The sequence below is a fragment of the Camelus ferus genome, chromosome 1 (genome assembly GCF_009834535.1).
Source record: "Camelus ferus isolate YT-003-E chromosome 1, BCGSAC_Cfer_1.0, whole genome shotgun sequence".
In the NCBI taxonomy this organism is placed as follows: Eukaryota; Metazoa; Chordata; class Mammalia; order Artiodactyla; family Camelidae; genus Camelus; species Camelus ferus.
In genome coordinates, this window is record NC_045696.1 from 94,485,813 (window position 1) to 94,557,901 (window position 72,089).

Consider the following 72,089-nt stretch of genomic DNA (forward strand, 5'->3'; position numbering starts at 1 on the left):
AATATACATGCTTTCGTTTCTCTCGGGTAAATACCTACGAGTGGAATGGTTAGATCACATGATAGTTGGGTATTGAGCTTTCAAAAATAACTTTAAAGAAAGTAGGTTGTGCCACTTTCCATGGTATTGAAAGTGCCATTTCACATTCCCGTCAGCATTGTAAGAGAGCTCCAGTCCCTCCACATCCTTGACAACACCTATTATGGTCAGTGTTCTTATTTTTTTCTATCATTTTGTGTATCTCACATTTTTTATTCCTAATTTCTTCACTGTTTTCCTAGCATAAATTCCTGGAATCTGAAGCTAAAAAGATGACATTTGTTTTTCTTTGTAATTAAAGTTTTTTTAATTGAAGCATAGTTGATTTACAATATTATATTAGTTTCAGGTGTATAGCAAAATGATTCAGTATTTTTAGAGATTAAAAGTTAAAAGTTATTATAAGATAATGGCTGTAATTCCCTGTGTGGTATGCTTGTTGCTTATCTATTTTATACATAGCAGTTTGTATCTCTTAATCCCATACCCGTCTTGCCCCTCACCTCTTTCCTCTCCCCACTGGTGACCACTAGTTTGTTCTCTATACCTGTGAGTCTGTTTCTGTCTTGCTACATACATTTGCTTGTTTTATTTTTTTAGATTCCATATATTAGTGGTATCATACAGTATTTGTCTTTCTCAGTCTGACTTATTTCAGCAAGAATAATGGTCTCTAGGTCCATCCATGTAACTACAAATAGCAGAACTTCAGTCTTTTTTATGGCTGAGTAACATTGCATTGTGTAAATACACCACAGCTTCTTTATCCAGTCATCTGTTGATAGACACTTGGGTTGCTTCCACGTCTTGGCTATTGTAAATAGTGCTGCTCTGAACATTGGGATGCATGTATCTTTTTGAATTAGTGTCTTCAGGGGTTTTTTTTGTTTCTATTTTTTGTTTTTGGATTATATACCCAGGAGTGGAATTGCTGGATCATATGGTAGTTCTATTTTTATTTTCTTAAGGCATCTCCATACTGGTTTCTATGGTGGCTGCACCAATTTGCATCTTCACCAACAGTGCACAGGGGTTCCTTTTATTCACATCCTCACCAACATTTGTTATTTGTAGAATTTTTGATGATAGCCGTTCTGGCAGGTGTGAGGATATCTCATTGTGGTTTTGATTTGTATTTCTCTAATAATTAGCAGTGTTGGGCATACTTCCATGTGCCTGTTGGCCATCCGTATGTCTTCTTTGGAAAAATGTCCATTCAAATCTTCTGCCCATTTTTTTATTGTTTTTTTTTTATTGAGTTGTATGAGCTGTGTTTATGTATGTATGTGTATATGTGTATATGTACATGTGTGTGTGTATATATACATGTATGTGTATATATATATATATATGATATTAACCCCTTGTTGGTTGCATCATTTGCAGATATTTTTTTCCCATTCTGCAGGTTGTCTTTCATTTTGTCGACGGTTCCCTTTGCTGTACAAAAGCTTTTAAGTCTGATTAGGTCCCATTCGTTAATTTTTGCTTTTATTTCTTTTACCTTAGGAGACTGATCCAAGAAAATATTGCTGCAATTTATGTCAAAGAGTGTTCTGCCTATGTTCTCTTCTTGGAGTTGTATGGTTTCTGCTGTTATGTTTAGGTGTTTAAATCATTTTGAGTTTATTTTTGTATATGATGTAAGGGAATGTTCTAATCTCATTGTTTTACATGTGGATGTCCAGTTTTCCCAGCACCACTTGTTGAATAGACTGTCTTTTCTCCATTGTATATTCTTGCCTCCTTTGTCGTGGATTAATTGACCATAAGTGTGTGGGTTTGTTTCTGGGCTCTCTATTCTGCTCCTTGATCACAAGCAGAGTCCAGGCTTCTCTCAGCCCTCCTGTTAGTCCAAACAGTGCTCCAACCAGCCAGAGGGGCTTGTCTCCCTCATGTAGGACCCCAGGGCTGGGGCATCCACTCTGTGACTCACTGCTCAATCCCCAGGGCAGGTCGCTGCCCATGTTTTCTCCCATTTCCTCTTAGTCGCTTTTCAGGGGGTACAAGTCCTTTTTCCTCTCTAACTACCCAATTACATGTGGATCTTTCTTACAGCCTTGATTGTATGGGAGTCCTTCTACCAGTTTCCAGTTCGTTTTTAGTGAAGATCGATCCACATGTAGATGTATTTTTGATGTGTTTGTAGGAAGAGGTGGGCTCCACATCCTCTTACTCTGCCATCTTCGTTTATCTTAGTCTTTAATTTTAAGCATTGCTGTGATATGTAATGATATCTCTTTGTGGTTTTAATTTTTCATTTTAAAAGAAAAATGATGTTGGACTTACTTTCATGTGTTTATTTACCGTCCACAGATCTTGCTTTTGGAAGTATATACTCAAATTGTTTGCCTAAATATTTACTGGACTTTTTTTTATTGTTGGGTTTTAAGAGTTTCTGATATATATATTCTGGATATAAGTCCTTTATCAAATATATAACTTACAAATTTTTTTTCCAATCTATAGATTGTCTTTTTATTCTTTTAATAGTGTCTCTTAAAAAGCAGAAGTTTTTAATGAGGTCCAGTTTATCAATTAGTTCTTTTATGAACTGTGCTTTTGATGTCATATCAAAGGACTCTTTGCCTAACCCAAGTTCATAGAGGATTTTTTACTAGGTTTTCTTCTATAAATTTTATAACTTTAGGTTTTACATGTAGGAGTATGATAAATTTTCAGGTAATTTTTATATAGGTTATAAGTGTTTTTCAAAACTTTTTTTCTGGATATGCATATCAAATTATTCCAACACCATTTTTTGAAGAGTATACTTCCTCCGTTGAATTGCCTTTGCACCTTTCAAATCAATTTTTTATACATATTCATATAGGTGATCTATACCTTCTGTCTGTCTACCTTGACACCTATAAACATTGTCTTAAATACTGTAGCTTCCTAATGAGTCTTAAAATTAGTTCGTGTGGGTCCTGCAGTTTTTTCTTTTCAACAGCGTCTTGGCTATTCTAAATCCTTTGAATTTCCATAGGAATTTTGGAATTATCTTGTCAATTCTACAACAACAACAAAAAGCCTGCTAAGATTTTGAATAGAATTGCATTGAATCATTTTGTGGAGCACTTACATCTTAACAATACTAAGTTTAATAGCATATGAACACACTATATATCTCTCTATTAATTTAGGTCTTTTATTTCTCTCAGCATATACTAAGAAAACAATTGATTACTAGTCCAGCCTGAAGCACTTTGGAAACACAAGCTTTTGCTTTCACATTCATTTTCATTTATTTTAACTCTTGTTAACCATCACTATCCTGTTCAACTTATCTTAAGCTGTTTCAGTCTAACCCCGCTTCCTGGACACACCCTCCATGACGAGTCTCTTCAGATAGGCTTCTTTAGCTATTCGCTACAGCTACCATTCTGCTGTTATTTCTCATCTCATTATGAGAAGTAATTCTCTGGAATTTGGCGGCGGGAATACCGCAAAGACAGGAATGGCAAGAGCACTCAGGTTCATAGTGCAGGTTTAATGTGTACAAAGCACTTTCAGGTGATGAGCTATGACTGAACCACCTCGTACCAGAGGCTCCCTGGGCTTTCTCAGTGAATCTGAAGCGAAAGTTCTTTAGGAATTGAAAGCAAACAGGTAAGCTGTGAATGCTCCAATCGCCTCCTTGGACTGTAGTAAGCATGTGAGAACGCGAAGGCTACATTAAAATTAAACTGAATTTCTAACATTCTTGTGAACCAGAGGCCAATCTGAGCCAAATATATCCTCTCCTGATTCAGTAAACCCCTTTCAGCCCCTTGGTTCACTATAGGAATCATAAAAACCAAAACATGGTTACTCTTTATTAGTAAACTACTGATCTACTTTCTTTTTGATCAAACACATAGGTCATTTGAGGACATTTTATTTATCAGAGTTGGAGAGAAGAGTCTAGAAACAAACTGCCTGTTCTCATAGAGGATTCTAATTTGTTATGTCAAGATCCCATTTTTCTTTCCCATCACATCCCAGCTGACCTCTGTGTTAAAACTTGGCCACTGCTGCTCTGAAGCAGAAGTTGAAAGCTGGAAGTTTTCAATTTTTTTTGTTTTTAATATTCTTTGTTTAACTTTGTTGTCCTTAGAGTTAATCTTCTGGTTTAAAGCAAATGCTATGTATGCAAAAAGACATCTTCATCATCACCATGAGACATTTTGGCTAAAACATACTGAGAACCTACTTTTACTCCCAAATATAATTTTATTTTACTAAATAGAAAATTTGAATTTAAAAGAATACAGTCACATTTGTATTGCTCACTAAGCATCTTTTAATTTTTGCTGTGCAGTGTGGTATTCAGCTTTTTCATATGGCTTGTAAAAATCCAGGAAATTCCACTGAAATGAAAAATAATTCTAATCTTGCAGAACTTTTCATGTTGATGGTCTGGAATGCTAGAATATTCTAGAAAATCTTAAACATTCATGCATCTTAATTAATTAAGATAACACCAATTAATTATATGGATAATATTTGAAGTTCAGGTAATAGCCAAATGTTTAACAAAACATTTTCACCTGTAATGCTTGGATAAAAGTCTTACAGAAGATCTTGAGTTTGCTAATACTTAATTTTACTTTTCTATGGCTGGAGTGTCTTCTTTTTAATTGCTTCATCTAGTAAAAACATACAACAAAATTAAGTCTCTAGTTCTTGTATCTTACCCTACAATTTTGTGCAAAATGCAATCCCTAATAATAGAAACACTCAACACAGCAAGAAGTAATCCTCTGTAAATAAGATAACCTTTATCCAAGTGGTCACTTAATTATGTTCAAATGAGAAAAAAATCTAAGATAAATTGGTACTGGGGAGTTATGTACTTTTGTGTCTCTGTGTTCTAGTTTTTTTATACTTGAAGTATAGTTGATTTATGTGTTATTTTCAGCTGTATAGCAAAGTGACTCAGTTATATATATATATATATATCATACATACATATATATATACACACACACATATACATGTATGTATATACCATATCTTCTTTAGCCATTCAACTGTCAATGGACATTTAGGTTGCTTCCATGTCTTGGCTATTGTAAACAGTGCTGCTGTGAACGTTGGGGTGCACGTATCTACTTTTCTATTCATCGACAGATAGATAGATAGATAGATAGATAGATAGATAGATAGATAGATAGATAAAGATAGATACACACACACACACACACACATCAGGGAGCGTAATTCCTCCAGCTTCCGTCTTCTTTCTCAAAATTGTTTTAGCTATTCAGGGTTTTTTGTGTTTCCATACAAATTTTAAAATTAGTTCTGTGAAAAATGCCATTGGTAATTTGATAGGGATTGCATTGACTCTGTAGGTTGCTTTGTGTAGTATGGTCATTTTGAAAATACTGCTTCTTCCAGTCCAAGATCACTGTATATCTTTCCATGTATTTGTGTCATGTTCAGTTTCTTTCATCAGTGTCTTACAGTTTTCAGAGTACGGATCTTTTGCCTCATTAGGTAGGTTTATTTCTAGGGATTTTTTTTTTTTGATGCAATGGTAAATGGGATTGTTTCCTATGTGTTCTACTTATTTATGAGAAGAAGAGAAAAAGTTTAAACAGTTATTTAATTACATTATAAGGACATCTGAATTCAATAAAATCTTTGAGAAAGTCCAGAATTTTTATAGTAAGATATATATTACAGTTTGTTATTAATTACAAAGAAACTTTAGTATTTGGTGTCTTCTTTTCCATCGTATCAGTGTCATTTTGCAACCTAAAACATCTGGATACACAGAATCTGTGAATTAAATAAATAATAATATGAAAAAAACCTCTCTGCCATTATAAGAACAACAATAAAAATAGTTTAAAAAACCACAGAGACTCCAAGATCATCAGCTTCGTGGAAACAAGGATTTTTGTTTCATACACTGATGCACGCAAGCCGTCCAATAGTGTCTGGCACATACTAGGTCTTCAGTATTTATTGAATGAATAAACCTTGTGGACTATTTCAAGGTCTAATCAGAAATGTATGATTTTCATTCCCTATAATAAAAAAAAACGATGAAAGTTGAGCCACACATCACATATAGAAAATAGAAAAACAAAGGAGAGCTAAGGAAAGAAGTAAAAAGAAAAAATAAGAGAAGATAAAATAGACTTGATATTAGAGAATGGAAAAATCAGTTATTTTGATTAGAAAGAGAAATGGGTCTAGGGATGTTATACCCTCCCATACTGGAAAAGAACACCAATGAGAGTCATAGAAAAGAAAACTAATCTTCATTGGGATTAAGAGGCTTCTGATAGACTAACTGGAGCCCAGCATGCATTAAATGCCTGCACGTACCTGTTTGGGTAGAGTCTGGGAAGTAGGAAAAGAACGTTAGGAAGGAATACAAATTTAAAGCAGTAAGTTAAATCCTGTTGACTCTAAATAATTGGTGTATCATAATATGTATCCAGTATTGACTTAAAGCCCTGTCATCCCCATAAACACAAATACTATAATTCTCTACAGTAGGCTAACGGGAAGATGGTAATGAGCAAAGAATAAATGAGAACAGGATGAACAGACAATCCAAAGTGGAGATCTACCTCCACCTTATGTGTAAGGGAAGCTGTGAAGTCATGTTCATAACTGGTTGAAAATCACTTACACATTCACCTGAGGCTGGCTTTACCAGCCATGGATCCAAGTTGCTGGGAGAAGTAGGGCAGTCGCCATCTCACAGAGGGCCTGAGTTGCGGCTTCAGGGAGCTCTGTCCGAACATGATGCGATCCAGTGACTAGAGGTTTGAAGAACAGAGTTTTCCTTCACCTCTCACAATAAAGTACACACAAAAAAAGAGCAGAACCCCTAGCTGAAATTGGGCTGGGGTTTAGTGCATACGACAATCAAGAAATCATAACAGAAATCTGGTCATAAGTTAAGGTTTGGGAGGAGGACAGATGGCTGGTGAATGTATACAAAAACAACTACTTCGGGTACTCTGTGAGCCAAGCCAATTCCAACTCTACCTACTAGATCAAATAAACGTATGTCCACACTCACATGTAGAAAATCCGTGTATAAAATGCACAGCAAGACAGCCTGTGTATTCAATGTCTTTGATACCCATAAATAGAAAGGTCCCATACCAAATACCCCTTGAACCATGGGTTGACCTGAAATTCCATGCCTATATTTTATGGGTTAAAAACATTACTAATTACCAATATTGAATAAATTAAGGGGGAAAAAATCAATTGTGAATGAATAAGCAAATAGCATATCTCATTGCTAATCCCCTCCATTGTTTTATGCCCGTATGACTCATGTAACATTTATAAAGCAGAACCTGGTTTTCCTAAAAAATCCTGCAGAGAATTAAAGAATGCTTTCAAAATTAAAAAAAAAAAAAAGAAAATAATTATTTTCTGCTCCTCTGAGTAGAGAATAGAACTGAGTAGGTGTAGTGTGCTGCCACCTTTATTTCTACTGGAGGTGACTGGAGTCACCCTGGACCATATTCCATTTTCTGGCCTTTGACTTGAGGCCCCTCACATGCATGTTCTATTTCCCACCACTCCAGAGTCACTGGTAACATGACAACTTTCCACATGCAAAAGTAAAATTAATAAACTTATATTATTTATGTCTGGGTTTTTTAAAAAAACATACATCAGAGGGAGCTTACACTATGCAAATGCTCAGCTGCCAACACAGCCCAGATGGGCTCAGGAACAGAGAATGATGTAGATCGGCAGGACCAGAGCAGTCTGTGGGAAGTCTGGGCAGAAGATCTGATGCATAAGACAGTAAAGGACTATTGAATGCTCCATGATAGATGTGCTTGTTCCCTTGCCCAGATGCCCTTGAATAAAGACATTTTGATCTCCAAGGCTGACCTGAAAAAAGATAGTTTAATCTAGTTTTGAAAGAATAGCCCTACTGCACAAACACTGGCTCACAACGTTAAAAAATATCAACTAAAATAGCAAAGGGCATTCATATCTCATTAAACCAGCTATCATATTTGATATTCCACTTAATTGAGTATTTCTTAATTTGTTCAAAATTGCACGAGCCTGCTGTGTTAAGTCCATTATTGCATATGGGAATACCCACTTTCAGAAGAGAGACAGAAAAAAGTGTTAACCTGCTTGCTCTTGGTTTTTTCTTTTCCCACCTCTACCTTATTCCCAAACTGCAGTTCACACTTACTTGCTCCCATTTCTTTAATTTTCTCTTCTTCTGCCGTTCTTTCTTCCTAGTTCTCATTTTCCTATGCTCGGCTCACTTTTCTTTCTATGGCTGCCTTAGGACTCAGCTTTTTTAGCTAGTTAGTGATATCACTAACCAGCCTTTGACTCCAAGAGACTCAATATATAAACAGACAACAGCCAGATCAAATATAAAAACATCTCTGACCCACAATCTACAGCAACCAGTCCAGGAAGCCAAACCACAATTTCTGTAGCAACTCGTCCCAAATAATCAGGACTTGATTGATAACTGATAACCTCCATATTTGTACCCACTTTGAACTTAGGGCCACCTGGAGAAAGCCAAATAGGCACCCATAACCAATCACATAGGATGCCCTACTTCTAATTTGCCTGCCTCCAGCCTCCCCCACACCAGCAGCCTCCAATCAGGGCACATCTGAAGCCTTCCTTTTCTTCCGGTATAAAGCTTTCCCACTCTGCCTGCCTTTGAGTCTCTACTAAAACACAAATGATGGTAGCTGACTCCCTTGCCATAGCAAGCCCTGAATAAATAGTCTTTGCTTGTTCTCATTTGGGTGAACTTTATTTCCACAGTTTTTTCGTTTCACAAAATTGCCAATTACAGAAATTCTTTGAATAAATACCACGGCCTTGGCTTTTCTGGAGGCATTAGCTCTCTAGCTCCTTCCTTCAATTCCTCACTTTACCCAAACGCAGGCTATCCTTTAGGAGCCTTTAGAAAGAACCTCTTTTTTTTTTTTAACTACATGTTTTATTAGACTGAAAAATGGTGAAATATTATTTAAATTGAATGTGCATCAATTCTTGTTCCTAAGCTAAAAAATAAAATCGTAAATTTGTTCCCATAAGTATAACAGGATGTCTAATAATGCTTACTTCATCTATCAATGAACATATTCTGAAAAGTCATTTGGTCTTGTGTCAAATAGATACTATAAAAATAGAATGGGCTTTTTGTCTGAAACTATTATGTAAGGCCTCAGAGTTTTCTAGTAGTTTAATGCTTTCCATTCTATTCACGTCTTTGTTGATGTGAAATGTAAAACGGAATAACCTTATATATGCATATTGGGACTTCTAACAGGTAAGGGTTTCCATGGATACTTTTATACAGCCAGAGTTTGTGTGTGACGAAAAGCATTCATTTCTACTTCTAAGCAATTCTGTTCTGATAAAGAACTCCTGCCAATCATTTCATACGTCTTGACTTTCTTAAAGAATAAAAATAATACGTATCATATGTGCTATGTTGTAAGTCATGAGATAGTCTGTCTCAGTAACCTTTCAATCATCTGGCCTATTCTAGGAGTGCCTTGTAATTTTGTTAAAGCTTGAAAAATCTAAGAAGGTTTTGTAAGCAAATTTTAATTAGTTTAAAGTATTGTCTTCTAGACCTGTATAAAGCATTTCTCTCTCTTTTTTTAAGGGGTGGTCATAATTTAGGCAGTTTAAATTACCCAATTACCAATGCTAAAAGAAAGGTTTATCTCTTACTTAAAATAGCATTTGGAACAGTTTAATCTTCTGTTGTATCTTGACTTGAAAATTTTCAAAAGTCTTTGACTGAATCTTATTTCCTGACATGCCAGCCAAATGAAATTTTCTCCTACCTTCCTATCTTTTGGAGAAACATCTCAAAAACGATGTAAGATTTCAGTTCATGGAGTAGCTGGAGCCCTGTGGTGGCAACAACTGAGCGATGACTGGCGGGTCACTTCTGTCCCCTTGCTGGCAACAGCAATGCCAGGAAAAGGCCGAAAGAATGTCCATCTGTTTCTAACAAGTCCACAAAAGAGCCTCAGGAGCTCCCAGTGCAGGCTGTCTGTAGAACCTTGGCCACACCCTCCTCCCACCCTCCTGATCTGTAGATCCTCCTCTTGCTGAAGGCATCTCTCAGGATGCCTTCCCGCCCTTCCTCCGTCACAGCGTCTTGCTGCTGAAGCAGATGTTTTGTTTCCTGACTCGTGCAATCATTCCCCTTTGCTTGTGGCTGAGACTCCTGGCTTCATTTTAGTTGTGTCATTTTGTATGTTTTTTTAAAAAGTTGTACACATTTTTGTTTGTTTAAAAGTAGTTACTTAGAACAGGAACAGAAAGGGGCTTAAGCTTCATCACCTTCCAGGTAATGCACCTCTAGAAGAACCATAGTAAGGCCTGACCCCCACCACTGCTAGGTTAAATTTTAAGCCCTATAGTTTATGTTCTTATTAGTGTTCTTACTTTATGTACTTATGTTTATTCTCTTATCTTTTTTATTGAAGTAGTCAGTTTACAATGTTGCAACAATTTCTGGTGTACAGCATAATGTTTCAGTCATACATATATATATATGTATTCCTTTTCATATTCTTTTTCATTATAGGATACTACACGATATTGAATATAGTTCCCTGTGCTATACAGAAGAAACTTGTTTATCTATTTTATATATAGTTATTAGTATCTGCAAATCTCAAACTCCTAATCTATCCCTTCCTACCCCCTTCCCCCGCTGGTAACCATAAGTTTGTTTTCTTTCTGTGAATCTGTTTCTGTTTTGTAAATAAGTTTGTCTTTTTTTTTAGATTCCACATATAAATGATATCGTATGGTATTTTTCTCTCTCTTTCTGGCTTATATCACTTAGAGTATTTGTTCACTTTTAAAAGAACAAGGATCAAACTCCTTAAAATGTTATATGGAGTCCATGATGGTCAGTCACATTGATGCCATCCTTTGAAGTTTAATTTCCAGAAAGTTCCTTCCACATATAAAATAGTCTCTGAACTGCTGTTCTCCATTTCATTTTGTTCTTTCATGCTTCCAAACCTTAGCACTTTCTATTCCTTTGCCCAGAATGTCCTGCCAGCTCACCTTCCTCTCACCCTTTTTTCCCAATATTCACCCATCAGACTCCTCCTGATCATTAAGAGACACTGTTAGCATCAGCTCTTCCGTGAAGAACACAGAATACACTGCTTATACTCCCGCACTCCCAAAAGTCAGGAATCCTTTACTCCGCACTTCAGTACCTGTCCTGCATTCCTCCAGTGCAGCAGTGTCACACTGGATTACATGCCTTTTCTGATATGTCAGTTTCTCCACAGAAAACTCAGATCATTTTAGGGAGGTAACACTGGAATCAGGATCATGAGAATTGAGTGTGAGGACAAGTTTTGTCAGTCCTTCACTGTATAATTTGAAAACTGGCTGTTCTAAGCTATAAACCGAGGGACCTGGATCATATGACACCTGAAATCCCTCCCAACCCTAATGTTCTATAATTCTTTGGTTCTCAAATAGCATCCAGAGTATGTACATGTAATAGTGTATTTTTAAATACACTATTTAATAAATATTTATAGAACTCCAACTATATGCCTAGAACTGTGCTAGATTTTTTTTGAAAGATAATCAATGTTTGCCTTCATGGTTTATAAGAATTAGGCCTATTTAGAGTTACCTTGATAGATTTAAGCAAACAGAATATTAAAATATAGGAGAAAAATACTCAGCACACTGCAAGAATTATATGTTTTAATAACTGAAAAATGTAACAAGCTACTTCATATGGTGTAAGTCAAAAAGTCAAGATATTTGCTCAAATGCTTTCATTAACTGTGAAAATGTTTGCAGAAACCATGAGTTTTGATAAGACAAGTCTGTTGATACAGTTTTTATTTATTTCTCATGGCAAGATGTCTAAAAAAAAATCTAATTAACTTGGGTTCAAAGTGAAAGCATGTCTTTTCAGATTTCCACGAAGTCCAGAGAGAGAGAGTGTATGTGTGTGGGTGTGTGTAGGTGGGTAGGCTCTAGTGTTCCAAATCTGTATATTCCACTTGTTTGGCTTCTTTTGGTCAATAACAAATTCATTCAGTAAGCACATTTTACCCCTACTTCCTACAAAATACTGTGTTGGCACCATGGATGCAAAAGGTCACATGAGGCTCTGGAATCCAAACCTAGCAAAAAAAAAAGGGGGGGGGTGCAGGTCCTGGACAAATCAGCCCATGAAAGATCTCTGTGCACCCCTGCTCCCTAGTTCTCATCAACACCAAGGAAAATATTCACAGTAATAATAATAATATTCAATACCTTGCATTTGCAATTTGCCAAGGATTTTCATATCAACTCAGTAATCAGTGATGATAAGTTTTTGACCATCAATTTTTTCCATGATAACTTCTTCAAAACTTCTTTAACTACAGCAGAGTCAGTCATCTTTCATTTTGCATATTCACAGTTTGCTCTGCTTACCTCTATTCAGGCAGCTGTCCAGTGGGTAGGTATTATCATTTTCCTTGGTTCACCGAAGAGGAAAGGAGGAGGCAGAAGTGGTAAATAAGCTGTGTAAGTTCACACAGCTCGGAAGTGGTACCACTGGAATTTAAGTCCAGGAAATCTAACTCCCAAGTCAGTGCTGCTCAATACTGCATTGTCATTTTATCCTGGGGGAATTAGAACCTAGAAATTTAAAAAGGACACATGCAGCTTTGAGGGAGAGTTGGAGTCTATAAAGAGAGAACGCTTTGGTCTTGAATATGTGATTTATGGGCCAATTAGATGCATGCAGTTGAGCCTTGGGTCTTTTTAGTACCAGCCAATGAACCTTCTCCTCCCTTCTAAGCCAGCGCCTAGCACCCAGAGCTCCAGGCATCTTAGATTCTGAAAATGGATCTGTCCCTCTGCTGAGATTTGTTCCAGCCCAGAAATAGCTCTTCCACTTAAGGGGGAATGTAAAGAACTCTTAACAAACCGTAGTTAGTTACCCTGGGGGAGAACAGTCTAGTAGAGAAAACCAAGAGACTGTGTACAGAAGTTAAAGTATAACAAAGACTTAAACACCAGTGCAATTAAGAGCCAGTGAGTGTCACCACTGACAGTAGGCAATGCATTGTTCCACTGCTCAGAGAGGGAGAATCCCTTTGCAGTTACGCAGTGTTGAAGGAAATAGAGCCATGGGTTCAGCCTGCAAAGTCTGATGCATTTCACCAACTAGGGAGTGGAGGGGAACATTCTTGGTGAAAGGAACAATGAAAGCAAAAATGTGACATGAGAAATATGCTTTGCGTTCTCAAATGAGGGTCCTGAAATACCACTTTTGGAAAAGCAGGTTGGATTACAGTGGTGGCAGCAGAATCAAGAACGGTTCAAGGTGCAAGTTTGGAAATGAAAAGACAGAGCTCTCAGTGATTCCTAACTTGTGGAGCGAATCAAAACAGAAGCCTTTTTATGGGTACAGCATTCAGATTCTGCCATGGATCTGAGTTAAGAGATTCCTGCTTATTTGTCTTACTGGCGTCAAAACTGTTAGATGCTTGTAATTAAGTCACTTTTAGAATTCTGCCACCTTCAGCCACCTGGAGATTAATGTAGGCCCCCATATTCTGGAGAGGGCATAGGAATGCGGTGACAAATGCAGTGTATACTTTTATTTAATTGAGAAAGAATTAGCTGCCATCTTTCAATGTTTGCTTCCATTAAAAAAAAAAAAACCCGCAGATTTCTAAAAGGATATTTGGTGCATTAAAACAAATCAAAACAATGTAAGAAAAGACAAACACAAAACATTTTTTTAATTGCTCTGAATTCCACCACCAAAAAGACCTCCATTATAAACATCTTACAAGTATATGCTTTCTTTTCTTAGGCGGATTGATTTGTCTCTTTACTTATTTATAATTTGTAATAAATGTGTAGATTTGCCATGGCATTATTTTTCTTTTCCTCATACTTGAAGGACCATGTCCAGACCTTTATTTGTATGATACTGTGCAGCAGTTACTGTATAACTTCTCACTATTCTCATTCACTCATAATCATTCTCTCTCTGTCTCATTTTCCCTCTGAGGTATCTGCGTGTGTGAGTATCTGTGTGTGTGCTTCTGTCTTCCTTCAGTGGACTTTCCCAGGGGAAGGAGACTCAGTAAGTAAGGGCTAAGGTGGGAGCATACTTGGTTCTGACGTCTCTCTTCTGAGATTTGGCTCAATGTCCTAGACCAGGGTTTTGTAAGTCTGGAGGTGCACCCAATTCTCGTAGAGGGTGAGGTGGGGTGGGAGGAGAGAATACCATTCTACCTTGGACCAATTTCCAAGTGCCGAGTGTCACAGAAGGAATTTTATTTCTGAGAGCATCAACTTCCTTTTTTATTTTCCTCATTTTACCTGTAGTTTCTGGTAGCAACTTCCACTGTGGCCCTATACAGGAGAAGACAGGGTTAATTATAGCTTGTTTTTCTGAATATCTAGGAATATTGTGAGAATATCAGGATTTAGTCAGTGCACCAAACTGACTTCTGGATTTGGAAGCACTTTGAACCCCACTTGTGCTGCCTTCCTTCTCCAAAACCTTCCACTCCCCTCCAAAACCTGTTTCTTTCCTTGATTGTGTTCCTGAAGCTTGCATGGTCACAGTACGTGCCCTCCCTTGTTTTTATTGTTAGAGTATATAGATATAATGCAGAAGTCCAGAGTCTGGTAATAACGGATATCCCTGGAACTATCGAGAACCTCTGTTCCAAGAATTCCTCTCGTCCAGCTTTTTATTTCTCTTTATGTGCTCCTCTTCTTAACATCAAGAAGAGAAATAGTTTCTCACTTGAGCCACATTTAGAATTGGGAGAAGCCCCAGCTAAGGTTCCAGCTAGACTCTTAAATCTTCTGACACTTTAACCAATGAGGGGCCTTTCTTCTTTTCTCAAGACTATATAAGAAGTTGATTTATTAGATACTAATCTCTCCTAAGATCCTTGAACTAAATTACGTTTTTCTGGGGCACGCTTTAGAGGATACTGCCCTTACAAAGACCATGGCAGAGTGTCAAGACATAATAAATAGCTGATTACAGTGTACCTACTCTGACAGTACTTTTAAGGAAACTGAATACCACTTATTTTTTTTTAAATATCATAAAGGCATAATACAAATGTCTAGAGTTATCTGAGATTAAACAAATTAATCATTTTATGCCATGCTACAGAGGATTTGGAAAGGAATATACATTGTAAGTGAAGAATTAGAAGACAAGTAACAGTAATTCAGAGATGCTAAGACAAGTCAATGATGATTGATAGGTAATGAACTAAGGAAATAGTTATGCATTTAAGTGGTAAAATTAGATATTAGAAACAACCTAAATAGCCAACAATAGTGAAATATTTAAATAAATTTTGTAATGTCCATATAATGGAATATTACACAGCCATTATTATTTAGGTAATGTGTATATAAGATGATTTCAATTGTGCAAATAATATACATATTTGAATAAATGGGAAAAAATTACACTAACATTTTAGGAGGATTTATTTCTAGATTGTGGACTTTGGGATAACTTTCTTTTTTATACTTTGTGATGTTTAATGAACACACATTACTCTTAAAGGAGGAGATATATATTTTACATCAGTTAACAATAATGAAGCATCAATGAAAGAAATGTTTATCAGAATAAAGAGAGCTGGGAAAAGATTAAGATGCACTTTCAATGTAAAAACTGCAAACATTTTGCCAGGAGACCAAGGCTGTAAATAGATTAAAAAATGGAGCTTTTAATTCCTAGATATCTCTCTAGATGAAAAGAAATAAAGATTTTCCTATGACTAGAATGAAATGAAAAGTCACATTTTAACTAAGTAGTAGTTGAAAATGAGTGAGTACCAGTGAATGAAATTTAGAGTAACAAAATTTTAGAGTTAGTTAAGACTTCAGCAGTCATCGAATCCAACCTTTTGAGAGGGTCAAGAATCCCTTCTTTGGTACACTGGAGAAGTGGGCATCCAATTTGTTTGAATACCTGCAATGGACACACAGCTGACCACCTTAGACACAGTCTACTCTACCCCTTCGCAATTCTAGGTGTTAGAAAGTTCTCTTTTATGTGGAATTGAAATTGGAGTCCAGTAACTTCCATATGTTTATTCTTGAAGAGTACTAAAAATGGGTAAGAATAAGTTTTTAAGCAGTAAAAATATTGATATATTTCCATAGAGGTTTGGAGAGAAAATCGGAAAGTTTTATACTTGTGAAGTCAATTTCAATTTCCTCTTCTTTACAACAGTGTTTCTAATATTTGATAACAGACCCCTTTTAAATCCTCCCTTTGCCCCAGAATGATTATCTTCCATAAGACAGTTCTTCCCATGACATGGTTTCCAAACCCCTGACAGCCCAGGGAATCCTCCTTTAGAAGCCATGTTGAACTGTTCTGTCAACAAATTGGTAAATCTGGGAGCTGTTTCCCGTCGTCTCCTTCCTTATGTGGTTCTGCGTTAGAGCAACCAAAAGAGGAAACCGCGTAAGATTCAAAAGGCAGGAAGAAGTCGTGGTCATTATTTCTGCAGGCCTTAGCAGGCAAATGGAGTGATGGACAGATACAGAAGTGCTTAGAGGGTTTCACTTGGCCCTCACTCTCCTCTGCACCACATCCTCACTCCTGATCCTGGTACCCCAGAATAGCCCCAGTCCCCAACTAGTCACCTGGGGGAAGACACACTGACGTGGTAACAACACAGAGGGAACAACCAGTGCTGTCTCTTAAAGGTATAACATCAGCCACATATGCAATTTTAAATTTTCTAGTAGCCACATAGAAAAGGTAAAAAGAAACAAGTCAGTTTTAATAATCTATTTTATATAACCTAACATAATTAAGGATGTATTCTTTCAACACATAAACAATAAAAAATGGTTAATGAAACAGCAAGGAAGCCAGTGTACTAAAAACGGTGAGTGAAAAGGAAGGTAGCGGGGGACGAAGTGAAAATGCAACCAAGAACCTGTTTGTAGAGGGCACTGTAGACCACAGTAATGGTGTGGGATTTTCCAGGGTGTAATGAGACATTTGAGTAGAGGGATGGCATGAGCTGACTTCTACTTTTAAATAGTTTTGGTTGTTCAGTGGAGAATAAACTTTAAGGGAGCAAATCTGGACGTGGAGAGCAATGAGGAGGATTTTGCAGTGTCTTAGGTAAAAGATGAGGGGGGCTTGGACTAGGGTTATAGCGTAAAAAAGATAAGTTATGGAAAATCTGTGATAGTTTCAGGGTAGAACTGACAAAATTGGCCCATGGTTGAATGTGTGAGAGAGAGAAGCAAGACTTAGAGATGGTGCCTATCTTTTTGGATTAAGCACTTTGGGATGACAGTGCCGTTGACCATGAGGAGGGAGACTGTTACCGAGTCAAAACTCGGTATCCCATATATCCCATATATTTCAGGCTGTAGGCAACATTCTTTTACACAAAGGTGCAGAACCAGTGCGACTAAGCCCAGGAAACTGAGCACAGGGTTGAAGCCGAAGGAAGAGATCTAATATGGAGTCAGATTGGTTCTTTTCTACTTAAAAGACTAAGAAAAAAACTGTTTATTTTGTTTGGCTTTATCATAAAATATGATTTTAAATATTGATTCTTTGTCATTTTGATAAGCATATCATTAAGTCACAGACATAAATCTTGAACTGAGGAGAGCTGACTATAGAGTTTTATGGTTCCATTCAGCTTGATACCCAAGCATTTAACATTACATCCAGAACACAGTTAATTCATCTTACTCCACTACTTACTATCATTTACACATCTTGTCCATAAGTATAAAATTCATTCAGCATCATGTTTCATTTATGGCATTACTTTGATCTCCCAAACTAGTAGCTTCATTTCTTCCTTCCCTACTTAGCCTGGACCATTTCAGTGGGTTCTTGCCTATATCATCCAGTCTCTCAACCCCCTCTTTCCGGCTCATCTGAGTCACCAGACCCTAACCTGTGATTAGTCCAACTATCTGTTTGCTCAACAGATACTTCAAAGCTGCCGAATGCTGCTGGAGAAACACTGCATAACTGGATTGCTTGAACTTACCACATATTTACCATTTCCAGCCTCAACTCAGTCCACAGTGTTGTTGGGCAGTGCTTTCATTGCCTCTATTAAGATAACTTTCCCAATCACTAAGGTTATCATTTTATGTTTTTGCATTCCTCCTCGAACTTTCACTTTTATACACAGGAGAAAAAAAGTATTGCTTGCTGGAAAACAAAATGAGTACTCCAGGTAATTAATTTATTCACATTTTCTCCTCCAACTACAACATTATATATATTGACACTCATCCTCACCCACCACATTCAAACCTTCTTGCATTCATCTCCAAATGTCTCTTCCAGATGGTGCTGCATCATCAATTTCTCCCTCTTCATTGACTGCTTTTCTTTCCTCAGTAAATATGCTTAAGTCTCCTCTCATCCTAAAGAAAATCTTCTTCACTCCTTTGTCCTTCTTAAGCTACTACATCTGTCTCTGTCCTTCTTTCACTGCAGATTTCATCAGGAAGTTTCATAATCCGCTATAATCACATCCCTCTGCTGAACCTGTTCTTCCCAAAGTCTTTAGTGACCCCCAGGTCTTAAATTCAACTATTTATTATACTTCTTTTATTCCATTTATCATCTCTGTAGCCCATTTATCATCTCTGTAGCATTTAGTGCTGTTGACCACAGTCTCTTTCTTGAATTTCTCATCTCTGGCCCTCACTCCTCTGATCAATTCTAGATATTCTTGATTGATCCATCTTCCTTCACAATCACTTGCAGATGGTACTTTGAGACCTTCCCACATATTTCTTTTCCTCTCGTGCACATTCCTCTCCTTGAGTGATGTTACTCACCTAGACAGTCTACTTTCACCTACCATGGTAGCTGAGAAAATGTGCTGTTGCAATCTCCTACTGTGAGGAGCAAAGTTGACTAAGAGCCCTACCTCCTGCCCTTACAGATCAGCCACCACATTGGCACCAAGGCCGTGCTTCCCCTGGCTGCTCCCAGTCAACTGAGTTTGATTGAGTTTGGTTGGATTCTAGTGCAGACTCAGGATGCTCTTTTGGCTCTAGGACTCCACTGAGCCTGGAGAAAACTTTCTTAGGATTGTGCTGCCATCTGAGACTCTTCCCATGCAAACCTCCTTCCTTCCCTCGCTCCTTATTACAAGTGTTAAACCAGCATTGTGGTCTAAAGGATTTCCCTGCCTTTCTTCTTCTCCCTCATGAATATTTCCCCCGATAATTCTCTTGCACACTTGATCTCAACTTGGCAACTACTTCTTAGAGGATCAGATTCCACCCACCAGTACACCGACAGCTGACAAATATATCCCCAGTTCCTACCCTGAGCTGAAGATTTATATAACTGATCACTCAATAACTTCTCCAGGTGATTCAAATATATCTCAAATTCAATACATTGCATATGAAATTCCTTATTTGCCATGCACTCATATTGCTTTCCAGCAATTCTTGCCTCATGTAGTTGCACCATCATCCATCCAACTGTTCTCTCCTGCTCATCATCCCCTCTTCCATGTGCTTAACTCAGGCATTCATTAAACTATTTGGGACTGGTGCCCTGTCAATTATAGACACCTGGCTTTCTGTCTGGCCCCTCTCCAATTCTGTACTCACAAAAGGCTCTCTACAAGCTGGCTCCCTGTTATCTTTGCCTGCTTTATCACTGTCAGCCTTCTCGTCCACCCATCATTCTATACTTCCTTCCACTCACTAATTAAATATTCCACACTTGCTCATGGCTCTGAGTCCTTGAAGGTGCTATTTTAGTATCCCCTACTGTCGCTGTTGCTCAACTTCTACACATTTTTCAAGGTGCAACTCAAATGTTATTTACTTGAGGCTCCACTCCCAAACCAGCTACTACCATAGACAAAGATAGCAAATCTTCCCTTTTTATTATCTTAGGACACCTATAGACTCCAATTACAGCACTCTTTTCTTGTATTTTGCTACAGTTATGTGTATAATCTGTCCCTGTCACTATCTTCTAAGACTTTGAAGAATGAACTATGTATTATTAGTCTGTATCTGTCCAGTTCCTTGAATGGTGCCTCCATCATAATAGGTATTCAATATATATTTGTGGAATTAACTGAAGCAGCAAAGATTAAGTAAAGTTATATATTGATTGGACTTTTCTTGAGAAATGCATGCTAACTTTTAATGATTATCTCAGTGTTTCTTAAATGCTTGAAAATAACCTACTTTTTTTTTTTTTGCTGCCTCTATCAAAACAGATAGGTTTGAGGCCACCACTCAAAGTCTGAATCAAAACCCAGGGCTAAATCTATAATTTTCTTAAGAAAGAGCAATGTTAGCCAGACACAAACTTATTTGAGCAAATCCAGTGCTGATAGTATGAAGGTTTTTAAGGAAGAGTTTGTTTTGAGACATATTTGTCACAGAGGCAAGACGAGGGTGACATCAATCTTAGAAACTGGCACAAATACTCCACAAATAATTACTGAATATCTGCTATGATGGATGCACTTTTGTGCTGGATACAAAAGTGCATTCTGTTTGGTTAGAGAAGTAGAATGGGTTTGATGTAAGCTTTAGAACTGTGTTCAATGCTTTGAATCGGCCACAGATTGGCTGACTTTCAAAGCATGAGGCTGTCACTGACTGGTCAGCTTTCACAAATGTAATCACTGAAGCAAGGTATCATTGAGCAGGAAATTTTTAAAATCAATTCTGGTAATCTGTTAGAACCGTGGCTACAAAACAGTCAATAATTGATTAGACAGATGTAAAACCATTTAGGTGGAGGTTTCTGTGACACTATAGAACAACCAGTTTGCTATGAGCGGCGTGAGACCCTCTGACACTCCTGACTTCTTCCCTTAGTTCAGTTAGGGTCTCTAATGTACTCCAGGCTCACGAAAGCACAGACACACACATGCTTTATTCCTACAACCAGCTGATTAGATACAGGAATACAATAATAAATGCCACTGCTTGGTGTCACACAGTCTCCCCTGTAGGGTTTATCTTTTACTGAGAGGGATAGATCAGGGAAAATATTAGTGCAAGGAACTCTCTGAATTGGGGACTGTCTGTCCATAAGGCTGATTTTATTTCAGGTTTGTTAAGTAATGATCAACTTGAGAGCTGTAACACAAGAACTCATGTTTGCTGAGCCAGGTATTTTGAGTTATTCCAAACGAAGCACACAGAGAGCAGAAAAGTGAGCCAACACATATGTAACATGTTAATAATTCTTTACATATTATCAATTAATCTCCAAAACCACCAAGTAGGTAGGTGTTATGTTCTTATGTTCATTTCTATGAAACAAAGTGGAACTTAAAGGGGTTTAGTAAATTTTTCAATGTCATGAAGCTTGGAAGTGACAAAATTAGAATTTAAATACAGGTTTCTTTCTTTCTTTTTGTTTTTTAATTGAAGTATAGTCAGTTACAATGTGTCAATTTCTGGTGTACAGCATGTCCCAGTCATGTATGTGTATGTATATATATTCATTTTCATATACTTTTTCATTGAAGGTTATTACAAGATGTTGAATATAGTTCCCTGTGCTATAAAGGAGAAACTTGGTTTTTTATCTATTTTTATATATAGTGGTTAATATTTGCAAATCTCAAACTCCCAAATTTATCCCTTCCCACTCCCTTTCCCCCAATAACCATAAGATTCTTTACTATGTCTGCGAGTCTTTCTGTTTTGTAGATTAGTTCATTACTATCCTTTTGTTTCCAATATGAGTGATATCAAATGTATTTTTTTTTCTCTTTCTGGCTTACTTCACTTAGAATGATGATCTCCATGTTGCTGCAAATGGCATTATTTTATTCTTTTTATGGCTGAGTAGTATTCCATTGTATAAATATACCACATCTTCTTTATCCAGTCATTTGTCAATGGATATTTAGGTTGCATATAGTGCTGCTATGAACATTGGGGTGTGTGTATCTTTTTGAATTAGAGTTCCCTTTGAGTATATGCCCAGGAATGGGATTGCTGGATCATATGGTAAGTCTATTCCTAGTCTTTTGAGGAATCTCCATTACTGTTTTCCATAATGGCTGCACCAAACTGCATTCCCACCAGCAGTGTAGGAGGGTTCCCTTTTCTCCATAGCCTCTCCAGCATTTATCATTTGTGGACTTTTGAATGATGGCCATACAGACTGGTGTGAGGCGATACCTCATTGTAGTTTTGATTTGCATTTCTGATAATTAGCGATATTGAGCATTTTTTCATGTGCCTATTGGCCATTTGTATGTCTTCATTAGAGAATTGTTTAATTCTTCTGCCCATTTTTGGATTGGGTTGTTTTTTTCTTATTAAGTTGTATGAGCTGTTTATATATTCTAGAAATTAAGCCCGTGTCAGTCTCGTCATTTGCAAATATTTTCTCCTATTCCATTGGTTGTCTTCTTGTTTTGCTTATGGTTTCCTTTGCTGTGCAAAACTCGTAAGTTTAATTAGGCCCCATTTGTTTATTTTTGCTTTTATTTCTATTGCCTGGGTAGACTGCCCTAGGAGAACATTGCTAAGATTTATGTCAGGGGATGTTTTACCTATGCTTTCTTCTAGGAAGTTTATAGTGCCTTGTCTTATATTTAAGTCTTTAAGCCATTTTGAGTTTATTTTTGTGTATGATGTGAAGGAGCGTTCTAACTTCATTGATTTACATGCTGCTATCCAGTTTTCCCAACATAACTTGCTGAAAAGACTGTCTTTTCTCCACTGTATATTCTTGCCTCCTTTGTCAAAGATTAATTGACCATAGGTCTGTGGGTTCATTTCTGGGCGCTCTATTTTGTTCCATTGGTCCATCTGTCTGTTTTTGTACCAATACCATGCTGTCTTGATTATTCTAGCTCTGTAGTATTGTCTGAAGTCTGGGAGGGTTATTCCTCCAGCTTCATTCTTTTTCTTCAGTTTTGCTTTGGCAATTCTGGGTCTTTTGTGATTCCATATAAATTTTATTATTGTTTGTTCTAGTTCTGTGAAAAATGTCACCGGTAATTTGATAGGATCTCATTAAGTCTGTAGCTTGCCTTGGGCAGTATGGCCATTTTAACAATATTGATTCTTCCAATCCAAGGGCATGGGATATCCTTCCGTTTCTTTAAGTCATCTTTAGTTTCCTTAATCAACGTTTTGCAGTTGTATAAGTCTTTCACCTCCATGGTCAGATTTATTCCTAAGTGTTGTATTGTTTTGGATGTGATTTTAAAAGGGGCTGTTTCTTTACTTTCTTTTTCTGATATTTCATTGTTAAGTGTAAAGAAATGCAACTGTGAATCCAGGTTTCTATTTCAATAGTCAAGAAAACATTCCCCCTGAACTGTACTCCCTGCCCCCAAGGAAAAGTGGAATACCTCCACTCTGAAGAAATCAGTCTGGAGAGAGCATGCAGTGGAGATTGGGGGAATCACTACCAGTCATCCAGACCTGGAAAAACAGTTGTGCTAAAATTTATATTTCTGAACCTCTTACTCATTGGCTGGGGTGTTTTGTTTTGTTTTTTTTGATTACTCACAAAACAAAAACTAAAATATTCTTACATTTTAGAAAGTTACCCGAACTCCAAATGCCTGCTGTTCTCACACAAACGTTTGCTGTGCAGAAAGCCACACCACAAGAAATTGTGGTGTAATTAGGTTCCAGTTGGTATATATAAATGGCCACTTCAACATACTCATTTTTCAAAAAGCTACATGACTCAATAATGCCATCTCTCTCTCTCTACCTCACACATTTTTAAAAAATGACTGAAATAAATATACAAAGCTGTATCAAAATATGAAAAACAAATATGGCTAGCTTAAATTTATTGAGATTTTCTAGGAGTCATATGTGCTACTAAGCACTAACTTAAAACAAGGATAGGGGCATAAAAACAGAGAAGAATGGAGTTAATTATTTTTTTAAATGCATACAATAAAGTCCTGTTCACTAATGTTGGATGGATCACAAATTTGACTCTAGGTATTTTAAGTTCTATTTAAGAACAAAGATTTGGTGTTACTCTTAGTAATACAATTAATTCAGATTGGCAATTAAAAATGATAATGTAAAAAGTCAAAGACCGGAGTAAAAAATGATAGCACAGTTAGTATATAAAAGTTGAAAATAAAATCAGACCATCAGAAGAAGCACAACTTTTTCTTGATACTAAGCCAGTAAGCTAATTTCTTTTGTGAATATTCAGAAATATGGCATTGAACAATGGCCTTAAAAATATCTACTTCCATTAAATTGCTTGTATAGCATCTTCTGAATATCCCAGCACCTTGAGTATTTCAACATATTTCTACTGACAATGAGTGACAAACGTTGCCTAGCATATTCAGTATACTAAATAAAGATTCTGGTTTTCTAAACTATTTATTTTTGAATAGGTAACATGTAGAACAGAACACAAAGAACAGAGTGAAAGTCTCTCCTAATTGTGTCCTCCAGCACCCCAGTTCCCAATGGAAGGGAAATAATATTAAATACTATAATTTTAGAAAAGTTCTCTGAAATAAAGGAAGGCCTGGATCTGTAATATTGAATAGATCCATCTTTTATCTCAGAAAATCAATCCAGAACAGTCGACTGTGAGACATATCCTAGTAAGAGTATTGAACTTTAGAAGTAAAGATAAGAACCCTCTGTGTTTCCAGGCAGAATCAAAAAGTCACTTAGAAAGAACAGAAATTCAGGTTGGCATCAGACTTAAGGTCATCAACAATCAAAGCAAGAAAGCACTGCAACACCCCATAAACTTCAAAAAAGGAGGGGTAAATAAAGGATTTTATATACAGCCAAGCTGTTCTTCAAATATTGTGGTGACCCATCTTTCCTGGGGAATCTACTAACAGATGAACTTCATTTAACAAAGAAGTGATTAAGGGAACTAGCAAAAGAACTAGTACTGAGGATTAAATATACAATTGACCGTTGATCAATATGGAGGTTTGGGGTACTGACTATTCACATATAACTTCACAGTCAGCACTCTGTAGGCAGGTCCACATCTGGGGATTCAGTCATCCATGGATGGTGTAGTACTATGGTACATACTTAGTGGGGAAAAAATTCCACATATAAGTGGACCCCCACAGTTCAAGCACCTGTTGTTCAAACGTCAACTGTACATAATTGTAGATCTAAGACTAACAGGTAAGAATGAGAAAGAAAGCCTAGTATGTAAATATTCTTTGTCAAAGTCAAAGTAACACACACACACACAAAACTGAGAAATGAAAGAAAAAGAAAATAGTATATGGTCACTGACTGCTGCAAAGGTAATAGGTAGAAATAAAAGGAAACCATCTAAAGCTGACAATATAGTTGACATCTAACCAAGGACGAAAGGGACTAAAAGTATTAAAAGTATCAAAATAAGATAATAATTGTTTTAAATATATATCTTAAACACAAAAATATTACAATATAGTAGAAGTTTAATTGAAAAGCAAACAATACAGGCTACTTAATGAAAGTCACATAGTAAATAAACATAATTCTGTTACAAAAGACCAAACTTACCCGTCATACTGATAAATGTAAATAGGCTCAATTTATCTATCTAAAAATTTTTTTTAGATTGGCTTACAAATCAAAATCAGAGTAAGGAATATTCCTCAAGACACATGATGTCATTTCTTCCAAAAGTCATTGTCATTCCTCTGCATTTTCCTGCCCTGAGCATTTGCCAATATCGGCTTTGTTCCTGTTTATACTCTACACTTGCAAAATATGTTTTTAATCCCTCCAATCTTACTATTCCAAATTAAGTCTTCCAAAGCAGTTTAGCATTGGATGTTTATTAAAGTAGAGGAAAATATGGGCAAATGTTGGGTTTTGAGGGAAAGAATCCATTATGTAATGCATTTTATTCTTAAATGCTAAGTGGTTCCAGGCTTTCCCTTCCTGTTTCTTATGGAATTGCATCAGCTTTTTAAGGCTAAATACAAGAGATCAGAAGAAAAAAAAAAACCACATCAGGAAAAGATACTTATTTAAAAATTATCTTAAAAGTCTCTATTTCCTTGCTATGCTATCACAGGTAAATCACTAATCTCAGCCTTTTCCAAAATTTTGCATCCTTCCTACATTGCAGATAATTAATAATCAGCTACTTTAAAAGCTATTTATAAGCAATGTATAGTATGGATGCTCACAATCATATCTTACAGAATTTTCACTGACTTTTACGTTAAATAACATTACCATATGGAAAAAAATAGAATATATAGATAGAAAAATAAAGCCCAATAATTAAATCAGCCACAATTCCACCACAACACTGTTGTAAATGTTTCCGTATATAGATACATGCACAGCAGCCACCAGACCTGCAAGCAGCCTGCTGCCCCTTCTCTGTCTACCTCTTTGATTTGCAAATGGAGATGGAAAACGAGGCTCGGAAGGAAAAAGTCAGAGCAAAGGCTCTAGTTGCATCATAGGTACTGACACCTGGGGACCTTTAGTGCGGCTCTTACCAGGCCAGAGGGTTAAATACTGAATGAAAAGCATCCTTAGATAAATTGTAATCTACTTAGACTTTTAATAGGGAGTCATTTGTATCCTCCTAGTTTTCTATCAGAGAATCAGAAACAGAAAATAATATTTCTCTAAAATATTGATGTATGTGGTTTTTCAAATAATAAAAATTATAAGTAATAGATATTCAATGCAACAAAAAATTAGATGATACAGAAAAGTACAGAAAGAAATTTAAAATCCCACATTTATCACTCACTCTGCCACCATATTTTACATCAACAAATCATTTTGACACGTTTTTAGTGCCCGAGAGAACTGACCCTTAACTGCAAATATCGGGACGTTACCTGGAGAGGAAGTGGACCATTAACCTACTACTGTGTCCTCTCACCTTCTTAGTAAGGGTCAGCCAGGATTGGTCCTTGACTACAATTTAGTCACAATTATATTGTACAATGGCTAAGTATTAATTATTATGTATTTGATATTAAGTATTAATGTCTAAGTATTAATTGCTCCAGCTAAAATTTTTTTACCAGTGATATGAAATTAATTTGGTTACTAAATATCCAGCTTTCACAACTATAACATTTTTCTTAATTCCACATATTTATTTGAATTAGGCCAGATGATTCTTGAGTTTCCTCTAGCACTAAAATGTGGTGGCAGTTCCCTGAAAAGCAATGTAAAAAGAAACTAAGACAGCACTGTAAATAAGTTAGCTTTTTGTGAGATTTTCTCAAAGTTATCAAAAAATCAATTCAAGTGTTTTCTTCTAATGCATTTTGACGTTTACTCTTTCAGTATAAAAGCTGGTTACCATATGCAAAAGCATATTCTTAATAATTGATGTTGTTTACTTTGAATGTGATTACTCATAGAAGGCTGGAGAAATGAATCAATACTTGCTTAGCTTCTCCAAAATAAATCAGAGATAATTGTTAAAGTAATGCACATTAATTTAGGCTGTCAAATTAATTTCCCAACACCTCCTTATGCTACAAGAGTCTTAATTAAGAAATAACTAAGGTTGCCTTCCCTTATTACAGGTACTGCTGAACCACTGGCTCTGAACAAAGTCATTTAACTCCTTTGATGTATGTGATTTAAAGAACACCAGAGAAAATCTACACCCCATTAGTTATGCTGTACATTTGTAAAGGGAATTGGCAGTTTGCAAAATGCTTCCATGATCTTTCTGCAAACTGTGTCCAGTTCTGTAAGATGAAACATGGGCCTCCTACAAAGCTATTTCAGTACTGTGTGGAGCCCCACAGAGGGTCCAGTCTCAAGTTCCTTAATTTTAAGAGGATTACTGACTAATAGAGTGCCTCAGAGAGAGAAAAGTGAGTGATGTAGTCTATGGACATTATGATAAGAGGGAAGTTTGAAGGAATTGGGAAGATTTAAGAAAAGAAGGGGTATAATAATTGGAACATCCTGTCTTGTTTGAATGTATGGTATATGGCAGAGGGCTTAATCCTTTATCTTGTTCAGATGGCAGGATCAGCTCTGATAATTGATAATCACAAGGAAGTAAATAATGATAGAGAGGGCTGCCTCACTCAGGAGTGCGCTTCCTGGTACCAAGCTTCCCTTGAAGGACCACTTAGGAGGGGTGAAGGCTGACACTGAGGGACAGTTCTCCGAGGCCCACAGTCTCAGGCTTTCAAGCCTGCCTACCGTGAGGAAGCCTGTCCTTCTTGGTCCATCCCACACCTTGACTCTTGTTACCAACATTAGATGGACATTTCAAAACTCCAAAAGACAGGTGACTTGTCAGAAGTCCTCTCAGTCCCTCATTACATGCCAAGCTATGCTTAGGGATTACCCAGTGCAGTTCTGTAGAAATGGCCATTGCCAGGGTACAGACCAGGCCGTTGGAGAGCACGTGTGAGTCTAAGGGCACCATTCCCCCTCCCCAGAGTTTAAGGAGAGCACTGCAGTTCTTTACAGGCTGCTACACTCTGTCCATCCACCTAGTCTAGCGCTTACTATATAATTCTTCGTTACTTTGTACAACATGCTTCTTTAAGAGCAGAGGCTCTTCTGTTTATCCTTATAGCACCGTAACTTATCCAAGTGTTGGCATTTATTAGATACTCAGCATGTGCTTAGTGGAGGAATAAATGTATTCCATTCCAAACAGGCATTGCCTCAGTGCAGGCACTACAGCAATGGCAAGATACAGAGAATTAAAATAAGGTTCAGTCCTTGCCCTTAAGATGTACTAAAAAATCAGAATAAATATGAATGAGTGCGGATACCGATAACGGGTGGAGTTTTGACTTTTAAGATTCCTTTCAACTCTAAGATTCTATAAATCCACCTTTCCTTCCTCAATTAAAATAGCTTCAATGCAAGGGCATGAAAAGTGTCCATACTCTTTTAGGATTTTCCTAGGTTTTAATCTACCGTAGGTAATACAGCTCAGCTTCTAGCAAATCAAATAATGTGAGGAGTCAATCTATAGATAAAGCATGAAGTTAGAGTTGGGAACAAAAGGTCTTGGTAGAAATTAGTGTTGAAACCATATAAAATGCTCTTTTCTCATATTGAGAAAAAAAAAGACTTTCTGGTTCTGGAATGTAAAGTGTATGGTAATTTATATACTACTGGAAGAATTCAAACTACTAAATCTATATTAAAAATAATAAACAAGTTCCTACTATATAGCACAGAGAACTATATTCAGTATCCTTTAGTAACCTATAGTGAAAAAGAATATGAAAAGGAATATATATATGGATGACTGAAATATTATGCTGTACACCAGAAATTGACACAACATTGTAAACTGACTATACTTCAATTAAAAAAATAAAAAAGACTGTCTGAAATTATTAAAAAAAAATACTGACATAATGTTTACTCTCCCACTTAACATTTACAGATTAAATCTGTTCATTTATAATGTAGTTACTTTCATTGTTCGTGTTTTACAGAGCATGAAACAGGACATAGAACGAAGTCATTTGCCCCTGGATTATGAAGTAGAAAGCAGTGCACATAGGTAGTGAAGCACTGGAGTTTACATTCATAACCACTTCACTATATTGCCTCTTCTAATAATCTCCTAGATCACGATAAGAATTTTATTTCTTACATCATATTAAGATTCTTTCTGCTAGCTTTTTCATAATCCAGAATCAGTAACCCTTGATTAGCCTTGCTTCTGATGCATTCGTGAACAAAGACAAGCCTAGGCTTTGAGGGAAACTGCAAAGCAATGAAACAGAGCCCCTTAACAGGAAAACAGTTGCTGGGATTCTAGCCCCTTACTCAGTTTCTCTGGTATCATTTATGTAAACTCAGACAATGATCACCCTCTGTGCCCCATGCCCCATGCCGATGTGCGAAAGGACACAGTTGTATCAAATAATAACTGATTATTTGATTAAATGACAATGGACTACTCTACACAGTCACACACGCACAAAAGCCAACTAACCAACTGTTTTGCTAAACCATTTTGATTTACTGGGGGTTAAGTTGCTTACTCTGAAAAGCAAGGTGCATTTCAGTTTGGAATTGCAAGATCTTTTTTTTCACTTAGTTTCACACGTATTCTGTTTTTCACTTTGCGCTCTAAATAGTTAGCTAATTGGGACTATTTAACAGATTGTATATGTGGCTGCTGAGGGTAATTGTATCTTAACAACTGAAGGGGTTTTTACTTAATTTGTGAGTTGGTTCATGGTTTGGTTGAGAATGACCTTGCCTCCTACAGTTGGCATCAAAGAGTCAGGCAGAAGCTGAAGCGTTCCTGACTGTAGGAGGTGAAGCTCATTCATATTCCTTTGTAAACAAATTAACAGTTGCCAGTGTTTTCATCCCACAAAATCACCTTAGCAACATGGATATAGAAACAGCACGAACCTTCCTCGGAACCTCCAGTTGTTCCCAGCACCAGGAGACAGCAACAAACCTGACCGGCAAAATTCTCCACTTATTTTCATCCTGAAAATGAGTGTCAGAATTTCCATGAAACATTATAGAGCCCAATGTTTAAAAAAAAAAAAAAAAAAAAAAAAAGCTCAACTACTCTCGTATATACAATAGTTATTTCTCAATAGAGCTTTATATACTTTTAAAATTTTTTCCTGACATGGTTTGACCAAGTTTAAATTAATTTTAGCCCAAAAAGAAAAGGAGGATCTATTTCCAAGTAACTTAGGAAATTAGGCTGGGCTACTTTGAATTGTGGGCCACTGATGATAGTTACCTTGTATTCTTCTGTGTGTGAGGAATATGAACGTTGCAGAGTAGAGAAAGGTACAGCCAGAGTCTAGTCATGAAGCCCACCTGAGAGCCTTGGGGCAGAGGAAACCTGGGGCAGGACAAACCTTGCCAGACAGCTGATGTCAGAAATCTGTACCAAATGTCTATGAATCTGTTTCTGTTTTATAAATAAGTTCATTTGTGTCTTTTTTGAAGATTCCACATATAAGTGATATCATATGGTATTTTTCTGTCTTTTCCTGGCTTACTTCACTTAATATGATGATCTCCAGGTCCATGCATGTTGCTGCAAATAGCATTATTTTATTCTTTTTATGGCTTAGTAGTATTCCATTGCATAAATATACCACAACTTCTTTATCCAGTCATCTGTCAATGGACATTTGGATTGTTTCCATGTCTTGGCTATTGTAAATAGTGCTGCTATGAACATTGGGGTGCAGGTGTCTTTTTGAATTAGAGTTCCCTCCAGATATATGCCTCACAGACACAGAAAACAAACTTATGGTTATCAGAGGGGAAAGGAGGTGGGAAGGGATAGACTAGGAGTTCAAGATTTGTAGATACTATTATATATAAAACAAATAAACAACATGTTTCTTCTGTATAGCACAGGGAACTATATTCAATATCTTGTAGTAACCTATAATGAAAAAGAACATGAAAAGGAATATATGTGTGTATATGGATGACTGGAACATTGTGCTGTACACCAGAAATTGACACAACACTGTAAACTGACTATACAGCTATTTATTATTTTTTCTCCCTTTTTAAATAGAAGTATAGTCAAAACAAAAAAAAAGGGGGAATCTGTACAAAATGTCCCAGATAGCTGTGTTTTGTGTGCTTTCCTGTCCACTCATCCTTCCCACATAGAGAGGCAAGAAACCTGTTTATGGATTTCTTAGAGTTTTGTATGCTGCTGATCTTCACTCTAGACAAAGGAGAACTAGTTAGGCTGAAGCACAATGTATTTAAGACTGCCCCTGGGCCTTGGCCACCTATAGCTCTGTCTTCACTCTTTAGTGTCTTGTCTGTCTCTTTGCATTCCTGAAAAGTTTTATTCCTCATGCAAATATTCCACATAGTTCAAGAAACCAGTAGTAAGAATTTTATGTTTACAAATTTAGCAGAGGGTTTACACCAATATTCAGAGTGAAGGAAAAGCAGACCATCATAAGAAAAAGCACTTCCATGTCTTCACCACTGTCGCTCTTCAGTCTGTGAGGACTTGCATTTTCATTGCTGCATTAGTTCATAGAATGTCTAATTACTAGTGTCTGTGTTTAAAAGTTGTAAAAATATTTTTAATGGTTTTAATGAATTGAGATATCATAAGCGCTACTTACCCATTTTTCTGTCTTGCACTGGTGTGAGGAAAATCCACGCTGGCCTTGCTGGAGAGAGAGGCATCACGGCGTGTGTCCCTGGCACCCCATAGTAGAAGAACCATCTTTAAAACGGTACAAAGCCTGGGACTTTAAACACTACGTGAAATGCAAAGAGTAAAAACGACTGGATGCTACCGGTGCCCTTATAAACTGGAAAACAGCTAGTGACACAGATCAAGAGCCTTAAAGAAGCTCTTGAACAACTTTGTAACACAAATCTAGTGTCTTAGGTTGGGTTCCCCAAGAAACAAATTGAGGCAGATTTTCCTTCAGGAATTTTATTAGAGTCCCCTTGCGAGGAGCATCTGTGGGGAATAATAGAAGCAGGGCTGAGTAGAGAGTGAAGTTGAATGAGGTCGCACGAGGGCCTCGGCAAATCCCACAATCTGAATCTTGTATAGCTCTTCAGAGAATCCTCAAATTTTATACCACCACCACCTCCTCCCTCTAGGAGCAGTTCCTAGAGGTGGGTAGCCATGGGGGAGGAGACCTAACATTGGGCAAGGCAGCTCCCATCTCTTGAGGCAATTCCTAGGGAAGGACTCAGCTGTGTACCAATATCAACCACACTCACAGCAGCTAGGGAAACGAGGCCTTGGTCCTAACGTGGGGATCTGGGCAGCAGACCACAGCATGCACTAGAGTCCAGAACTTGCAAAATTCAGATCCACTTGGTTCATATAAGTTCACCATCTAGAATCATCTTTTCTAGGGTTCTGGCCTGATGCACAGGATGGAGGTTGGTGGGAGCAGCTACAGCCCTCACCACTGAAGCTGGTCTTGGGAACACAACTTGGGATATGCATCTCCTTTCTTTACTCCATTCCCATCTAGGTTGTCTTCAGTCTCAAAAAGCACACTCCCTGGTCTAATCAGGTAATGCACGCCTTCATTCCTAAAAGTTCTGATCCTCTGATGACCATGCACTTCTTAAACTGTGGTGTTGGTACTTGACCATTTACTGTCAACATCTGGTAAGGAGTACCAAGAAACACCCACTGGATCACCTGGCTAAGGTATTCCTGCTCCCCAACTGTGTCATCGTGGCGGTGCTACCTACTCCTGATCATCAGGGTCCCATCAGCTCACCCAGGACTGGCGGCTCCTTTCTTGGCCTCTGGCACATGGAATCTAAAGTGCTGGTTGATTAAGAAGCAAAAAGATCTTAAAGTCCTGCAGGTAAAAGCATTCATCTTCTGAGAACAGAACCTCTGGACCTGCAAAGCTTGTCATTGTAGTCAGAGGCACATCATAGTCAGGAGTGATAGTAAACTTTCCCATCGTGTCTCCTGGGGACACAGCACTATATAGTGGTCACTAACTCAGGATGTATCCTATATTCTGAGGATGGCACCCCATCTTTGCAGGGTATTATCTCCAAACTTAGGTTTCAGCTATACTTTCAAAAGGCAGTTTCATCGCCCTGTATAAATCTAGTCCCTTTTGAGTGGTATGGTCTGTTGTAGGAATAGTGTATTCTGTTGTCTTAAGTCCACTGCCAACCTCTTTTGCTTTAAAGTGGTCCTTGGTCTGCAGGTACAATACCAAGTCTGTGGATCCAATGTTCTGTAAACACTGGAGATGGCTGAGGCCCTACAAGGGGGAAATTCAAACCCATATCTGGAATATATACTGATTTCAGTAAAGAAAAATGGCTGCCTTTTTCAGGATGTAACTGACTTGCCACCAAGTGACTTCTTGGTCTCTTTAGAAGACTGGTGCCCTGTCAGGTCTCTGTATTGTTCTTTGCTGCTGGCTGGTTGGATATCGGGCAGCAGTAGGTAGCTAGATCAGCCACAGTGACCGAGTCCTGCGATGCTGACTGGACCCAGGCAGAGTTTCCATCCCTGACATCATGGATACTCTGTTCCCGCTCTCGTGCCAGCACTGCGGTTGCTGACAGCAGAGGCTGGCTGTCACGTGTCTGCCAGCAGCAGACAGAGTCCGTTCTGTCTGTCTCGCTTTCAGTGCCTCTTTCATGGTAAAAGGAACGGCGGGTGTTCAAGTCCATGGACCTTCACGAGCTGTGCTCACTTCCAGAGGCCCATCCTAGTCCTCTTCCTCAGGCCTCCTTTCCCCCAAAGTTTCCATCTTTCTCCTTTCCAATTTCTGATCAAGCAGCCACACCCAATGCCACTGATTAGAAGTCCATGTACAGGTTAAACTGGGGCCATTTCTCCTTCCGTATAAATCAGGTATCCTGGTGCATGCCTGAAGCTCTGCCTGTGAATATTCACTCCTTACCTCTTTCAGGGCCGCAGCTGAATGGGACTATAATAAAGCAGTGGTCCACTTGGAGCTTGTACTTGAAGGTGGAGATTAACCACCCATGAGCCAAACTATCTATCACGCCCACTTCTTTAAGCCTTTGGATCTCTTTCCACTATCTGCATGGCAGTTTGGAATTTCTAGCTCAGCTGGGAAGGGCCATCCCTTTTACCAGGTTTCTACAAGCTAACAAGTAGCTTATTAGCACCAATTCCCAGGGTCCTTGCCAGCATCTTATGTCCTGTATCATTTCCAAATCAATAATTTCTCCCTTCTGCAACTTCGTACTCTCTCCCCCTTGACTCAGCATGCTCAGAATCCAGCCCTCCTAGCTCCTGACAGCACACGTTTTCTAAGTCCGAGGATAGTCCCTTTCCTCCCCTAACAGGCCCAGCACTTCCCATACCACGTTACCTTGTCTCTTGACTGCAGTCTTTGTTGTCTGGTGGCCAAGAGAAAACATGTCGGCAGATCAGAAGAGAGGAAGGTGCATGTTGCTTTGCAAAACAAGGCTTTTGAACTATTTTTCAAGCAAAGAGGGAGTGGTAACTTTCAGTGGGCATTTATGCAGAACCAGATTGTCCAGAAAAACCTAGAATTAAGACTTTTTTAGTGTATCAACTCAGATGTCCCCATCACAAATCTCAGGGTGTCACTCCTTCCTAATCAGAATCTGACATTAGCATCATAGACTTGCCTTGTAGGGGCAGAGAACTCAACTTTGTCCGGAGAGCCACTACGCTTACAATGAACTCTTCAGGTTTTCCTGACCTTTCATAGCAGGAGGCAGACATATATATCGCCACCAAGGAGACTATCTAACCTTCATATTTTGTCCTAAATTGATGATATATTGCCCTCAGCCTTTCATTATCGTTCTCCAGTGAGTATAGTAGAAAAAAATAATTTTTCCTCCACCATTTTGAATTTTTGCTGAGACTCCTATAATAAAAGACAGATTAATAAAAGAAAAACAACAAATTTACCATGTATAACTCATGGTATATATGGGAGATACTCAGGTTAAAATGAATAATTTTCCAAGGTCAGTTAGAATTTAGACTTCAGAGCCATTTTAATAGGGAAAGGGGAGGGGCATGTGGGACTCTTAGGGAAGACTAAATGATTTTTAGGAAAGATGAATGAACCCTTAGAAGAACAGATGGGAGGTGTCATATTTGATGACAAAGTTTGGGTGCGGTGTCACCTTCTGTTCTCTCCTGTGACAAGGAAGAGAGAACAGACAGGGAGGGGATCTGTGACAGCTGAGTCCCTTTTAGAGGATCTATCTTTAGGCAAATAAGGGCACTTCAGGGAAATCCTCTCCCTGCATTTGCTGTTTCTTAAGTGCCTGTAGCTCAAAATAATCAATATACTAAAGCGTCGTATTTTACGGCAGCATATCCTGAACTCCTGCATCATATTTCGGAGTGGCATATTCTGCTACCCTTCAAAGGCATTGATGGAATAAGTCATCTGATTCTCCTTTTCTTATCATTACTGTTCTTCCCAGACCTTTATGATGCCTACGGTAGTTCCTACTCCCAATACCAGTTTACCGCCTGTGGGAGTTTAACAGTCGCACCACTACAGTAGGCTGGGGGCTGCCCATAATCTACCCATCACCAGTGACAGGGTCCTTCCTCCCAGCCAACTGGTCGGTGACCCAGCTCCAGAGTCACCTGAGTCTCCTTTGTAGGCTCAGTCGTGGCATTAATAGCCTGAGGTGAGATTCCTCAAGAAACCGACCCTGAGCTGGAGAACTGCATCCAGGTGGTTTTTTGGAGATATTCTGAGGAATAACACCCATAAGGGAGTAAAGGAAGCAGCGTTGGGCAGAGGGAGAAATTAAACTGGAAGCAGTTGGAACAGAAGTCTCGGCTGGTCATGCGGAGAGCTCTGAAACTGGACTGGCCTGCCCAAATGGTGCGTAGGAGGAGGCTGGGCTGAGGGCGACTAAGGGTCAGTTTTGCAACTTCCTACATTGAAGAGTCATTGAAATGTGGGCTTCTTATAACACTGGCAAAGCAGCTCCTTTCCCTCCAGGGCAAGTCCTAGGGAGAGACTGCCTGCCGAGCGCTCTCAGCAGGCCACGGCCCTGGAGGTGAGGAGGAGAGCTTCGTTCTGAAGGGGAATCTGGGCCATGCACCGAAGACTTTACTTTCGGTTTTGAGTGTCTGATACGATTTAGGGGCAACATATTTGCTCTCTAATTTATTTTACTAGGTTAATATTTTTAAAGCTTGTAAACCCTTACCACAGACAATATAAGAGGAGCTAATTTTAGAGCTATGCAGGGCAAGAGGGAAAATTCAACCTAGAACTACAAACTACAGAAGACTCAGAAGTACATGACCTACATCCTAAATAATCAAGGATGGACTGTGTTGGGGAATCATCAAGTGCCTTTGTGCTAAGAGCCTAGTTTCTTATTTTATGAGTAGCCAGAAACTTGGATTTTTACAAGAGGAAAGGAACGCTCTGTTCTTATCTGACATTCTTGAGAGGCCTGTGGTAAAGTAGTTCATGGTGAGATTCTTTTGCAGTTAAAAAAAAAAAAAGTCAGATTCCTGACTGCATGAAGACCTCGGATGAGCAAATGTAGTGTCAGGAGGTTTCCCTGGGGCTTATTCAAGTCTAGAAAGGGCCTGGAAAGCTTGTATACAAGGCAATTGTGTTTCAGAATCTTATTCTCTGTCTCATACTTGGGGGGGGTGTGTGTGTGTGTTTTACCATGATCAGGCAATGGCCAGCAATAAATAGACTGAAATAATGGACTAGGAAATAGGAGTTACAACTCTGATGATTTCTGCTATGATAACAAGAAGGGGAAAAAAACACCAAGCAGGGTATCCTAAAGAAAACCGTATAAGCAACTAAACAAAATAACCAAAGAGAAGAGGATGGAGTAGACTTCAGAATGAGAACTTGCATCTGTGCACAGTGGTAGTCTTAAATTCTGGCAAGAGGTGTTAAGGGGAACCTGGGCCAAAGAAAATGAGGGGCTCTCAGATCATTCTCAGGCTAAAAAGCATCTAATTAGGGTTTTTTTTTTTTTTAATGAATTGACTTAAATTTGAGATGGCAATAATTATCTTTGTTTGGTAATAAAGCAACTTAGAAGTCATTGAGCTGTCATAACTGTGCACTTGGACTTGTCATGTTACTAATTTCCTCCCTTAGACATCCAGTTATAAGCACATCTAATAATATTTAAATGCACAAAAATGACTATGTCACTAAGGTATTCACTTCCTCTTACCTTGTTTGTTCACTCATCCCTACTATGTCGCAGACATTGCCAGGTATAAGGGATAAAAGATGACTAAGAAACAATTCCTGTCCTCAGGGAACTCAGTGCAGTAAGGTACACAGACCTAAGTAAAGGTGATACCAGCTACAGGAAAATATAGAAGAGTCGTTCAATAGGACGCTTAGTGACTACCTACTATGCCCCAGGTTCTAATATTCATAAAATAGGGATAAAACATGGTACATATTCTCAGTGAACTCACGGGAGGGGATATCTTATCTGGACTCATTTGACTGAACAAGAGGGACATCTCATCATCAGACTGAAATGATGGGTGAGCATGTATATGTTTTAGGTAAGTTTCATACTTAATGACTAATTGTCCAAGTGAAATAGGAGATTTTCACCTGCTCAACGTGCCAAGGGGAGTATTGACTTCCTCAAGTAGTACTCAGTGTAGGAGCTGAGAAGAGAAATTGTAGATTAGCAGGCTGGAATCATGCCATGAGGGCAGCGATAGAAAGGGACTATGAGAGCTGAGGAGATTGGCAAGAGAACAGTTCAAGTCCATAGATTCTTGTGTTCTTGATAGCTGAACACCATAGATCATGGGGTCTAAGCAAAGTCAGGAACAAAATGAAGGTGGCACATAGTTGAGAAATTGGAAGAAAATGAATCAATCAAGTAAATTTAACTTTTCATGAGGCCAATGAGTATACTGGGGTGACAGAGCAAGAGCTGGAAAGATGGGAGGTCATGGTTTGATGGTTAGTTGTTGAACTTTCGATGTTTCAAAGGAGGAGACTCCCAAGTTACGACAGGGGTAAGTGAATATGAAGGCCTGTGGCGGTACAGAGATCAGAGAACCATGAGGGCAAGCGCATTGGAGAGGTCATCCATTTGAAGTTGAGAGTAAGCCAGGATGATGGTGGAAGTTGGGGTGGAGAGGAAGGTCGGGGGTTGGCTGCCCACCTCAGTGGAAGGATGACCATCACCCAGTAGCTCACTTGTCAGGGGTCCCTCAGAATCACATCAGTGGGTATATTCCCTTGCCTGGAGGAGAAGGTAAGGATGCTGGTGAGAATTACCTTCTCACTGGCCCAGTTTGATCTCCGCCCTTGTTATTCCTGTCAGAAAGATCTAAGGTCTCTAAATGAGCACCGAAGAGCAATCGTTCTCAATACAAGGACAGGAAGTTAGTGTAACCTCAAAGACCTTTTTACTTTATTGTGTTAATTTCCTCTTTAAAAAGTATTTTCTGCATGACTGTTTCCTAATAAGAAGGATGTGGGGCAACAGGAAACTCACTGTCTGGGTCTCAAAAAATCTTTATGACCCAGTTCTATCTCCTGGATGAGTTGTCATGCAGACAATTCACCTAACATCCCTCAACCCATCCCAGAAAAAGCAGGAGCATCTAGAAGCTAATCTGAGGCAGGAAAAAACACACTGTGTTAAAGAAAGTAAAAGAAAACTACTGAGATTAGAGAAAGACAGGGGAGGTTGCACCTCAGAGAGTGGTTAAGACAGTCAAATGCGTAGTGGGTATGAAATTGCTTCTGTACTGGAATACCCAGACAGGTATGTCATTGTGGTTTTTTTTTTTCCAGCAAGTGAGATGCTGAGAGTTACTTTAGCTTCCTGTGTCATTGAGGACACAGTTAGGAAGACAGACTAAGACTTTCAAACAGAAGGATTTAGTTACACAGCTTCCTCAGTTTAGGTCACTAAGAAATGACAACGTGGGACAAGGATTTGGGTGCAGGTGATGTTTTTGAAGGTATGCTCTTTAAGAAAAGCTTGTGAGGGAGAGAGCAAATCAGGTTGGAGAAGAGGAAAGGGCCAAGCAAGGATGCGGTCAGGTCAGACAGGGGGCGCTCTGTAACATAAACCCCACCACAAAACCGTCCCTTGCTTGACACAAAGTGCTCAGTGTTTCATAACCTGGACCCGTCATCACTGGCTGTGGCTGCTCTGTCTGCTGCCATGAGTTCAGTCTCAGAGAAGGGGGCTAGTTTTGAGCTCTCAGCAGTCAAGGCTCATGGCAACAGGGCGATGGGTACACCAGGCCAGTAAGGGGACTTGGAGCTGGCGTATCTCCTGCAAAAGCTGGTGGAAAAACAGAGAATCCTAAGAGGGGATGGTGAGGCCACCCAGAGTTTGACAAGAGCAGGTCATCTAGAGAGACGACCAGAGGAAGTGGTATTACAAGAGCCCACAAGCCAGGCCACTGAGGGGGAGGTAGACATGGTAGGCATGGACCAGAAAGAGCTGGGACCACAGGAAGAGGGGCTGCCTGGCAGAAATCAGAGCTATGGAAGAGATGCTGCCAGAAATGCCATGAAAATCAGAAGGAGGAGGGGGAGAGGAAGGAGGAGGAGGAAGGAGAAGGAAAAAAAAACTACACCATTGCTATCATCCCACCCCGTGACCCTAATCTTGCTTCCCATTGGATGAATGAACCTACCTAGAGCCTGGGGAAGGTAATTCCTTGCCATTCAAACCAGGGCAGAAGTTTGGAAACAGATCTCAGAGCCAACAGGAGGTTAACTGGGTGCCCCCTAGAGAAACTGAGGGCATCTGCCCTTAGGAAGGTGAGCTCCATTGTCTGAGAACAGTGTGTTCAGATATCAGATTCTCTGCATTTAGGGACTCTTTGGATTTGGGTAGGAAAAGCTTAGGATGCTGAGTCTCTGAAGCGACAGCCACCCAAATCAGTTGTGACCAGGAGCTCCAGAGCCAGTGTGCAACCTCAAAGCTTACTCTGCATAAGGAAGTAGATTTATAAGACCAGTTTTTATTAATTTCTGCTGACTATTTTGAGGATATATATACATCTCCTCTAACTACATACCTTTGCTACTTTCTAAAGGAGTAAAATTCTATTTACAGGAAATTGGTGAGGGCGAGGGTACCAGGGAGACTTAGAACTTTCAGTCATCTTCAGAAAGAGAAAAGAGAATTTACAAAGCCGTTCTTGATCTTAAACCTATGTTAGCAACCCAACTTTGGCAATAGCATAGATGGTTCCTGGGAAATGGAAACCAAAATGATAGTTGGGAAAAAAAAATGATATAAAAAGTAAAATAGGCCAAGAGAGCACACAGGTTTGGGAAATTAAATACCTTGCCTTTTTATCTTTCATTCCTCACGTAAAATTGATTCCTGTGTTTGAAACCTACTCTGAGTTTTGTTTTTTTTATTGATCACATTGCCTCTTGTCAAAAAAACATCTAGCAAGGTATTATCACATTGCTCTCCAATGCAACTATAAAAATGTGCATTGTGTGATAACTTGCAAGATACTCATCTACACCTAAAAGAAATGATCTATGGACATTTTGATGAAATGCTTTATCCCAATCTCATGCTTGGCTGGTGGTATTTTATAGGTCCATTTGGAAATAGGTTCATTTTTTTAAACTTTTTTTCAAGGTGGTGATGAAAAACAGGTCATTTATAACTTGATAATACCATACTTAGGTACTTCATTGTCTTGGGACTCACATATCTTGATTGAATTTAAAACATCACTATTTGAGTCTTCGTAAGTATTTGCAAGTCGATATTTCTCTTCCTATTAATGAAGATGAAAGGATTCTAGAGGCAGAAAATTATAATCAATGCAAGAGGTACTGCTTGTTCCCCTGAGGAGCCTACAAAGATCCAATCCATGTTTTCGCTCAAGAACTTTTTGAAGTGCTCGAAGCAACTGTTAAAGCATCTGGGATGTCTGGTGGTTTAAACAGTCCTTTCTGAGAAATATGAAACATTAACTTTCTAAAAATGGCATGATAGAAAGAATGAAACGGACTAATGTACAGGAGTGGTCTGAGGGTGACAAACAAGTGACATATGAGGAGGAGCGTGGTCTGCTTTTGATTTTTTCACTTTAAAAACTCCCCTTTCACATCCCTAACAGCATCATTCTTTTTTTTTTTTTTTTTTTCTGTTTTAATATCACATGATGGTGGGAAATGACAAGAAAGAGAATGCTGAGAAAGTAGAATGCTGTGGGGGCAGAGTATGGTGGGATTTTAAATAGAATAGAGTAGGCATTACCTCTCGTCCAGTGCCGTGGGTCCGCCGTGCACGGTGTAAGCAGCAGGGTCCTGGGCAGAAAGTCGTGTTTGGAGGTCATCTAGTCTCCCTTACATCCTTTAAGCGAAATTGTACCTGATGTAAGATAGAACATAGGAGACCTATGAGAAAAATCCCCTGACGTCACCCTGAACTATGGTGAAAGATTCTCTCCACTGCTACCCCATCCCCATTATCACAAAAGCTCCAAATACATGGTTTGATTTCTACAAGTTACTGAAACCAAGTAACCTGTGAATTTTCTGTTACCTCTCGGGTCCATCACCTTCATCAGCCAGGAGTATCTTTTGGGCTCCTGCCTTGTGGGACACACTGACCTGCACTATAGGGGGTGCAAAAGGGGGAGGGGAACGGGCTCTGCCAGCCAGGAGCTTCCAGCCTCCCCCCTCCATCTGACTGGCCTGCTACTCTCCCCTTCCTCCTTCCAGCGACTCCACCGTCCTTGAAGACTGAGCACAAGTGCCCCCTCTCTGAGTTCCCCAGTCATAGCTGCTCCCTTTCTGGAATCAGGAACCACAAAAGTAGAGAAAGGGCAGTTACCATAGGCTAGAGTGTCCGGGAGATACTTCAGAAACAAACAGACATGAAAAGCTCAGCCTAAAAGAGTCAGCCAGAGTGGTTCAAGTATGGAGGGGTAGAACAGATAAACAGCAAGGTCCTACTGCACAGCACAGGGACTATACTCAATGCCCTGTCATGCCTATAATGAAAAAGAACATGAAAATATAAATATATACGCATAACTGAATCACTATGCTGTACACCAGAAATTAACACAACATTATAAATTGACTATACTTCAATTAAAAAAAAAAGTATGGAGGGGTAGGAAAGATCTTCTAGTGATGAGAATGATACATGAAAGGTACAGAGGTGTGAAATTAAAAAGCCAGTCTGTGTTCTGGTTAAACCATTGAGGAAAAAATTCTGTGTAGGAAAATAGTGATGGCAGGGATCAGTGGTTCTCAAATTTTAGATCAGTGTTGTCCAAGAGAGGTGTAATGCAAGCCATATATGCAGTTTCAGATTTTCTGGCAGGCACATTAAAAAAAGAAGTAGGTGAAATTCATTTTAACAATGTATTTTTTAATCCAACTTGCCCAATATATCATTTCAATGTGTGATTAATTTAAAATATCATCTATGTGACTTTTCACATTCTATTTTTGTACTAGGTCTTCAAAGTTTATTGGGTGCTTGGCATTACAGCCCATCTCAGTTTGGACTGGGCCACATTTCAAGTGCTCAATAGCCACAGGTAGCTAGTGGCTACCATCTTGGTCAGCACAGCTTTGAAGTACATCAGAATCTTGTTAAAACGCAGATTGCTGGTTTCACTCCCAGAGCTTCTGATTTACGAGATCTGGGGTAGGGACCAATCATTTGCATGTCTAACAAGCTCCCAGCTGATGCAGATGCTACTGGTCTAGAATCACACTCTGAGGGCCACGAGTTTAGATAATTGGTTCTCAAGCCTGACTGCAAGTTAGAAAAAAGCAAGGGGGAAAAAAAAAAAAAAGCCACCCATCCTCCAGGCCCCACAGCAGGCCACTTAAACCACAAACTCTAGAGGTCAGGCCCCAGGGGAATTGATCTTTTAAAAAGTTTCCCAGGGGATTTTAATTATTAGCCAGGTTAGAGAACCACAGAAGAGGGAGGAGAAAAGGCCAGAAAGATGTTTTAGCAAACAAAGGATGGCTAAATCGAAAAAACAGAAAAATACACTAAATCTTCTAAGTAACAGGGAGCCTCAAGAGGCCTTTAAACAGGGCAGTGCTATATAGTGAAAGCATTATTTTCTTGAGTTGCTTGCAATGGTAGTGACCTGTATCAGGAAAAGTTCAGAGAGAGGTTTAAAATGGTTCAAGAGTTCGATGAGTTTGCGGCAATGGAAGGAGGGGAAATAAGAGTTACACGCTACTCGGTTCAGTTACATAACTATTCTGCAGCATGCTGGGCGAAGGGTAAGAGGCAAATACCAACAGGCAACTTGTGTTATTTGTTTAGTTCAGCAGAGAGCGATAATACAGCAGCCACCAGTGAAATGCCTATGAAAGCCATGTCAGAAAGGCAACAAGAAAGGTGGGATGGGGTAAAGAAACCACTAGGAATACATTCATCCTGTGAATGACAGAAGCTTCCTTTTGGTTAACATTTGCTAGGCCTGATCCCTAGGGGGCAGTCCCCTCCAGATAGTATCTGCCCCCTTGCTCATTCTTGCCCACACACTTACACTTAAAATTTGTTTTTTTCCCTTTTTTTTTTAAATTGAAGTATAGTTGATTTACAGTGTTGTGTTAGTTTCAGGTTACAGCAAAGTGATTCACTTATTTTTATATATATATGTATTCCTTTTCATATTCTTTTTCACTGTAGGTGATTACAAGGTATTGAATATAGTTCCCTGTGCTCTACAGTAGGACCTTGTTGTTTATCTGTTTTATATATAGTAGTGTGTATTTGTTAATCCCAAAATCCCAATTTTTCCCTCAGGCCAGACCTGGAACAGTCTTTAGGACTCCTAGTATCTAGGCAAGAGTGTCCTTCTGTGTCTGAGTCTCTGGCTTCAGGCTGAAACTTGGAGAAAATGAATTATCAAAAGTACTTGAAGTCAATGGAAACTATAAACAAAAGCCAACACAAGTCAGTGGTTCCTGGAGAAACAGTCCCCATTTTGGGAAGACTAGAGATGGAGGTGTTGGTGGGTGGGTGAACTAGCATAAAGTCACGACGAAAACAAGATTTCACAGCCTGAAAGCACATTATCCATCAAGTACCACAGACACACACCCTGTGAGAGCAGGCGTGGACTGTTGCCAATATGCCACAGAATTTAAATTACATACAAGCACTCGGGAAAAGCCACAACAATAAATGACAGTCCTGGTATGTAGTGATTTCACATATCACCTCAAATGTGAAATGTAACTTACTGTGGTTTAGTACATGCTTTAACAAAAGAAGTAGCCAACAGAAAATATCTAAGGTACCGAGTATAGATACCAGCCAGTACATGTTTAAATCAGTTGTTTCATGTCGATTGTAATTTATATCCATCCTTCCTCCTCCCCTCTATGTTAGAATTTGCGCAGAGTCTACAAAGCCTGTTAATAGGAAGCTTGATAAGATTCTTAATGAGACTTTAAGACTAAGCTGCCATTACAGCTACCGAATCCTGGGTTCCTTGTTCTCCATCTTCTATTTTCTTTCTGTTCCCTTGGCATCACCGTTTCCTCATCTGTATTCTTAAAATATTCCCGTTGAGCCCACTAACAAATTGCCAAGCCAGACTGGCAACTTAATTGCATCCTTGAGCCTTAATCTTAATTCTGAAGATTCTTCTTTCTTTTTCCAACATGTCCCCTAAAATTGCTGGTTCAAATATTGTGATGAGCCAGAGATCCTATTTTCCTGTAAGTAAATTACCACACTCCCCGACCCATAGTCGGCCGGCTACAGCAAACCTATATGTTCCCCCTAGGAAATCATCATACTATCTTTATTGGTAATATCTAAACTCACATTGGCGTTTTAGCCATAAATTTAAAATCACTTTTGATTTCTGGGAGAAGGAATTATTCTGAAACCAGTTAACCTCAAAGATTCTGGATTCTACTAATCTCCATAGTCCTGTGAATGAAAAATACTGCAAGCCATATCAGTAAACAAAGAGTGCTGTGGCCATCAAATCATCAGCCACTGCCACCTACTCCCACTTCAACTTTTCCAAGTCCAACGACATTTGGACGTAAAGCTTAAAATACACAGATGATGAGTAAGTTCACTATTTTAAATGACATTAATGAAAATGTTCCATCAAGCCCTTGCCAAGACAGAAGTGAATCAGAACATTTATACTGTAAAATTAATGAAATTAAAGGAAAAAAAACATTTCTTAAATCTTCAAATAGGAGTTAGATGTACTCTAAGCACTTCTTTAGGTGTTCAAGCCTGTTCTAACTCAGATAGGTCTAATAGTTCTAATGCAACGCAACTTGGCAAATATTTCCCAGAACAAGGTGAAATTCATTGGATTTCTTCAAGGTGCTATGTTTTATAAGTCTGGACAATGCTTTCATCAGAGCTTGAATTTCTGGAAAAGAACTGCTCTTGCTAGAACTCTGAGTAGGCGTTAGAACATTCATTCTGGGTAAACTTTTTTACAGTGTAATCTGTCAAAAAATAGCTACAGCAGATACAATATCCGAACTTACACATAATGAGTATTTTTTGGAGCCTCCTAAAAGAACTCTTGCAGGGATCAGCACTAATGAATATTAAACATAAAGGATAAAACTCTTGTAAGTAATCGCTGCCCTTTAAGTACTTTACTTGGTTAAGTAAATCTTTTGTATCTATCAGCTAATTCTCAACTGGATCTTAATTCTTTTCCAATGAGCTGGCTCCCCACTCAGACAGCATGCAGATCACAGCTTGGCTGTGAACCCACGCAGCAAAATTAAGCTGTGCAAATATTAGCCCACAATACGGAGCTGTAGGAAAGACCTTGACTTGTACTGTGGTGCGGAATGGAGCCCAGAAGTCTTTGGTGGGACTGCACCGGTGTATTATACTTCATGTTTGGGTTGATGGGTAAAAAAAGAGAAAAAAAGGAAATAAAGTCTTACAGCAAATTTTGATTCAAATTCTAGAGAGTAGTTACTAACAGGAAAAAATCTACATCCAAAGCCTAACTACAAAGCATAATATTTAGGACTCCAGACACAAAGGAATATTATAAAGGATGCCTTATTAATTTTCAGATATTTTTACCAGTCCTGTAATGAGGAATCTATAATATTAGTTATTGAGAAAGAAAAATAAGCCAGGCTACAGGCCATTCATTCTACCTTACTAGAATCCATGTTAGCTCTCTTTTTTCAGTTTAGGTTTTTTTTTTTTTTTTTTTTTTGCTTCTGTCTAAACCAGAGCCCATCAAAGTATCAACCTTCACTCAACTGATTTTTATCACCAGGCTTGAAAGCAAGATGTATTTATTTATTTTTGCTAGATATTGGTTTCTAGAAAAACGTCTAACGCTAAGTAAATGCTCAGCAAATATATGCTGTAAAGAACTCATAACAAAATGGATATAGATGATATCACATGATCTATACAGAGTTAATGGAGACATAAAAGACTTTCTCCCATGCCATGACTTCTAAGTTGATTTGTGGGCCCTCAATGCTTGAATAATCTGTTTGTGCAGGAACTAAATCTGAATGTGGAGAAAAAGTAAATCCTACACTGGGACTTAATTGACTATTAAGAATTAGGGTTATTTATGAAACAAGCAAACAAACAAAAACCAGCCTGTATGCATCTTGTTAGTACTGCCAAACAATTCATGCAAACCTCTAACAGATTTTTTTTACCGTCCAAATACTACTAACTGGCCTAACATGTAAGTCTTTGCTTTAAAGTCTTTTTGCATCTGTGCCCTTAGAAACTGGTATTATTTATTTAAATTGACAGATGTTTTTGTTTTAATTTAAAATGTAACACAGTTAATGTAGAACACTTGGAATATAAAGATATCTTTGAAAAATTCTAAATCTTTAGTCCTCCATATGCAAGGAAAATATTAGCAATTTAGTTATGATCTTATTATTATTTCTTTAATACATAGAAATGACAAGGCTCACTCACGTCAGAACCCCTCTAGGGAAGCCTCTCTCTAGGGCTTCACTTTTTTGTATTGATAGTCAAAAATACGTAGGAAAAAAAATTCAAGGACATATATCATGTGTTCAAAGTATTTCTGACAGTAGAATCCTTATTGTATTGTACACATTTTGTACTGTTTGAATTATTTAAATGAGATGTGTTTAAGAGAAAACACTTTAAAAGAGTTAAACAGTAACTTAAAATGAGGGTAATACCACCTAAAAATGTAAAAGTATTATACAGTCTAACATTATTTTCTCTTTTACTACTAGGATATCCAAAACTCATTCTATATTGAATTGTAGTAGCTAACCTAGAATGAAACTCATAAGGAAACTTGTGGGGTTTTTAAAATATTATTCTCATTATCACCTTTACATTAAATTTGGACACTTCTTACTTTATTTTTTAATTGTAATTTGCTTCAACTTTTTTTTGTTGTTTTTCAAATTTTTGTTTGGAGAAATAGATGACTATAAACTAATTAAAATACAAAACCAGAAAAAAATCTAACTTAGCTATCAAAACTCAGACGAACCAACCCATACGATATTTAAGACCTTATGAAGAAAGTTGCTTTAAGTATCAAGGCCTATTACCCCAGAAGATGCCAACCCCAAAATTAAAATCATATTTCACCAATTTCAGTAAGCCACGTTCACAGGCACTTGTCCCACCTGCTCTTTTCAGAATGTCTTTCTTCTGCAAAATTTCCCCCACCATCCACCCATGCCATCCAGAAGTCCCCAGGGAATGTTGCACATGAGCTGAGAAGCCAGCAACATTATGACAATATGCCTCCCTTTGGAGGTGTTCTTCCCTTTGGCACAAAGGCTAAATGGAAGCTCCTCCACACTCCCCAGTGCCAGCAGTTGCAGGGTGTTCCTTCCTTAGGTGAGCAGCCTACCTTCCCACCTCCTTTTCCTCCCGGTGCTCCTTCTTCTGTTTTTGCACTTCTGTTGAATTCCACCATTCCTTTGGGTGCTCCGGCTTCCTCTGGTGACTATACCACTTCCCTGAATTTCCTTCTGTCCCCTGCTGCCAGCCACAGCTGCCACCTCCACTGGCTTGACCAGCAACTTCTTTGTCCATTGGTTCAAGTCTCACCTGCCCGCTGAGTCCTGTGTTCAGTGCTGCACTGCGCTCCGTAGTGGAGACTAGAGAGGACCCCTCTCCCATTTAGGGTTATACTCTGTTAGAGGAGAGACAAAGAAATGCGCTTGTGACCTGATGGCCAGTTTACAGGAACACAATATTTCCTCTTTTTAATTACAGAGTGTCTCCTCTGGGGAATGTAGATATGAAGGAAGAATTGAGGGACTGCAACAGGAGATAAATACTGGGCTCTATGCAGCCTGTTCCCCACTTAGGCCCAAGGATTTGATATTGATTTCACTAGTTGTCTGACATCCTCTTCCCTGAGCATCAATTCTCTTCCAGCAGAAGCCCCATTCTGCCATGCAATTAAGCCTCAGGGAGAATGCCCATTAATTTCGCAGATACCACCAGAACTGTCAGAATTCCAAGGGTGTACCTGGCTTAGGCTCAAGCCAAAAACTCCATTAGAGATACAAATAAATGCCTTGAATAAATAAGGAGCAATCCCATATCTTTGAGTGGGAAACTAAATATTATTCACAAGATCAATTTTTTTCTAAATTAAGTAATAGCTTTAATCCATCAAGTGTTACCAGCATGGCAAACATAAAATAAAGTTATAGTACGTTTAATATTTAAGTTAATATGACTCTGATCCCTATCTGCTCATCATGAAGTTACATAGTTACATGGTTGAGACCAAACTTTTCAGCCTGAATCTGAGCCAGGTACACCTCTGGAATTCTGACTGGTCTGGTAATGTGCCTTGATTATCTTCCCAAGAAGGATCTGGTCCCTAATTTTAATTAAACCAGATTAATAGGGGGGAAATATTCCCTTTATTCATAAACTTCTTATATGTTTTGGCTCATAAACTTATTTACAATTATATATTATAATGCATAATTATTAGTTATGTAATTATTGGCCACTAAGATTATGCCATTATCAGCAAAAGTAAATAATTCTTCCATTAAGTTGCTGCGTTTAATTTACTCACATGGCACTGGCCACATTTATTCTTTAAACTTCTTGGGAGTTTCCCTGAAATTATTTGTGATATGATTGACATGACATTGTATTAGTTTTAGGTGTGCAGCATGATTTGATATATGTATCCTGTAATTTAACTTATTTAACTACCTGTCTTCTTGTGTCCTATGGTACCTCTTAGTTAATCAGTTCAAAGATAGTCATCAACAAATGAAGGTTACAAAGCCAACCTGTTGAGAAGGGAAAATGTGAGTGGATAATAATCTGACTCTGAAAAGACTTTTAATAATCAACATATTCAAAAGTCAAAGAAGAAACAACATTTCAGTGAAGTGAAACTTGCTTTAGCTTAATTGGAAGCCTCAGGGTAAACCTTTAGTATTTTTGGAAACACTCTAAACTGAGTAGAATTCTAAAACATTACCAAGCTAGTTTAAATGTTTTAAAATGCCAGGAGGGAGGGGATAGAGTGGTCTTAAAAGTTTTTATAGATGGGTGGTTGATCTTTTCTAATAATTCATTAGAAAAATATGCTCAATCTTTCATGGTAGGAAAATGCCAGTAAAAAGAGAACCATCAGCTGCTCAGTTTTATGTTTAAATAGGAAAGAGTCTAATTGACTGCAGAATAAAAGATAGCATGCATAACCTTTTAAAAAATTATCAAAAGCATTGTCCTTGATATTAGCCTGACATTATTGCCTTTGATTAGTCAAAAATAACGTTGTGGACTTCCATAGCACTTTTCTTCATAGGAACCAGAGAACTTGCCTTAAAAAAACGCCAGTCTCCCACTATATAAGGATGAAGGTGGAAGGGACTTGCATTCTTGCTAATGAATAGAACTGCTGTCTTTAAAACAAAAACAAAAACAAAAACTAACAAGTCCACCTGTGGCCCACACTCCTCGGCCATCTCTATTCCCCCTCCTTCCTGTACCCACCTCATGACAAGTGATGGCCCTCCACACCCAGCTCAGTGTCTCTTAACAGGCCAGAGGAAAGCACCAAATCCAGCCACAAATGGCCACGATCAGGAAGCCATGTTAGCCTGCAGCTTTCTGCACCCTGGAAACCAAAGAAACTCCTCTTAGGCAGGAACAAGGACTCTCAAGGCATGTTGGTTCTTTCTTCCATCATTTCTCCATTTATTCAGCTAACATCTGCTGAACCCCTACTATGTATAAGGCTCTGTAATAAGTACCAGAAAATCAACACTGAGCGAGATCCACGAGGGCCCTGCCCTCATGAAGCTAACATTCTAGCTGGGGAGATCGGTATTAACTAATGAATTACCTAATTGTTAAAGTAAAATTGTGAAATATATTATGAAGGAGAAACAGTGGGTGCTGTGGAAGCAGAGATGGATGAATCTGACTGGAGGGTCAGAGATAGCTTCCTGGAGACATGTGATCTGGGCTCTGGAATAGCAGCAAGAATTAACTAGGCTAAAATAGGAGGAAGGATATTCTAGGAAGGCCACAGATTGTTCCAAGATCCTGAAGTGGACAGAAAAACAATATTGATTATTGTTGTATTTTGAGGAAGACCATGTGGAAGTATTTCATAAAAGGTAAAACACGGAAAAAAAAAAAGGTTAGTGATTACTTCTCCTGGTTATTACTACTGTTGTTATTGTCTGGTTTTAGTGGAGAATCGGGGCTGTATTTTTCTCTCACTGCTTTTAACAGTAAGTTAGATCACCCTTTTCTACATCTTGGCAATATCGTGAACAGGCACAGTAATTATTTAGAAAATTACAATTTAAGATTAAATCACACTTTCAGTACCATATCTAATTCAGGGTCTACTCCCACAATGCCACCCCTATGCTCTTATGCCCCCCTCCCCCTGCTCAGGCCAGATCTGTGGCTTGAGAAGGTTTGTTGGTCTTTTATTCTTCCTCGCTTACTTGATGTGGTACTGGCACTGTCGGGGTCATGGGGATGGAAGAGAGTTGGAGGACAAGGATATTTAGGTGCAGAGAGAGAGAGAGAGAGAGAGAGAGAAAGAGAGAGAGAGAGTTAAAGGAAAAAGTCAAAGTCTTACTTGTCTAGGGCTGTTATAATCTACCTGTGTCCTCAGTGATGACAGGTTCTAAATGTAGGCTCTTTCCTAGAGAACATTGAGGTTTGTCTGAAGACCCCCTCTTGGACCTCTACAGGGCACCATTCCCTCACACAGGTGATAACCTTTCCTGCTGACCTCTCATGACCCCTCTCAGCTCTGCACCTTCCACTCTCATCTCGGTGAACACAGACTCAACTAAGACCTTCACACCCCATGAACCATCTCCTTCAACAGGGTCCTGTCAAGATGGCATAGTGGCTATTTTCAGTGGATTTACTTGACCCATAGAAATTTGCATTCGTGCTGTTGATATCAAAGTGCCCTCTTTTCTCCTCCCTCTGTAATGGACAGCTCCAACCTACCTCAGACTTCAAAATCCCGACCAAATGCAGGCAACAGTCTCTCTGTCAGTATACCTCCCCAAATGCTCTAAAGTTCAGGGTAGCCTAAGGTATAACAATGCATTTATGCAGTTCAGTAAATATCCAGCTAGGGAATAAAATTCCATTCTCTTCTCTTGAGGGGGGAAAAAACAACAGCACAAACAAAACAACATCAAAATTTTTAAAAACCTCTTTAGAAAGCCCCTCATCTTGTCTTAAGGGAGGGAAGAATATGACAAAGCAAACTTCCTCTTTAAATTTCCTATGTTCTCTTAAATAGGCTGAAGTAATGGACACAAAGCACTGGGAAACAATGGGAAAAGGACCATTTTACATTCTATCACAGAAATGTCAGTTATTCTTATTTGTTGTTTTCTTTTTCTTCTCATTATCATCATCATTTTTACTATTGTTGTGTTTATTATTTAGGGAACACTAAGGCACAAATATTGTGAAATTAAATTCTTTCCCACTGAAAATTGTATAGTGGATGCTGCCTAGAGGGCCCTACCCCAGCCTCTGGGAGTATTTCCAGCAGAGAGCCCTTAGTTGTCCACACACTTTGGAACTTGTATTGACTGAGGAGAGTCACCTCACCCAGAGTCACATCACATTCCCCATTGGGTAGTCTTCAACCAGTTACTGGTTGATACGGAGATATAAAGCCTGGTCCTCTTCCCTTACTTGGAAGAACTTGAAAGAGATACCTCAGTTCCACAGCTCCTCATGGGTCGGCTGAGGCATTCACTGAGATGACATTGTAGCCCAGCTTCTTCCTCAGTCCAGGCCTCCTTCACCCCATTCCATCCACATGGGTAGATCCCAAGACCACTCCTCACACAATGTCTGCACACTAATCTCCATCTCAAGATCTCTTTCTGAGAGCATCCAACCTGTGACAGACCATGAATAAGTAAAGAATAACCACTATTTCCACCTCTATTAAACATGCTGCTAAGGTCCTAGAACAATGCAAAGACAAGAAAAAGGAATAAAAGATGTAAAGATTGCAAAGGAGAAAATAAAATTGTCATTATTTACAGACAATGTGATTGTAAAGAGAAAATCCTCAATAACCTACAAATAAAGTATTAGACTCAATAAAAAAAAAACTTTAGCAAGATTCCTGGATAGTATAATTTTTATATTCCAACCAAAAAATTCAATTTGAGTCTTTCAAAATATGCCATTTACCAGAATATAAAAATAATCTAAGAATAAATCAAATCAATGATTTTAAGGTAATCATTCAAAAAAAAAGTATTATTGAGAGTAATTAAAGACGACCTAAGTGAACAGAAAGATAAACCACAATTATGAATTGGAAGACTCGATACTTTACAAAGATGTCAATTCTCTTCTAATTATTATAAATTCAGTGCAGTGTCAATTGCATCAATCAGTAATTATCATGATAAAGCTGTGTAACAAGCCATCCCCAAACTCAGTATCACATGACAATAGTCATTTATTTCCCTTCCAGGGATCTATGGATTAGTGCTTGATCTAGGTGAGGTTCAGCTGGATCCACATTGGCTCTAGAAGAGAGTTAGACCAGGCCTGTTTCGTCTGTCTTTCATTGCTAGAATGAACACCTTTGAGTACTTTTCTGTTTGTGTATTATAACAATGGAAATTAAAAATTTTTTAATTTTTATGATATTGAACTATAAAGTCCAGAAAAGGTTTTAAAGTTTAACAAATAGATTATATTAAAAAAAATTATAGGAGCAAGTATAGAACTTTTCCTATAAGCATTCAAAACCCTGAAATTAATTTTTAAGGATAATTACTCTTTATTAGACTATCTCTATAAATCCATAGCAGATTCCTAGGTTTCTTTTATGTCCACTAGCAAATATAATGAATTTTTATTTAAGGAAAAAATTAAAATTTTTATTACATTTATTAATTAACTTTTATTGAATTCTTACTTTATACCAGGCCTGGAGATAGTCAGCATTGTGGGTGACACTGTTTTATGGAATAGAGAGGGTACTTTCTCTCAAGAATCTAACAATTAGGTTGAGAAAAATAAAACAAAATGTTCAGAATAACTAGTTTGAGTGAGAAGAGGACTGTTTCCATCTGAATAAGGGAATATTTCTTACAAATACTTTATTTGAAATATCCATGAAAAATACCTACAGATTTGAAATGCCACTGCCTCACTGTTACATTTTCACATTGAAATTACTTTTAATGTGAATATAGCTGTCTTCTGAAATTTTTTTATAACCAGAGTAAACATGCTAATAATGTTTTGCTTTTTCACATCTCACTTATGAATTTTTCATATATGTATCAGCATATTCTACATTTTTGACTCTTTAATGGCAATATAGTGTTTACTCTTATCTGTTGATCACTCAGTTATGTTCACAATTTTTCAGGCTTGATTTATTTCCAAATGTTTAGTGTTAAAACTTTTCCATCTTCAAAAGTATGTATATGTGTGTGTATTCTCATTTTGGGTTATTTTCTCAGAGTGTATTTTTAAAATGTTTATTTTCAAGAGATTTAGATTTACCAAAAATTGTGAGGCTAGCACAAGAAATGTGATTTATTTCATGTGTATGCAAACCTTTTCTCACCGTGCAGGGGACCCTAGAGGGTGAGTACACTCTCCAAAAGGGTTCTCCATCCTGGAATCCATTGCCTTCAGAGATCCATGAAATTGCTAAAATCCTGAATCACCATGTGAAACTCAGATTTATTGCTACACTTGAGGCTTGAATCTTCCAGCTCATCCAAATAAGTTTTTCGTCCCTGCATATGTTGTAAGTGACCATATTTTTGGAATAACTTAAGTCGATGGTAAGAATGATTTTTAAAAATGACACAGGAACTCCATTTACTGAGAACCTAAGTGTCAGGCACTGTATTTAGACACATTACATATGTTATGTCATTTAATCCCAACAATAATCCTAATGGATTAAACCTAATGGAAGTAATGGAACTCTATTTATAAGGAAGAGAGTTCAGAGTATCTGGTTCAAAGTATCAAAGGAGTCATTGAATTCCTTGAGATTGTTTAGCTGCAAATCACACCACAGTTCTACTCCAAACTAAATAAAGCTTGAATCCAGGTCACAGTCAATAACTGTCTTTCATAATTTGTTAAACATATGTGCTATACCCAAGGGAAAAAAAAAACAGACTAAAATTATTGGACTTCTACTGTGGGTCAAATTTGTTGAAAACCTACCTTTATTTGTAGCCTAAATATGCCAATAAATTTAAAGGCACATGCAATTTTTAACCAGAGGACAGCTAATTTGCACACTTCACATGTTTTGTTTTTCTCAACAAAGACTAATCTGGTCATAAATATTTTATGAAACCTTCATGTGTTGTAGCAGAGTTTAATTTTCATACATACTAGAATTCAGCTGGGACAAAGCATTGTAATATCTGGGCTTTATATTTACAAAAGCCATTCGATGACGAATCAACATTAAAATGGGCTTTAACATTTCCTGGGATGGCAGCGGTGATCTGTAGGGTAACTAAGGACCTAAGTTAGCAAGGAAAACAGTATCTTGTTCCTTTCATGTCTTTTAAGTCCATGCTTAGTTTTCCTAAATTTCGTATTTGAAAAACATCCATATGTTTTTTTTGGAGATTTTACTTTTAAACGCTCCCGTTTTATTTCTTTCTTAGCATTTATTTTAGTGAAGGCATATCTTGGCCACTTAAAAACTTTCAATTAAATAACTGCAAACAAATCTTTGGTATGCCAGAGAGAAAAAAATAGATTTCACAATTGGTTATGAAGCCCCATATCTGTCTTTTTAAGGGACTGATTAGGAAAAGACATATTCTTCTCTCTCTTTTGATCTAAAAAGGGTTTAAAGAAGTAAACAAAGCACAAAAGCTAGAACTGGTCTGATGGGAGCATTCAGAACCAAAAGCACTTCTCCCCTTAGGTGCTGAGCACCAGGAGTCAGGCAGAGTCCCGAGTATATTGTGAGAAACCGTGCGTTTTATGATAGAGACTGGAAAGTGTAAGAACAGGTGGCGTGAGTGAGAAGATTCTGCTTAATAGAAGAGGAGGAGACTCCTGAGAATTTGGGGTGCCATATGTTAATAACATTTGCCGTGGTCTTCGTATTTGTATCTCTTTAAAAGTAGAGAATATGAATGAATATTATTCCTTTTTGGGTCCAGAGACTATAATAAGAAGGACACTGCTCCTGGATTAATTTAGGGGTGATAGCTTAATAAGCCTTACATATGTATCAAGAAAATTCTCTAACTTGAGTTTATAAGTTAAAATTTAAGGAGGAAGGATGTAGCTCAGTGGTAGAATGTGTGCTTGGCATGCACAAGGTCCTGGTTTCAATCCCCAGTACCTCTGTTAAAAAATAAATAAATAAACCTAATCCCCCCCCCCAAAAAAATAAAATTGCACAAAAAATAAAATGTTCTAAAATTTTTTTAATTTAAAAACATATTTCCATGTCAATAATTATAAATCTTTATCACTTGTATATGCTGCAAAGTATTCTATAGTGTGAATGGAACATACTTATCATTCCTCTATTTCTGGTCTGATAGGCTCTTTCTAGATTTTCATTATTGTCAACACAATGACAAGTTATATAACTCTGAACATCTATCTTCCTATTCCTTTGAAAACCTGGTGAGTCAAAGATCTTGAATATTTTTAAGCTTTTGGATATACATTCCAAATTGTCCTCCATGGAAGTCTGTAACAATTTATACCATCAACAGCAGCATATGGAGGTCCTATTTTCTTACTTGGCGTATTTCTGTGACATAAATTAATGTGTAAATACATGATTATCCAGGATTTTTATCTAAAATGAGAGTGAAGCTTCACCATTCTTCCAACCTCCCATCCAAGCTGACATCCAGGAAATATAAATTGCCTGGGTTTGCTCAAATATGAATGGATTGTCTTTAATATGTGCCACTCAAATTACTTCCTTAGATGTAGGCAGTTCGCAGAGTCTATTTGAATCTTCTTGTCAATACCCAGACAGTACTCAGAAGAGCACAGTTCTGAACTTACCCTTGCAAGATGTCTTAGAAGTGTCTGTTCTCAGCTGCAGCATCCCTTCCTCCTTTGATCTGCAGGATTCCTAAACCTGTTTTGGCATAAAATGTGTCATGTGGTATGGATAGCTGAACATTGTCATGGGAATTCTGAAAATTAAAATTAAAGGGGCACAAAGCATAGAATAGTTTGCAAATATGTATTTCATCTAGAAGCTGGGCTTTGACACAAGTGTAACCTCAGCTGATGTTCTGGTAATTAAGCCTGTATTTTCTTATTTTCACCCCTTACCTCAAATTTTCTACAGATCTCCTTACTAGTAAACAAGAGTATCTCTGAGCATGTTTATTTTGGTAAAGTTTTCTTAAAAAAAAAAAAAAAAAGTCTTCTTTTCAACTGTAGGATTTCCCCAGTGTGTGGATTTTCTGGTGGATTTCTGCCATCTGGGTGATAGTTGAGACCTTTCCACAATACTGGGAAAACAAAGTAGAAACTGAAAATAAACTCTGCCGAAAGGTCAGGACCCAATAATAAAGAAATGAGAGTAAGCAGTCAAGGTAAAAAACAAATACAAAATAGAATACCCCATAATCGTACGTTAGTTCTTGCATTTTCTTTCTTAGCCAAATAAGAAATTACTGAACGAAAACGGCATAGAACAAGGGCAATCTTATGATGTTTTATAAATTAAGAAGTGAAATTTTAACAGCACCGAACGCTCTGGCCACAGATAAGGAACAATAAGGAACTGAAGTTGCCCTTGTCTTTTTTTAGTCCCTTAACCATGTGAGGGACCATGGGCGAAGCAAGGTGGAGAAAGACAAACCCTAATCCACAGAGTCTGGAATCTGCCTCTTAGAAATTCAAGATGATTTACAGCTAATTTTACCTGTCTTAAAACCTCTCCACAGAGGAATCACACAGATCTCTAGGCAATTTCATGCTCACTACAGAGATGAGAAAGCTAAAACACTTAAAAAAAAAAAAAATACAATCAATCAGGGAGAGAATTGGTCACAAAACCCTGCTTTTCTTTTCTCCTCCAAGGGTCTCTGATAATTTGGAATCTGGAGTTTTTCTTTACTGAGAAAAATAAGAAAAGAGAACCTGTAGGAATATTTGCACCTACCTAAGTCTCCAGTTTAAATGAAATCATTATCTCAGAGGGTGTTATTCAATATTTTTCTTAGTTGGAAATATTTTTTCTATTTTTTTCTTTCTTTTGTTTGTGTAAATCCTTGGGTTTTTTTCCCCCCCCGACCCCAAATCTTTAAGGAATTAAAGAACTTACTTGAAGTGCACAAACGAATTGAGATTTCCTAGAAAATAGAATTTTAAAAAATATTTATTGAAGTCGTGATTCATAGTCTCCAGAGCCTGACATAACTGCCCCCCGCCTGGCCCTTTGAACTCATCTCCCCCTACTCTTTCCCTTTTCTGCTCCAGATAGGTCTCCAAGCCTTCAATTCTCCACACTCCTTCCTGCTTCAGGCTTTTAGCCATCCTGTTCTGTCTGCTCAGAGGACTGTGTCCCCAGTTCACATGGCTGTCTCTTTCTTGTCATTTAGATTTGAGCTCAAATGTTCCATTTTTAGAAAGTTTACTTTGTCATTCTCTGGTCAAATGATAATTTTCAAAAAAAAAGTTAAAATCAGGACTCTCAAACTAATGCTGAATTAGTATTAAAATGTTTAACTCATTAATAAGAAAATAATTAAGATGATAAGGCTTGCTTTTTCCAAGGGGAATTTGTGGAATAAATGTGCGTATATCATCCAAAAAGGTATAATGAAGTGAATTTGCTATGTTAGACACAAAACTGGTTATATCCTATAGGACAATGAAACCATGAAATTTAGGGTTACATTCTCTGCCAGATAGAACCCCATGGGTATTTCAATTGGACAATTGTCTTCATGTTAATATGTAACTTTGCAGAGTCTGGACCCTAATCACTAGTAAATACCAAGTCAAACAAAGTTATATTCTTTCTTACCCTGTACCCTGAGCCCTCAAAACAATGCCTGACATATAGTAAGTGCTCAAAAGAGATTTGGGGGGATGGGGGTGATAGGGTGAACAACAATGTTTTAGTGAAAGCAGCTAATGCATGGAAATTAGAAAGCAGAGGAAACTGAGTGGTTGCAAAGCGAAACCATGAACAAAGAAGACAGAAAAATAGAAGGTAATAAATAATGGTGCTGAATAATATACATACTCTGTGTTTCAGAAGGACTGTCAGGATGGTAACATCCACAAAAAAGTGTAACTTCCAACTACTGAAAGTTTGACAAATACACTGGAAATATTTATGGCTAAATTTGATGCTAAGAAAGCGCTATAAAGATAGAACCCTTCTTAAACAGCATTTAGGAAGAAGTATAAAGTATGTTTTAATGTTCCTGTTACAGAATTTTACTATGGTGTGTTATGTTTATTCTAAGAGAAAATTATAGGTGAAAATATGAATGGACACTTGAAATTTACTTAAAGGAGAAAACCATTTTATTAAGTACCTACTGTGTTTACAGACTATCTCTCACTGTAATTTATGACATCTGGCCTCTGCTCTTCATGAAAACCCCTTTCTCCTAGTTTGATGAGTGGTAGATAGATCTGTTATTTACATATTTGAAAGGCATGGCATTAGCCTATGGTGGAACAAAAGAGGAGTTAGCACTTCTTTTCTGTTTTTTTTTTTAATTTTTATTTTTGCCTGAGTCTTATTAACTCACTAGTGTATTGAAGATGCGATAGCAATCCCCCAAAACATTGAGAATTGACTCACTCGCTCTCCCAGTGAAGTGATGACATTTTCCCCAGTAGTGTTTCCCTCTCTATTGTTTTCTCTGCACTTGGCTCTTATCATCCCAAAAGTTAACTCACGGATGTCTGAAAACAGACCAGGGGAAAAGAGGGGGGATTTTGTAAGACGTATAATTCTTTAAGGAATTTTTCAGCCTTTACCCCCAAACAGAATTAAACAAAGAGAGGAGGAAATATTAGATTGATAAGCCTGTTTTAAGTTGAGGGGTAAGTAAGAAGTAAACACATTTTATCCAATTCAAAATTCTTAACAATGAAACACTGTGTGTGTATGTGTAGAAATAAACGAGAAGCTTGATGGTGTTATTACTTCAATTCCTGCTTAGTTTTATAAACTTAAAAACTGAGTTAAACATTATTTAACTCCTCTGAAACTTTGGTTGGCTTTGGGTTTGTAGGAAGAAGACTCAAACGATAAGGAACAGCTGCAGTGGAAGAATTTGCGTTCCTTTCCATGCAATTATGATAAATATTTTTTTTTCTAATTAGGGGAGCAGTTAGTCAATGTTAAGCTCTTCCACTGAACTTTCATTTCCAATAAAAAGAAAACATAAAACAAATAATTACTAGAGGGCTTGGGAATTTTTATGGTGCTTAATCATTGACATGACATTTCTGTGAAAAATGGTTAGTTTATTTTTGAGGAACTGAAAAGCTTTTTATAGAATCTCAAAATCTTCCACAAATAAAAAAAAAGAAAAAGCAAGTGGCAGACAAATTGTACCAGTATGACTTTTATGTAAAGTTTGAAGACATGCAAAACTAAACAGTATTTTTAAGGGATACTTGCATAAGTAGTGAAATTATTGAGAAAAACAAAGAAACGTCATCACAAAATTCAGGATAACTATCTCAATTAGCTTTTAAAAATGCCTTATATTCCTGTTTCCATTGTTTTGCTTCTATTATTATGGTACACTAATAACCCTAAAATTCCTTATGTAGAAATAGTTAAAAATGTCAAATAGAATGTTTTTTAATTGATGGACTAATAGCTTAAAAAGTTGAGCCTGTGCTCTGCATCCAGGAACAAAATAGAAGCAGAAAACCCCAGAGGTATGAAAGACTGAGTGTGCAGCCCAACCCGAGGACATCAGTGGGGTTCACACAGGTAGCCTGGAGCATGAGACACCTGAGCAGAGCAAGATAAAACGTTGGAACCCATCCCACGTAAAGCTGAGACTTTAGTAATATTACGTGTATAAAGCAAAATGATCTATTCAAAAACAATTCTAACCATGGTAGACTAAAAAGAAAACTGTCTAATCTCTGTGTTTCAGTTAACAGAAAAAAGTCTACACGATTTAGCAAGGACAAACCAGCCCACATGCCTAGAATCACATGTCCATGTGGTCTGAAAACATTCCAAGAAGTATCTTATTAAATAGTAGTGGATGACACAGTAGCGTCAGCACCCTAGCAAAAATAAATGCTTATTCAGTCTCAATCCAGTCCCCACAGAATAACAGCAATCAAGGATTTATAATTACCAACACACACACACAATAGAACAACAGTAGGAATCAAGAGCCACAACACAGCAAAACCAAAGACTTCAAATACTGAAATCATTAGATACTGAATATAAAATAAATATATGTTTACTATGTTTAAAGATATAAAAGAAATTAAAAAAAAGAGACGTTAGGAGAAAGAGACTATCAAAAATGTCCAAATACATTTGAAAAAGTGGAACTCTTATAAATAGATAACAATTAAAATAGATGGATTCAATGGCAGATTAAGCCAACCTAAAAAGAGAACTAATGACATGGAAAACAGACCTGATGGCATAATGTAATATGTACTGTGGGGGAAAGAAAGACAAGAAAAAGCAGAGCAGGGAAGGGAGGCGCAGGAGTACAGGTGGAGGAAGGGAAGCCGGGTGCTATTTTGAGAGCAACCAGAGTAGGTGTCGCTGAGAAAAAGGTGAGGAGCGAGCCAGATGGATAATGGTGTTCCAGGCAGAAGGAACAGCCGTTAGTTGAAAGATGAACCAAATCAGAGCAGTCACAGTACACAGAAATGAATGAATGCTGGGGATAAAACAAAGATCCTATGAGCTTCCAGAGAAAGAAAAAATATGGTCCCAAAGTTTATTTTCAGACTTTCAAGTCTCAAAAATTTACCTCCCTTGCTCCCTTCCCTTGAAAACCTTTGGGAAATATAGTCTACCAAAATAAGGAAATAAACCAAGAAAGAGGAAGTCCTGGCATAGAACAGTGCTGATCCAACAGAGGAGCATGATGCGGGGAATCCCAAGGATGGCGCAGAAGAAAGGTTCCCCCGTGGGGGCTGTGCACTAGGCACAAAGAACACCCAGTGTGGTTGGGGGTAGGTTTGACAACTCTGACAGGGACTTCTGAGAGAATACCAGACATGCCTGGCTCCTAAGAAGAGATCTAGGAAACTGAGAAAAGGTCTACAGCTAGACTTTTAAGTACATGGGGAAAAACAGCAAATGAAAAGCCAGAAGGCACACAGCAGTCCTAGGGAAACAACAAACTGTATAGAAAAGAGTGTCAGTCGTGGCTCCCCACCTGCCTCGGTTGTAAATGAGGCTCTCTGAGGATGCAAATCCTGCTAATATGATGTGGAGTAATCCTTGGGGACTGAGGGAGGACAGCATGGAGACTGGATGTGCAGTCAAGAGATAATGCCTGAGACTGAAAAATCAGAAAGTAGTAACAAAGGGATGTTATTTAGAAAAGAAGTTATCATTACCAAATTACCAAAATCAATCACCTGACAGAGGTAGACATGCACGCAGAGGGTGAAGGTTGTAGAGACAATGGAGAAGAGGAAGGCGTACTGCCACTTTTCTTAACGAAACTCTGAGTCTGTTAGTGCTTTTATTAACAAAATATGAGATCCCTATATATAAAAGCAAATTTTCTAGTAGCCACATTTCAGAAAAAGTCAAAAGAAACAAGTAGAATTGTCATATTATGTTTTATTTAACCAAATCTATCCAAAATACTTCAAGCAGTAATCATTACCAAAAAATTTATTTAAAAGGTATTTAACTTCCTTTTTTTTTTTTTTTTTCATACTAAGTCTGAAATCCAGGGTGTATTTTATCCTTGTAGCACATCTAAATTAGGACTGGCCGCATTTCAAGTGCTCAAGAGCCACTCAAGGCTAGAACTACCTTATGCAACATTCTAACTCTGAACTGTACGCATGCATAATTTTGATAAGTTTTTTAAAATTTGTAAAGCACTGATATGGACAGTTTGTCCAGTCATTTTGTGAATGCAGAATGCAATAATGCCATCAAAACAAGGGGCCAGATCATTGAAAAGACCAGGAAAAATTGAATTTTTGTGAGCAAACCTCATGAAAAAGTGAAATTGTGGATTTTTCATTCCCCATCAGAGCAGGCGATCTCATCACTCCTATGAACTACTCTTTATATATTACATTTCACATATGTTTACAATCCATTCCCTTTCCCTTAGAGGTGAAGAAACCAATTCAGATAAGTGATTTGCCCAAATTTAATCAGTTAATAAGCAGCAAAGCTGGATTCAAATTCAGACAGTCTGACACTGCCAACCACAATCTTCACCACCGTGCACTGCATCACCATCTCAACATGTGGGTGATTTTCATTAAAGATGATACATGTCTAAGTAAGTGTATTACTCACTGTGATCTGAATGTAACGTTTACTCGCATAGCAGTGAAAAGACCATCAAGGTAATTCTACTTCTTGGTGAAGAAATTCAGAGGAAATATCCCTACTTTGACCATTTGGAGTAATTTGTGACTTTTTGTTTTGTTTTGGGAAGAAAGTAATTTAAGATTGATTGACTGATTGATTGAAATGGATGTACTGGGGATTGAACCCTCCCCCTACTTTTTTCTGTTTTGTATTTTTGTAATTTGTGACTTCGAGTGAAGTAATTTGGTTTCAAACTATACAGCCATCAAAATAAGTTTGAAACAGAAGAATTATATTTCTCAACAAACTGTCAGTGCCTTTCAGGAGTTATGCAGTTAGATGGAGTTTTTACAACTAATGAATCCAATTTAACAATAGATTCAACTATATTGACTTTCTGTGACTGTGTAATAAATAGCCCAGAAATGCATATGGCTTAAAACTACAAACACTTGTTATCTCACAGTTGTTCTGTGTGAGTCAGAATCAAGATGCAGCTTAACTGGGTGCAGTCAAGGTTTTGGCCAGGACTGTGGGCATCTCAAGGCTGCACAGAGGAGGCTATGCTTGCAAGCCTACTTGTGGCTGTTGAGGGTCTAAGGGCCTCTCTGACTGTTGGCCAGAGGCATCAGCTCCTTGCTGCATGGGCCCCATCTTTCAGCTACTTGTGACATGTTAACTTGCCTCCCCCAGAATGAGGGCTCTGAGGGGTAGGGCCAGACAAGCAAGCCAGGAGTCACGGCCTTTCTGTAAGCTAATCTCAGAAGTGACATCCCATCACTTCTGCTGTATTCTGTTCACTAAACGCAGGTCACTAGATCCAGCCCACAGTCAAAGAGAGGAGATCACAAAGGGCATGTATACCAGGAGGCAGAGATCAGTAGGGCCAGTCTAGAGACTGCCAACCACAATGATAAGTACTTAATTCAACACTCATGAAAAGATGCAACTCCTTTCCAACATTCATTCATCCATGAGTAATCACTGGGCGCCTACTTTGTGCCAGGCTCTAGAAATCTGGGGAGCCAAACATATTCTCATGGCCTTCCCAAAACCTACAGTCTAATAACTTCAAAATTAAACACCTAAATGATTTTGATCAAAATGAATAAAATGTTTTAAACATCAAGAAAACCGTTCAAGAGCTTCTAACTGCCCTGTCTTAACTGCTGTGCTTATAAAGCAAACACCAGTGACCTTTTAGTAAAGCTGAAGAGTCACCTGGTCTTCCTAGGTCATAACTCTCTTATCCCCTCGCTTGTTTACAGACTTCCCAGCTCAGTGAGAGCCTGAGTGCTCTACTTTAATTTCTGTACTGACAATACAGCGTAAGTCCTGCAAATCAGACGTTTAACCTCGCACAGTGGTGGAAAGAAAAGCTGCTCAAGAATTTAGCCCCTTGACTGTCCCTCTAAACCATAAACTAACAGAAAATCTGTGAGGTCAGCAAAGCTCAATTCAGATCTCATGACCACTTTTTGTCCTCTAACCAAAAACTTAAGAAGTTTTTGACAAGCGCTGAAACAGGATGATTCAGTGATTGCAAAATAGATAAACACATGGTCAGCAATTGAAGGAGGCTGCAAATTTTATTTCTAGAGCTCTTGAAGTTCCTTCTGCTATCTTTATCAGGCTCTCCCCTCAGTGAATACTTCATATGGTGCCAAGTGTCCATATTCTTACACTCTTGATGTTTCTCAAGAGAGCTCACTAGTAAGTTTTATTGTCGTATTAGAAATCGTAACATCTTCAGATTTTTAAAGTCACCAGTTTGAGTAGATACACACACAGTAGCTTCTTATACGCACGCACACACACACAGCCCCCACTCCTTGTCACCCAGTAGAGGTCGCATCAGGCCAAGGAAGTTCCAACGTATGTCTTCAATGTCTCACTTCTGTCTTATTCATTAACAAAAGCAAAACTAATAACTAATATTCGTGTACGATCTACTCATTCATTAACTGCACTCGTAGGCTGGCTACAGATACAAGAGTTTGGTCACAGTCCGTGAGGCATTCCATGAGAATCAATTGGCCATATGGAATCTACGGTAACGAATAGCATATGTTTTACTGTTATTAGTGAAAAGTGGCTTCCCGCCTTTGGATGGCACACCCACACATTTCGAAGCTGATTGTTTAACACTTACCAGCACACTGCTGAGTTGTGCTGGCCTGAGTAATGCTCACCCAGGTCAAAACTTCCCTAGCAGATACTGTTGATACACCTGCTCAAAAGAACCCCTGCTCTGTGTATCCAAATCAGCACAGGTAAGTCCAAAACAAGGAGAGGATGGTCAAAGCTCATATTTTAAGCCCAGCATCAACTTTTCTGTTTGGCTGCATGCCTTTTAGGACTAGCTGCTTAAAAATCAAATTCTTTTACAACGTCCGTGAATAGGCGTTCTCACACAGTAGTTCATGACAGTTCTACACATCTATGAAAATAAGCCTCGGGAAAATGGATTGGGTTTTAAAATAATCACAAATAATGATTCCACCTTTTTAAAAATGAACTTTTAAAAAACTGACTTAGATTTAAACTTCAGGAAAAATGGTCAACATATACAGACTTTCACACACAAAAGAAACATGGTTCTGGGGGAGTCAGGGGAGAGGAAGGCGGTTTGGGTTTGGGATTTGGCAGCACAAATTTGAAGAAAGGAAGTTGTTGAAGGTGAGAGATGCATTCTGTCTCAGTGAAACAGTTTGATGTCAAATTTGGGGAGGTAGATAAAACAATGGATCTACTAAATTATCTTTCATTATCTTGGTTGACTGAAATGCAGACCAGTTTCTAGGAATTTTCTTTTTGTCTGTTTCAAATGCCGTATTCTATTGAACACACATGAAAAATGCCTGGGAAAACAGCAGAGACATGCACAATCCATAATAACAATAAAATAGAGCTACCTTATTGTGTTTAATTCGAAGCCCTCCTTTCGCATATTATTTGGTCCAGGATTTATTTGAAACCAGCCAGGGACTTGCTGAATTCCTCTCATGAATAAATTCCCAAGGCTCGGCATGAGCTGCAGGGCCCAGTCAGCTTTGTTCACAGCTGAGCCTCCCAGTTCCCTCTGCCTTTAGCTACTGTTTAACACCAGCTGTTTGTTCTTTCTGGTCCTCCTCCTTCTCTGCCTCCTCCAGGTCTCATTTTAAAAACCTACCCCATAGATACCCTTTTCAATCCCTGAGTTGCCTTGGCAACTCTCAAAGATAGGATAGCTCACAGCTTCCCAGTCTAATTCCATCACATCCCTCAATTGGTTTTGTGAAGTTAAGCCTTTTATGAGCAGTCAGATATTCCTTAGAGCTGGAATCAGGGGTTGGCTCACTCTGAATTGTGTTTAGAGATCCTCACGGGGTGATTTCCTGTGTACCTCCTCCACGCGCTCTCCTTGCAAGGTGCCTTTCCCTCACACCAGGAAGCAGAACCAGATTGTTATACAACCCATTTCCATCCTTCCCTCCATTCTTTTTCACCTTTACCTGGAAGGTTTACATTTTTCAAGTCTTTTGGCTGCCCTGCCCTTTGGCATCTTCTAAAGGTTGGCAGGGTTCCTTGGTTGGCAGTAATTATCAGGGTTGACAAGTTTTCAACTACAGGTCCTCAAATGAGAATCAAAATGTTCATGTCTGAAGCCAACTATTTCACTGTATAGGGTGTTTGCAGAGAACACAGAGATAGATCATTCTTTACATTTTGAGAGGAGAAAATCACCTCTGGCCCACCTTTTCACCCAAGAAGTGCTACCACACAACAGACGGTGCCGCCTGCCAACAAGGTCAGTCTAAATTACTTCATCTAGACTGGCTGAGGAAGGCTGCCCAGATGCAATTACCTGGCTCTTCTGATTTGTAGAAAGTTAGGCTAGCTTTGAAAAAATTAGGTGGGGACAAATTTTTGTCTTGATAATTTGACAGCCCTCTTTTGAAAATCTAGTTCTGATTTTTAAAGCATTTAACATAATAAGGCATAGAAACAACTAAGAAGATTGTTTATTGCACAAAATATGTGAATTCACTAAGCATTTAACATCACACTGAAGACGGTTGTATATAAAGAAACACCATCTTGAGCTGGCTTACTCTCTCATAAGACCAAATTGAATTAGATTTTTATCCTGTAATTTAGGCTGAATTAAACCAATAGTTGTCTATTATACATTTACAATGAATGCAGAAGCAAGGCAATGAACATGGAATTGTTGTAAAGGAACAAATCACACCTACAATGTGACAGATGGAAACATTTTCTTGAGTATTAATTCAATTTGGAGTGGCCATTTTGGGGCTGTCACTGTTGTGATACAGCAGACACTGCCTCTACGAGTCTAATGGGAGTTGTGAATTTCACACTGAACATCTACCTTCTTTTTAACTTCTTTTTTTCAAAATACATGTACACTACATATTTTTTTCTCTCTTTTTTTTTTTTTTTTTTTTTTTTGTGGGGGAGGTAATTAAGCTTATTTATTTACTTTTTATTGGAGGTACTGGGGATTGAACCCAGGACCTAGTGCATGCTAAGCATGCGCTCTGCCACCGAGCTATACCCTCTACCCTGCATGCTTTTGACAACGTGCTAAGCAGGCTGATCTAAGCAACATTTACTGCCTGCAGTGAATTTAGAGAAAAGAGACAGACCTCACGTCTTCAGTCTCTGAGGTGGTCATTCTGGAAAATTTTGCAATTCTGCTTTCCAACAATTTCTTAATCTTCAAAGAATTGAACACTTTGTAATTCTGTTGCCCTCACAACTTGAAAACAACAAACATACAACGGATTCAACAAAAATGATCTGTGATCATACAGGATTTGTTTACTTGTTTTTAAAGCCATAAGCTCATGAAAGATTATTTTTATTATGTCATGGCCTATGAGTGATAGTTTCATGAAATTTTGATATAAGACTGAGAAAAAACTGACATTGGCATTGTCCTGGAAAACCTAGCAAAAAATTTTCCAGCCCATCTCTTAAGTCAAAACTGTAAGTCAGATACTTCAATTTACTGGTTTAATCGTAGGAGGGACATTCAAAGCATATCATAAGGGAAATAAAGTTGCTGAAATTTGCTTGTATACTAAGCAATCTCTGTTATAGCACCTTACAGATTATTTCAACAAATAGAATGGTCCTGAAACTGTCAGCATTACTGAAAAGTGTGGTCATATTTTCAGACAGTAGAATCATTGCCCATTCCTCTCTTATGTATTAATAATTACAGGAGCAGGTTTCTAAGGAGATAACGTTTATTGTTTCTGTACCAGCCTACCACATAAAAATGTTTCCTTATAATGCTGTCTAGGTGGCTCTTGGTAGCATCCACTTGTTTTTAAGACTGATTTACTGCCGGAAACTCTTTCTCTGTGCCTCACTCCAGTCACTCTTTCTGTAATTTGTTCTTGTTATGTTTTCAGTGAAAGGAGAGGTTAGCAAGTTATTCTTCCTCGTATAGAACTCAGCATGAATATGGCTGCTTTTATTTTGAAAGGCAAGTAACACTCCCTACCTGCTGGTTTGTTTCTTCCGTTGTATGTCCATGGAGAAAAATAGTTTTTTTTTTAAAGTGTAAGTCAAGTCTTTTATATTTACTGAAAATGCTATCCAATTTAGTTTGTTGCAAAGGACATAAACAAGACTTTGAAGTCTTTCTGACATGAAGAGATATAAATCTCTATTTTATGATGAGCTCTTCAGTCCCTCTTGCTTATGTTTCCAAAGTAATAAAACAAAACAAAACATCCTTGCAAATAGCTTCTAACCTGAATATACATTTTTGCCACCCGTTACTCCAGTGAAGCCATTTATCATAATTAAAGATTGAAATTCCAGTGGGGTTTCTTTATGAAAGTGAATTAACTTTACAAAAACATCCTTAAGGAATTGTTCGAGGCTCCCTAGTTGTGTTAATGAGGTCATTTTTTTCTGTTAACATTTGGTGCAAACATGCCTTTATCTTAGTCTTCTCCATTTCCACGTCAGGGACGGAGTTGCCCCAGCCCAAACAGAGCCACAATCCTTGCTGACTTCTCTCCTCGGGCCTCATATCGAAATCCAAACAACCGGTTCATACTATATAGCACAGGGAACTCTATTCATTATCTTGTAGTAATTTATGGTGAAAGGAATATGAAAATGAGTATATGTATGTTCCTATATGACTGAAACATTGTGCTGTACACCAGAAATTGACAATGTTGTAAACTGACCATACTTCAATTAAAAAAAAAAAAAAATCCAGCAGCAAGGCCTGTCCCCAGTACCTCTGATCACTTTTTACCACCTTCACTCTTACCGTCTTGGTCCTGTAACAGCATCCCCTCTCTCAGCTTTCCTACGGTCTATTCTCCACTCAGCACTCAAAGGGGTCTTTAAAAAATGTCAGTCAGACCATGCCCTTTCCTCTGCTTTAAAACAGACCAATGGCTTCCTATCAAGCGTAAAACAGGCTCCATATTCTTGACCATGGCCATCACGACCTGGCCGCGCCTGCCCCTCCATGCTCGCCTCTAACCACAGCCCTCCGTGCTCACTTAAGCTGGGCCACCGTGGCTTCTCACTCATCCTCTCCTCGCACACTCAGATCATGGGCCCCTGGGCCTTTTTCTCATACTTCCTTCTGCCAAGAAGGCTCTTCGCGACCACTGCTTATTGCCATACCTCACCGTGCACCAGATACCACCTCCTCAGAGAGGTTGTTCCTGAACATTTTCTTTATCCTCCCTCACTTACTGAACTGTTTGTGTAACGTTTATTGCCATAGGAACTACGTTTTTTTTTTCCCTCGTCTGCTTCTCTTACTAAAATGGAAGTTTCATAAGCGCATAGACTTAGAATATTTTACTTCTGTATCCTACAACAGTCAAGCAGAATCTGTTACCTAGGAAGCATTCAGTAAGTGTTTGTTGACTGAATAAACAGATGAGAACTTACCCTTTCAAAGATGGGTTCCACTTTTAAAATCCCATTCACTTGTTTACTGTGTCTTTCTTATTTACCTCATGTCTCTAAGAAACAAAAAAATTACTCTTGATTTACCCTAAAATATTTCTGTTAGCACTGTTAAGAGAAGAGAAGTGAGCATTTGGAAAAAGCTACCTAATTTGTAGTGTAAAACAAAGTAATGTACAATCAGAAGTTTTATATAAAAAACAAATCACATTTTGAAGTAGGGTTCCTTCTGGAAACAGCCTAAATGTGCATCAACAGATGACTGGATAAAGATGATATGGTATATTTATACAATGGAATACTATTCAGCCATAAAAACTGACAACATAACGCCATTTGCAGCAACATGGATGCTCCTGGAGAATGTCATTCTAAGTGAATTAAGCCAGAAAGAGAAAGAAAAATACCATATGAGATCACTCATATGTGGAATATAAAACAAACAAACAAACAAAGCATAAATACAAAACAGAAATAGACTCATAGATATAGAATACAAACTTGTGGTTGCCAAGGGGGCAGGGGGTGGGAAGGGATAGACAGGGATTTCAAAATTGTCGAATAGATAAACAAGATTATACTGTATAGCACAGGGAAATATATTCAAGATCTTATGGTAGCTCACAGAGAAAAAAATGTGACAATGAATATATATATATTCATGTATAACTGAGAAATTGTGCTCTACACTGGAATTTGACACATTGTAAAATGATTATAAATCAGTAAAAAATGTTAAAAAAAAGAAAAAAATCATAGTATTTCTTATGTATTAGGTTAATTTCCATTATTCAAATAAATCTAAGTCTCAAAATCCCCACTTAGAGGTGTTTAAAAAATCTCCCTTTGATATTGACTTTAAGGCCATTTCTCTTTGGTAGTTTAAATTCAATAATTATGTCATTTGTCATCACCAAGAATGTTTTAAATTAGATATCCTATTAGTAATATGACAATCTAAAAATTGATGAATGTCAGTGACAAATAATTCTGATGTCATTTTTCTTTAATACACTCATTAGGGACCATCTATAAATCCCAGAAAAAGTCTCAGAGAGCCCTAGATAAATAGTGTATTCTCCCCCGATGGCAAAAAACTGATCAAAATTCTAGGCAGGTTGAGGCTTATTTTTCCTTTATCTGAATTGATCAGTCTGTTATTGTGAGCTTAAATCAAGGCACTTTGCCTGAGTTTTCCAGCACAATCATTATTGTAAATTTAATATGCAGAAAATGGTTTGAAGGGACCTAAAGTGACAAAACAATATAGGATCTTTTTGACCTAAAACTCTGGTTTATTAAGAATTTAAGTTGTGATAATAACAATGAAAATAATAAAAGTAATAATGTTTAGTTTTTGGGTACAATTAGGAAGAAAACATACTAAATTTAGTGGTTGCTCTAGTGCTCTGTCTCTGTGTTATAATTTTCACCCCCTAATAAATTAATGACTTGAAGTATTTTCTTTTCATCAGTGCATCCTGGCCTGATAACTATAAATCAGCATTCTCCCAAGTGTGCTCTGCAGAATGTTAACCTTCGAATGTTTAAAGATATTTTGCAAATAATGACAATATTAATGATGATGATGATGATTAAGTTCCTT

General features: G+C 38.1%; 3 long non-coding RNA genes across 5 annotated transcripts; all 3 read right to left on the reverse strand.

Moving 5' to 3' along the window:
- Positions 1-5,620: 5,620 nt before the first annotated feature.
- Positions 5,621-14,666, reverse strand: LOC116665691. The gene is made up of 4 exons (XR_004322328.1): positions 12,487-14,666; positions 7,695-7,905; positions 6,674-6,803; positions 5,621-6,059 (listed from the first exon to the last, which is right to left on the reverse strand). It is a non-coding gene; the product is annotated as an uncharacterized LOC116665691 (long non-coding RNA).
- Positions 14,667-15,616: 950 nt separating this feature from the next.
- On the reverse strand, positions 15,617-38,032 carry LOC116665692. Its single transcript, XR_004322329.1, has 4 exons — positions 33,182-38,032; positions 32,133-32,270; positions 30,418-30,498; positions 15,617-16,494 (listed from the first exon to the last, which is right to left on the reverse strand). It is a non-coding gene; the product is annotated as an uncharacterized LOC116665692 (long non-coding RNA).
- Positions 38,033-40,928: 2,896 nt separating this feature from the next.
- On the reverse strand, positions 40,929-58,635 carry LOC116665690. 3 transcript variants are annotated; one of them, XR_004322326.1, is made up of 7 exons: positions 58,322-58,635; positions 57,046-57,121; positions 52,713-52,898; positions 50,497-50,620; positions 49,705-49,784; positions 48,371-48,655; positions 40,929-41,871 (listed from the first exon to the last, which is right to left on the reverse strand). It is a non-coding gene; the product is annotated as an uncharacterized LOC116665690 (long non-coding RNA). The 3 variants fall into 3 exon arrangements; XR_004322324.1 differs by lacking the exon at positions 49,705-49,784; XR_004322327.1 differs by lacking the exons at positions 49,705-49,784; positions 50,497-50,620.
- Between the last annotated feature and the right edge of the window lie 13,454 nt (positions 58,636-72,089).